Below are 71163 nucleotides of genomic sequence, written 5' to 3'. Positions count from 1 at the left end.
TGCAGCAACTTACAGGTCGGATGGCCGCCCTGTCTTGTTTCGTGTCAGCCAGCGAGGAGAAGGGCCATCCGTATTTTCAGTGTTTAAGGCGAAACAATAAGTTTGCCTGGACGAAGGAGTGTGAAGAGGCCTTCGTCAAGCTTAAAGAGTATTTGGCGAGCCCGCCGGTTTTGTGCAAACCGCTGGTGGGGACCCCTCTCAGGTTGTATTTTGTTGTGACTGAGAGGGCGGTGAGTGCGGTGCTGCAAGGTGCTGCAAGGTCCGGAAGTGAGATATCAGGCCTTGGAGAAAGCTGCACTGGCAGTGGTTTTTTTGGCGAGAAGGTTGTGCCACTATTTCCACAGTTTCACGATACTGGTGATGACCGACTTGCCCATCCAGAAGGTTCTGAAGAAGCCCGATGTAGCCGGGAGGATGGTGAAGTGGGCGGTGGAGCTGTCGGAGTTTGATATCAAGTATGAGCCCCGAGGCCCGATCAAGGGGCAGATTTTCGCAGACTTCGTGGTCGAGCTCTCGTCGGAAGCAACACGAGTTGAGGGGGATCATTTTCGTTGGGTGCTTTCGGTGGATGGATCGTCGAACCAGCAGGGTAGCAGTGCTGGAGTCATCTTGGAAGGGCCCAACGGCGTGCTGATTGAGCAATCCCTGAGGTTTGCCTTCAAAGCCAGCAACAATCAAGCAGAATATGAGGCGCTGATCGTCGGTATCTTGCTGTCCAAGGAGATGGGAGCTAGGGTGTTAATGGCTAAGAGTGACTCGCTGTTGGTCACGGGACAAGTAACAGGCGAGTTCCAGGCCAAGGATCCACAAATGGCGGCTTACCTGAAGTATCTGCGGGAATTGAAGAGTTCCTTTGTCTCCTTCGAAGTGGTCCATGTGCCCAGAGAGCAGAATGCCCGAGCTGACTTGCTAGCTAAGCTCGCCAGCTCAGGCAAGGGGGGTAGGCAGAGGACGGTGATCCAAGAAACTTTGAAGGCGCCTAGGGCATTTGTGGCAGATCACCTGGTTCTTCAGATAAGCAAGTCGACGGAGAAAGCGGCGAGGAGCCACAGGTCTTTAACTCAGGAGACCTTGAGATCGCCGAGAATAAGAGTGTGTCAGGAGGAGAAGGTCAGCGTGGCGCAGGTCTGCACTACCCATGAGCCAGACACCTGGGTAACAGTACAAGCGATGCCTGGCGGATGGTCTTCTCCCGCTGGACCCGACGGAAGCTAGGAAGATAAAGAAGAACTCCAGCAAGTTCACGATGATCGATGGTGAGTTGTATAGGTTTGGGTTCACACACCCACTCCTAGAATGTGTGCACGGAGAGAAATGTACAAGAATCATGGCCGAGCTCCATGAAGGGATTTGCGGAAGCCACGTCGGGGGTCGAGCTCTGGCCGCAAGAACACTCTGTGCAGGTTACTACTGGCCAACAATGAGGGAGGATTGCAAGAAGTACGCACAGTGTTGCAAGCAATGCCAACAGCACGCCGATTGGCACAAAGCGCCTCCCGAGGAATTGAAGTCGATTTACAGCCCTTTGCCGTTTCATACGTGGGGGATCGACATTCTGGGACCTTTCTCATTGGCGATCAGACAGATGAAGTACTTGGTGGTGGCAATTGAATATTTCACCAAGTGGATTGAAGCGGAACCAGTGGCCCAGATCACCGCACACAAGATCGAGAGCTTTGTGTGGAAGAACATCGTGTGCCGGTTTGGTGTGCCCAAGCGCCTGGTGTCAGATAACGGAACTCAGTTTGCAAGTCACCTGTTGAAAAAGCTGTGCGAAGGGGTGGGAATTGAACAAGTATTTGCGTCCGTCGAGCACCCTCAGACGAATGGCCAAGTAGAGTCAGCCAATCGAGTATTGCTGAGAGGTTTGAAGAGAAGGCTAGAGAAAGCCAAAGGAAGTTGGGCTGAGGAAGTACCCCGTATAGTCTGGGCGTACCACACCACCGAGCAGTCAGGAACCCATGAGACCCCGTTTAGCCTGATCTATGGATGCGACGCAATGATTCCAGTGGAAATCCAGGAGAGCTCGCCGAGATTCCAGAACTTTGTAGCGGAAGACTCGAATGAGGAAAGAAGGCTGAATCTGGATTTGCTGGATGAGGTCAGGGAGGAGGCGAGAGTAAAGGCTGAGGCAGTGAAAAGAAGGATTGAACGAAAGTATAACTCGAAGGTGATGCCAAGGCAGTTTAAAGAAGGCGACCTTGTGATGAGGAAGGCCCACCAGTACGAGATGGAGAACAAGTTGTCGCCTAAGTGGACGGGACCGTTCAGGATAACCGAGGCGCTCGGGAACGGCGCCTACCGCTTAGAATTGTTGGAAGGAGGGGCGATTCCTCGCACTTGGAACGCCACGCACCTCAAGTTATATTATAGTTAAAAGCTTTGTAAGTAAAAACAAACACGAAGAGTTTGCAAGCTTTCTGTTAAAACAGTTTGAAGGGGGCACTCTTTTTTCCCTAAAGAGGGTTTTTAATGAGGCCACCCAATAAAGAAGAGTTTTCGAAGTTTAAAGTTGTTTTAGATTGCATGCTTGTCGTTATTGCGAAAGTTTTGAAGAAAAAACCTTGTCACTCGAATGTGATTTAAGGCAAGTTTTGAAGTTATGTTGCATGCTTTCTAAAAAGTTTCTAAGTCCGCATCGTTTTTCGGCGATTGGCGGCATCAGTTAAAGTTAAAAGTCCTTATCGTCTTTCGGCGATCGGAGGCACCGGCAATGTCTAAAAGACCTCAACGCCCTCGCGCGTCCTGAGGCGAGAAAGAGATAAAGACCTCCTCGCCATCGAGCGAGTGCAGGCGAGAAAGAGTAAAAAGTCCTCAGTGCTTCCAGAGGAGAGAAGCTGTAGCCTCTGGGGCAATGTAGAGGCACCAGCAAAAAGACCTCAGTGCTTCCAGGGGAGAGAAGATGTAGCCTCTGGGGCAATGTAGAGGCACCAGTGAAAAGTCCTCAGTGTTTCCAGGGGAGAGAAGATGTAGCCCCTGGGGCAATGTAGAGGCACGAATTAAAGACCTTCTCGCCGATGAGCGAGTTCAGGCGAGTTAAAGACCTTCTCGCCGATGAGCGAGTTCAGGCGAGTTAAAGATCTTCTCGCCGATGAGCGAGTTCAGGCGAGTTAAAGACCTTCTCGCCGTCGAGCGAGTTCAGGCAAGATAAAATCCTTCTCGTCTCGAACGAGTTCAGGTATGGTGTGGAGGGTGGAAGAAGTTTGAAGGATAGCTAAGGTAGGTTCGAAGAGAGCACTTAGCTATCTGGCTTGCTGTTCTGAAAGTCAGGGAAGGTAGAGAAGGATCCGAAAGGCGCCTCTACCCCCAGATAAGGGAACGATGGCCAAGTTATGAAGGCAAGAGGGAGCTGGTATCGCCAAGACTCTTTGGCGATCAGAAGAAATTCAAGCAATGGCAAGAGTTAAGGCCCGTTTTGATAGGGCAGATCAGGTGAGCTATGTCTTAAACTTTTAGTTGGGGTGAAACTCGTTGTTTGGAAAGTGGTTTCGCACTGAGGTTCATTACCTTAAAGTTCACAAGTTGTTAGAAGGCTATCGTTCAAAAGTTGATAGTTTGAAGCAGTTAGTAAACAGTTGCGCTCGCAGAGTTGCTAAGTCAATTTCGTTTAAGAGGTTCATACAAGAAGAAATAAAGCTAACAGGGAGATTATATAAAGAAGCAGGAAATTTCATAACACAGTGGCATCAGTTCAAAATACATGTACCAAAAAGGGAAAAATTATTACAAGTAAGTGTGTGTAAGAGAGAAACAGAGGAATAAGGGATGGAGGGAAGCAGCTAGTCTTCAGAAGGAACAATCTTCCCATCCACCACTTCATTGTTTAGCGACACCATGGAGAGGTCCAGATCAGGATACTGGCAGGCAAATTGCTCCAGGGCGGCGTCAAACCCAACAGCGAGGATTTGGGCGGAGCTCAGCTCGAGCTCTTCAGTTTGCTTCTTGAGCCCCTCGGTCTGCTGCTCTAACTCATTAGCTCGTTTCTTTAGATATTCAGTTGTCTCACGAGCTTGATGGAGGTCTTCAGTAACCTTCTTGTTTTCCGCCTGCGCCTGGGCCAGCTCTGCGGCGATCTTCTCATTTTCCACTTTGGCCTCGGCAAGCTTAGCCATGGTGTCATCTCTCTCTTTTTCAACTTTCCCCAAGAAGACTTCCCGATCTACTGACCTCTTCTCAAGGCTTTCTACCTTGGCAGCATCTGCTTTGATCGACGCTTCCAGGTCAGCCACCTTGAGACGGTAGGGGACCAGTTTGCTCTCCAGCTCAATTTTCTCTTGAGCTAGGAGGTGCACCTTATGGCGCAAATCGGTGGCCTCTTTACGCGCCACCCTCAGTTCAGTGCTCATGGCGTCCTCCACTCGCGAATGGTCGATCTCTGCCAGCATAAGGTTGCAGGACAACTTCTCCGCCTCGATCCTTATTAGGCGATTCTCCTCTTGGAGCACGGAGATGTCGTCCTGAAGTTTCTTGCTGGAACTCTCCACAGCTTTTGATATGATGGAGGGGAGGTCCTCTGCCATCATTCTGAGTTTGGCTGTGAAGGGTTCCCACATCCCTTTAACCGCAAGGGGAAGGTTGGCAACCGCTGTTGGTGGAGGCGCTGAAGGAGCCTGGTGCTGGCTCTCACCACCGCCCTCTTGGATTGGTTGTTGAATTGGAGCTTCTTGGCGCGGTGGTGACGTGGGGGACTCAGTGATGATGATGAGCGAGTTGTGAGCACCTTCATCCCCACCTGGCGCGGCTTCGGCGTTTGAAGCAGTTGAAGGAGGACCCTCTCCAGCGGATATGAATGGCGTGGAGGCGCTCGGAGGGTTCTCCATGAAGTTGGGCTCAGTAGCCTCAACCGCAGGGAATGCAGCCGCCAAAGGCACTGCTTGGACTGGCGGTGATGTGATTCCACTAGCCATATAGAGAAAGGTTCTTGACCTTCTTAGGAATCACCTTGAGTTGGACATTATAAAGGCACTTTTCTTAGAGTTGGATCATTGTTCTAAGACAAGAACTCACCAAAAACTAGTACCAAATCCCAAACTCATTTGGATGAACCAATTTTAGTCAAATTGAACCGAACAAAAGAGTAAGAAAAGCAAAGGAACAAGATGAATGGACTGAAATATAAAACTGCCGAACCAAAACTCATAAAAAACAACAAGAACACCAAACCAAAACTCAAGAACACAAGCTAACAAAAACAATAGAAAGAGAAGAAAGGAAGGAGAAGAGAGTGCTCATGAAGATGGAAGAATGTTGGATGATCTCGCCACTAGAAGTGTGGAATGCTCCTAGACGAGAGTGATGCCGCCACTTGAGGACTCCAATGATCCATCAAGATAAGACTAGAGAAGAAGGCTCTAAAAGCTCTCCAAAGTTCACTCAAAATTTGAGTAGAGTTTTCTTAGATTAATTCCAATCTGAATTTTACAAAGAGAGCACCTCTATTTATAGCCCAAGGTGCTGAAAAATAGGTGGGAAATTTCAAATAAAACTCATTTGAAATTCCCACCAAAAACAAGTCACATGGGAGGTGTGACCTTTTTCTACTATGACACCTCCTAAAAACTACACCTACACCACTCTCCTAAGTCACATGGACAATGTGACTTTATTTTACATTTTCACACACCTTTATTTAATAACCACACCTCCTAAAACTATACAAGAGTATTTCAAAGCTTGGCCTTGCCCCTCATGGGATGGACTTGGGCTCTTTGGGCTTTGGCCTTCTTGGGCTTGGGCTTGGGCTTTGGGCTTGGGCCTCATCTTTATTTTATGTCTTCTTTTAATTTTGAGAAGACTAGAAGGAAGAACTTCAAATGTGAGGGTAGATGTCCTCTTCCTCCATTAATAAAAGCCTCCTTTATTTGATTCTCATCATACTCCTTGAGTTGGAGAGAATTCGTCCACGAATTCTGAATCCCTGCATATAACAAAGTCAGTTTAGTTTTACAATTAAAAGTGGAAGAAAAATGTAAACATGACTTATCTTTTGTAAACAATGGGATTTCAGAAAAGGAGTTTTTATAAATCGACCAAGTTGGAAAAATTTGTTTGGGAATGATGATATCTTTTGGGAAAAGGCATATTAAATGGTGAAAACCATTAGGAGGTATGAAATCATCCCTAACACTTTTTAACCAAGATGGTGTTGAAATAGAAACCTTGGGTAATGAAAAAGATAAGGAAAACACCTTGGAGGTGAAAGGAGAAGACTCATGTCAACTTGGCCTTCTTTGTCTTTTTCATTTTGACTTGTGGGAAGTGGGTGAGTTAGGTCTTGTGTTACCTTGTTTATCTTTAAGATTTGCTTTTGTGGACAATGAAGAGCGATGTGCCCAAAACCTAAACATTTAAAACATTTGATATTGGAAGTTTTGGTAGGTGACTTAGGAGTAGAAGGATTTGTAGTAGAAACTTTTTTTGGAAACATGGTTTGTTTGGAAAAAGTGGAAGGAGAAATTTGAGTAGAAATTGTGTTTGCATCCTTCCTAGAAGAGTTGTAGAAATCATCATCATGAGTATTTTTGAAAGATTTTTTTAAAAGATATGATTCCACCTTGATGGCTTTGTGAAACACTCTCTTTAAAGAAGAGTACTCTTTTAATTCTACAAAGTCTCTAATATCTCTTCTTAAACCATGTACAAACCATTTAATCTTTGACTCTTCATTATCATGCATATTCATTTTAGTCAAAGTTGTTTCAAAATCTTTAAAGTATTCATCTACCATCTTATGTCCTTGAGGAAGCCTTTGGAACTTCAACAAGTGTTCCTTCCTAGAAGGAGGAACAAACCTCGCGCGCATACACTCTTTCAAAGCATTCCAAGAAACCACGGGAGGTTTCTTGCGATATATAATGTCCATTACAATTTTATGCCACCATTCTTTGGCATAGCCCAAAAAGGATGAAGAAACTATCCTAAGTTTATCGTCATCTTGGACCCTATACACATTAAAATAATGGTCAACCTTAGTCTCCCAATCTAAATACACATTAGGATCACTATCACCATTAAAACTAGGGACTTTTTTACAAGCAATGTTGAACACTTGGTGATATCTTTGGTCACGGTTATAGCTCTCTTCATGAGAATGATGGTGATGCCTCCTTCTTCTATGTTCTTCTTCACCAAGGACTGAAGCTTTGGAAGGAGAATGCTGTTTGTAAGATGCAGCACTTGAATAGCCAGCCATTTTGCAAATAAAAAACAGCAAACACACAAAAACAGCAAACAAGTTAAGAAACAAAATTAGCAAAAACAGTGAGCTTGGCAAGTGAATGGAGGCAGAAAAAAAGGTCACTCTCAAAGAAATAATGTCCTTGCACCAATCTGATCTTGAGGCCTTGGAATCCTCAAATGAAAGATGTCAAAGCAAGCACACCAATCTCAAAAGCAACCACCACAAAACCAATGAAACAATAAAGACAAACAAGAAAAGGTATAAGCAAGGAAAGGTAATTGCAAAAGGAATACTATATGTAAGACAAACTCAAAGAGTAAGAATGAAAGACAATCAAGAAAATAAAGAACTCAATGAGAAAAGTAGGCACACAAAAGAATACTTAAGGAAAAGCACTAGAGTAGATGAAGAAAACAAAAAATTAGCTACTGGAAATTATTATTTTTTTTTTAAATGCAAACTGTGCTTGATATTCACTGATTTAACTGGAATGATGTAGAGCGAACTGGATTATGAAATTTAAACCACAGAAACTTCAAGATGTTAACTCAATAATGGCACTGGAATCAATTAAAAACAGTAAGCCAATTGAGAGAAATAAATTTTTCAAAATCGCTGCCAGATTACCGTATTTTTTTCGGCAGAATTGTACACTTTTTTTATTTTATTTATCATTTTTTGTGTACTTCGTATTTTTGAATGATTATTTTTTATATTCTTTTCTGACACTTTGAATATCTCAAATCCAGAATTTCAGAATTTTCCAGTAAGTAAATCAATTGCAATAAGAAAAAAACAGTAAGCACTTTTTTCAGAAACAGAGGAATCCTAATAGGAATAAAAAACAGGATTATGAACTAGCAAAGACATAATAGAAAATGATGTATTGGAACTTGTATAGGTCTAGAATACAAGTATGAACTCAATTCTAAAAAGAAAATGCACAAAGGATCAATATCAATTCAGAAAATTATATGACACTAAAGCAAGAAACAAACAAAAACAATAAAAGTACTACTAGAAGTAATGACAATTATGGAATAACATGACTAAGACAAAACTTGACATGATTCAAAAAGGAAAATACTCAAACAAAATTCTAAAACAGAAACTTAAATTGCAAGAAATTAAAAGAGCTCTTGAAATAAAGTGCACACAACTCAACAATTAAACAAGAATGAACCTAAGACTCATGATACCACATGATGTGATTCCACTAGCCATATAGAGAAAGGTTCTTGACCTTCTTAGGAATCACCTTGAGTTGGACATTATAAAGGCACTTTTCTTAGAGTTGGATCATTGTTCTAAGACAAGAACTCACCAAAAACTAGTACCAAATCCCAAACTCATTTGGATGAACCAATTTTAGTCAAATTGAACCGAACAAAAGAGTAAGAAAAGCAAAGGAACAAGATGAATGGACTGAAATATAAAACTGCCGAACCAAAACTCATAAAAAACAGCAAGAACACCAAACCAAAACTCAAGAACACAAGCTAACAAAAACAATAGAAAGAGAAGAAAGGAAGGAGAAGAGAGTGCTCATGAAGATGGAAGAATGTTGGATGATCTCGCCACTAGAAGTGTGGAATGCTCCTAGATGAGAGTGATGCCGCCACTTGAGGACTCCAATGATCCATCAAGATAAGACTAGAGAAGAAGGCTCGAAAAGCTCTCCAAAGTTCACTCAAAATTTGAGTAGAGTTTTCTTAGATTAATTCCAATCTGAATTTTACAAAGAGAGCACCTCTATTTATAGCCCAAGGTGCTGAAAAATAGGTGGGAAATTTCAAATAAAACTCATTTGAAATTCCCACCAAAAACAAGTCACATGGGAGGTGTGACCTTTTTCTACTATGACACCTCCTAAAAACTACACCTACACCACTCTCCTAAGTCATATGGACAATGTGACTTTATTTTACATTTTCACACACCTTTATTTAATAACCACACCTCCTAAAACTATACAAGAGTATTTCAAAGCTTGGCCTTGCCCCTCATGGGATGGACTTGGGATCTTTGGGCTTTGGCCTTCTTGGGCTTGGGCTTGGGCTTTGGGCTTGGGCCTCATCTTTATTTTATGTCTTCTTTTAATTTTGAGAAGACTAGAAGGAAGAACTTCAAATATGAGGGTGGATGTCCTCTTCCTCCATTAATAAAAGCCTCCTTTATTTGATTCTCATCAGGCGGTGTTGGAGTTGGGGGAGAAGGTGGTGTTGGAGTTGGAGCTGGCGGAGAAGGTGGTGTTGAAGTTGGAGCTGGCGGAGAAGGCGGTGTTGGTGTTGGAAGAGGAGGTGGAGCAGGTGGTGAAGAAGGCGCCACCCTTCTCCTTTTGGTGATGAGGCCATCCTCGGTTGCCTCATCGTCTTCTTCTTCATCCTCATGGACCACCTGAGGAGCTTTCCTCTTTGGCTTCCTTAGGATTAGTTTGTTGCGCTGTTGGGCGGGCAAGGCTTCTGAGGGAGCTGGGCCTTTAGGGGGCTATCTGCCCTGGGCAGCGGCGATCTCCACCATTGAGTTGGGCACAGTCTGGGAGCCCGACGCGAACCCATGAGCTCGGGCGAGCGCCCTCAATTCGGCTAGCTTGCCTTTACCCAGCATGAGATCTGCATAATGCAAAGGTATAAAGGCAGCTCAAAGACAAAGATAAACACATGGGTAAGTATGCAAATGAGACAAACAAGTGGTGCAGAAAATAAAGACCAAGTCTAGTGCGCAACAGACAAGACGCCCAGTAACAGATAACAGAGGTGCAGTACAGGGCAATAACTTAGATGTTAAGGTAAGCACTAACCTATGCGAGCCTCGAGTTGGCCCTCGAAGAACTCAAAGGAGATGATTGCAGAAGTGAGAAAGGTAATGTTCGCGGCTGCCACGCTCTTCCAGAAGAGGCATAGGTCCTTGTCCAAAGCGCCGATGTTGTCGGGGCTTCTTGGCTTTCTAAAGCTTCCCTTGGAGTCTTTATTTCCCTTGTTTACCCAGTACAAGGGAAAGCCGTCGAGCAGCGAAGTGTCCCGATCATTCTGGCGCACTTGGACGAATTTACCTTTCCAATCCTTGTAAGATTGTTGGAAGATAGAGAGGATCGACCTCCCAGCAATTCCGTTCAGGCTCACCCAAAGGCGATCTCCATTGTTCTTGGCCTCGAATAGGAAGAGGAACACGTCTACCGAGGCCGGTAGTCCCAAATGTGCGCATGTAATTTGAAACGCCCGCACGAATGCCCAGCTGTTGGGATGGAGCTGGGCGGCGGCGATGTCGAGCTCGGTTAGTAGTTCCCGTTCGAAACGGGTAAGGGGGAACCTAAGCTTCACCTTCTTGAAGAGGGTGGTATACACAAAGCAGAACAACTCGCCGTTGTTCCCTTTGTCATCTGCACAGACTGGCACGTCGGGGGGGCAAGGTAGCATCGTCAGCTTGTCATCGTGCTCCTTGTGGAACGAAAGGTTGGGCTCGTCCCCTTTCTTCAATCGAAGCACCGCCAGAGCAGAGTTTACTGAAGAGGTCTCCTTCAGTAAAGTCGAGGTGGCCCATGGGTATAACTTCTTATAGTCTGGGGAAGGAATGGAGGCACCTCCGGCGATGGGTGGAGTTGCCTGAGCAAGGTTGGGGTGAGAGGTTGCAGGCCTCTCAGCTTGGGAGGAGGAAGCACCAGGTGCTCGCAGTGGGTTATGAGCTTGAGATGAAGGGTTTCGCGACGAGGGAGGAGGATTCGCGGTGGTCTTTGTTCGAGCCATCGCGGGAACTGCAAAGGAAAAAGGAAAGAAAAGGTGAGCGAAGGTTGCAGGGGTCGACTTGATTGTGAACGAAGGATGAAGAAAAACGAACGAACGAAAGTTCGTTATGATGGAAGAAATGGAAGACGAAGCCCTAAGTTGCGAAAAGGGAGAAGAAGAAGAAACAACCCACAGCGTATGCACCAGGCAGTTAATGGATGATGCGAATCGGTTAAAATGCAACAAATATCAACAGAGGGAATAAAAGAGGTACCTTTCGATGATCAAGCAAACGTTGAAGGGAGTTGGGGATTGAGAGAGTTGAAAAACATTGTGGGTTTGCAGAGGAAACTCAGAGCGTTTGAGAAGGCAACGAGATGATGGAACAGTAGAAATGAAATGGGTTTAAGGGTTTTTCAAACGATTTTTGGAAGCGTAAATGGCAGCCAAAGATGACCGTTGATGAAGCCACGTGTCGAGCGATTTGAAAAGTGTTTGGTGGAGCGTCAGGAAAGCAAAAAGTACGAACGTTTGGAATTCTGCGCCAGCGCCATGTAGATCGGTAGTGACATGACTTCTTTAGTCTTTTCGCTGGACAAGTCTTCGCTTAAGACTGGGGGGCTTGTGTACCGTCCTGATAGTCGGAAGTGATGACGTGGCATCGAGCTATTATGTAGGCGTGTTGAGCAGGGCCCATGGCTGGCAGAAGGGAAGGAAGTCGGGGGGCTCGTGTGGTCGCCAGTTATTAAGTTGGCGTGCCCCGATCTCTAACAAACCCAAACCGGCGGTCACCGGGTTTGAGATGAAGTCGCCAGATGTGAACCCGTGACCACGTGGTGGCCAGAGATCGCCGAAACAAGGACATCACCGAAGATGAAGTCAGATAGTCATTTCCTAGCTGGCCAGAGGATGAGGTCGGGAGACAGTTTACCTGAACATACACGGTGAAGCAAGTAAAGCAGATCATGAAGGCGGCCGGCGAGGCACAGGGACGGTGTGTACGAAGGAACTCGAACTCGTCAATCAGAAGAGATCACGCTCCAAGGCAGCTATGCACTGAGTTGTGTCATGAACAAGTAACTTAGCCAAAAGCCTGAAGAGTAAGAAATGGCGCCCAAAGTCAAGGATGCTCCAGATGGTGACACGTGTACAGCTAGATGCGAGCCATGTGTCCAGATGTGTAACTGTCAGGAGAGAGAAAGTGCACAGGTATATAAGAGATTCTAACGAACTTCTGAGGTACGCACGTTTAGATTGTTTCTTTGCGCTTGCAAGTCTTGAGTACGCTGAGAGAGAATTTTGCACGGTTCCTTAGAGTTCTTGAGTTTTCTCTTAGTATTTGGTGGTTCAGTCGCTGACTTGGGCGTCGGAGCGTGATCGGCCGCAGCGGCGCCGTTCTGTCTTTTGCAGGTTCTTGAGGTGAATCGCGGTGAAGGACGGAGGCTAACACGGCGCAGAAGTCGATCCAGGTTTGACGAGGCAAAGTTCTTGCGTCCCGGTCAACAGGCAGGATCACCTAGAACTCTTAAGTTAGAACCACTTGTTGATAGTCCTCGTTGTTTGGAAAATTTGGTAGAAGAGTTTCAAGATCCTCCAAAAGGACTTCCACCTTTGAGAGGGATTGAGCACCAAATTGATTTGATACCGGGCTCTTCATTACCAAACTGTCCAGCATATAGGACCAATCCAAGTGTAACGAAGGAAATTCGCCAACAAGTTGAGGATTTGATTGAAAAAGGGTGGGTTCAAGATAGCATGAGTCCTTGTGCTATGCCTATCATCTTAGTGCCAAAAAAAGATGGCACATGGCGAATGTGTTCGGATTGTAGGGCCATCAATAACATTACAATTAAGTATAGGCATCCCATACCTAGGCTTGATGATTTGTTGGATGAGTTGCATGGTTCAAAAATCTTTTCAAAGATTGATCTTAAAAACGGCTACAATCAAATCCGTATCAAACCGGGTGATGAATAGGAGACGACTTTTAAGACCAACTTTGGTTTGTATGAGTGGTTAGTTATGCCCTTTGGTTTAACTAATGCACCAAGTACCTTCATGCGCCTCATGCATCATGTTCTTAGACCTTTCATTGGTAAGTTTGTTATTGTTTACTTTGATGATATTCTCATTTATAGCTTATCTTTGAATGACCATAGGTTGCATGTTAGGCAAGTTTTAGAAACCCTTAGGAAGGAACATTTGTATGCTAACCTTGCTAAATGTATGTTTGCACTTGATCATATAGAATTCCTAGGGTTTGTTGTGAGTAGCAAAGGGGTCCATGTGGACAAAACAAAGGTGATGGCCATTCAGAATTGGCCTACACCAAAATCTTTGAATGAGGTCCGAAGTTTTCATGGACTTGCTTCTTTCTATAGAAGATTTGTCCCAAACTTTTTCCCAAAGAGTTTGTGATACATAGTGATCATGAATCTCTTAAGTATTTGAAAAGCCAAAACAAGCTTAACAAGAGGCATGCTAAGTGGGTGGAATTCATTGAGCAATTTCCTTATATGATCAAACATAAGCAAGGCAAAGTAAACATTGTGGCGGATGCACTTTCTAGAAGATATACTTTGCTAAATCTTTTAAGTTCTCAATATCTTGGCTTTGATCACATTAAGGAACTTTATCATGATGACCTTGATTTTTCTCTCATCTATCAAGAGTGTCTTAAGGGAGGACACAAAGATTTTTTTATACAAGATGGCTTTCTTTTTAAAGGAAAACGTCTTTGTGTCCCTCAAAGCTCTATTAGATTATCTCTTGTTAGAGAAGCTCATGAGGGGGGTTTAATGGGTCACTTTGGGGTTGCTAAAACTTTGGATGTGTTGCATGAACATTTCTTTTGGCCACATATGGATAAACATGTTCATAGTTTGTGTGATAAATGCATAGCTTGTCGCCAAGCTAAGTCTAAGATGCATCCCCATGGTTTATATACTCCTCTTCCTATCCCTTCAATGCCGAGGTGGTAAATAGAACTTTGGGACAACTATTGAGATGTTTCATTTCGGGGAATCCTAGAGTGTGGGAGAACTACCCCATGTTGAGTTTGCATATAACCGTGTAGTAAATTCTACCACCTCACATTTTCCTTTTGAGGTTGTCTATGGGTTTAACCCGTTAACACCTCTTGATCTTCTTCCTATTCCCATTCTTGGAGATGTCTTATGCAAAGATGGGGATGAAAAGGCTTCTTTTGTGAAAACATTGCATAAAGACATCAAGAAGAGAATTGAGAAGAAGGTTGGCAAGTATGCTGAACTTGCCAACAAAAGGAGAAAAGCATTGTTGTTTGAGGAGGGTGATTGGGTTTGGCTTCACTTGAGAAAGGATCGTTTTCCTACTCAAAGGAAGTCCAAACTAATGCCTCGTGGGGATGGACCTTTCCAAATCCTAAAGAGGATTAATGACAATGCTTATGAGTTAGATATGCCTGATACATTCTTAGGTAGTCATACTTTTAATATCAGTGATCTAACTCCTTTTTCTGTAGGTCTCCAGAATTCGTTGTCGAATTCTCTCCAACTCGGGGAGTATGATGGAGATCAAGCTCAAGTGGACATGGAGGCCAATCATCAAGAGCAAGAAGAGGTTGAGGCTCAAATGGAGGACGCTCATGGAGGTCAAAGCCCACCTCAAAGGCTTACAAGGAGCATGTTGAAGGCTTTAAGAGCTAATGGACGTTTATTTTCTATTTTTGTAATTTCTTTAGTTGAAGGTGCTTAGAGGGAAACATAAGAAACCTCTTTTGTCAAAGCATCTTTAGGTCTTTAGTATAGGAGTCTTAGGGGGGTGTGCGTTTAGTAGAGAGGTGTAGAAATAATAGGGAGGTGCCAAAGTGAGAGAGGAAGTCACACTTCCCTCATGACTTAGGATTGGCGCCACTTTCATTTTATTTGGGGGGAATTAGCATTTTTTTTAGTTTTACATTTCAGCACCTCCTAGGCTATAAATTAAGGTGTTGCCTTTGTATTTTTCAGATTTAAATTTTGAATTAGAGAAACTATACTCAAATTTTGAGAGAGAATTGGAGAGCTTTGTGCCTTCCTCACTTAGTCTTATCTTGAGAGTTCTTTGGTTACCTCAAGTGGCGGCTTTGCACACTCATCTTGGAGTCTCCATCCTCTAAGTGGCGTGATCATCCAACCATTCCTCCATCTTCATGAGCTTTCTCTTCTCCTTCCTTCCTTCTCTTGTTATGTTCATGTCTTAGCTTAATTCTTTGCTTTTTCAGTTCGGCATTTTTAGTTTACTTGTGTTTGGCTTCGGTTCTTTTCATTTCTACCGATTCATCTTTGTTTCTTCTTCATTTCTAGCTTCTTTGTTCGGTGCAATTACGTTCTTATGCATTTTGTTCGGTGCCTTTGCCTTTCCACTCAATTTGTTCGGTTCAATTTGACAATACATGGAACTTCCATATGAGTTTAGGTTTTGGTACTAGTCTTGGTGAGTTCTTGAACTTAGAACCTTGATCCAATTCTATGAAAAAGTGTCTACCTCATATCCAACTCTAGATGATTCCTAAGAATGTCAAGAATCATTCATATTGTGCTATTGGAATCATATCAGATACGGTCATCTAGTACCGAGGCTAGCTGTTCATACTTGAGGAGGGGGCGTCCTGTAGGAATCCTTTAACCCCTACTCAAGGACTAGGCGCCCGGATTTCAACTTGTACTGATATGTGGCACCGGGGCTAGTTATTCATACTTGAAGAGGGGGTGTCTCGTAGGATTCCCTTAACCCCTGCTCAAGGACTAGGCATCCGGATTTCAACTTGTACTGAACATACCTGTTATTTTGCTCTGCGTCTGACCTTCGCTCCTTTATTTGGCGATACCTACTTCTGGCGATGCCTCATCTTGGCGACGCCTTGTTTTTGTTTCTTTGATCTTACATGAAAGGGAAAACTAAGGCAGGAATATCTTAAACTTCTTTTTTCTTTATTTGGGTGACCTCATTAAAAAACCCCCGGGAGGGAAAAAGAGTGTCCCATTTACAAAATTTCAACTGAAATAAAACTTTAAATTCGTCGCATTCTAACTACGTGGGATGGGGCCTCCTTCTTTGTCTCACAGGGCGAACCTTGGCGTCCATGGTAAGATGGTGGCACAAAAAGTCTGGGTTGATACCTGGCATGTCCGCCGCAGTCCACGCGAAAGCATCTAGGTGGCGCGAGATTATTGCGACTACCTCTTCTTGTTCTCCTTGGCTCAGCAAGCGTCCTAACTTGAACACCTTACCCCCTATCTGTCTTTATACTATGTTACCTTCTGGTCGGGGTCGCTCATTCTGCACATTCTTTGCAAGAGACTCATTCGTGGATTCCTCTTCCATAGGCGTCGCCCAACGGATGCATCGGGCATCGCCTCCTCTAGCTCTTCTTCAGCGAGTGAGGCCCTTCCGTGTACTCCTTCCATCGGCGAGGCATCACCGTTTCTTCCTTCTGTATGTGCATCTTCTATAGGCGTCGCCCCAAGGGTGGCTTCGACCGGCGTGGACTTCGCGGGCGTCGCCTCCTCCAACGGCTCTAACTCCATTTGCGAATCTGAAACGAGTGGTCGCTAAATCACCATGACCACGCCTCTCTTTGTCTTTAGGCTATTTTCATAGCACTTACGGGCCTCTTCTTGATCTGACTTGATCACAATCACCTTGCCACTAAGATCTGGTAGCTTCATCTTCATGTGGCGCGTGGAGGACACCGCCCTTAATCTGTTCAAGGCAGGTCTGCCTAACAAAATGTTGTAAGCTGAGTTGGCGTTAACCACCAAGCACCGGATGCTCTTGGTGCGTGATGTCGCTCCATCAGTGAACGCCGTCCTCAGCTCCAAGTAGCCACGTACCTCTACTGGGTTATCTGCAAACCCATACAAGCATCCAGTATAGGGTCTCAAAAGGTCGGGGGACAACTGTAGCTTATTGAAGGTCGACCAAAACATGACGTCTGCAGAACAACCTTGGTCGACGAGGACTCTATGTACCTTCCTTCCCGCTGTGACTATTGAAATGACCACTGGGTCATTATCGTGTGGGACGACATCCCGCAGGTCAGCCCTTGTGAAAACGAGGTCTGACTCCCACGGGTCGTCTGGAAATTCCTTTGCGACCGAACTTACTGACCTCACATACTTCTTACGTTGAGAGGTAGTGGGTCCTCCTCCGAAAAAGCCGCCAGAGATGGTGTGCACTTCTCCGTGAGTTGGGATTTCATGTGCTTGACCTTCCTCTGGTGTCGCCGTGGCTGTGGTTGCAGTGGACCCAACGAGATAATCTTTAAAGAAACCATTCTTCACAAGCTCATCCAACTGATAGCCTAGCGCCAAGCAGTTGTTAATATGGTGTCCGAACGCTTCGTGAAATTTGCACCATGATTCTTTGTGAGGTCCCAGTACCTTGTCAGACTTCACCGGCGGCCTCAACCTGTCAGCTATGTTGGGCTCACCGATGAGGTCTTTAAGTTCCACCACAAAGTTGTGCCTTAGAGGTCTATTGCCCTCTCTCCTTCCTTCTGATCGACCCCTAGGTTGGGTTCTCCTTGTCTCGTAGGTGCGTCTTCTATCTTGATTCTTTCATTCTGTAGTGGCTTCGTGGACTCTAGCAGGTTGTGCGCGCATCTGCGCTCTCGGGCGTGTGGGCGCAGTAGTCGTGCACTTCTCGTATGCCTCGCCCTCAGAGGCAATGTGTTCTACCGCCCGACGCCTTATCTCAGCAAAAGTTTTGTGGCGGCTGCGATTGAGTGACTTGCTGAAAGATCTAGGACACTGAAGGTTACTTTTGTGGCGGCTCCTCCATCCCTGTGAAGGTTACTTTGGGCCCCGTGAATGTGTTGGGGATTGTTGTCTCTTGGATTGCCTGTGAGAATGGTGTTGAGAATTCTCTGGGTGGGGTGGCAGTCTCAGGTTCATCTACGTCGCGCCATCCACGGCGTAACCCATCGTTGGCGCGGTGGAGCTCATCGTTTCTCGCCTAAGATGCTGTGAGATCCGCCTTCATGCGCTCTTGCTCCGCTTTCGATGCTGCCATTGCTTCCTGCAGCCCTTGCATCATGCCCATGAGTTGTTGCATGGTCATCTCTTCGCTCCTAGCGCGTGCAGGTCTCATGTTCGTGGCTTTCTGGAAGCCTTCTTAAATTATCTGGGTTTTGAGAACTGGAACTAAAAAACTTGGGTAGTGGGACTGATGTTTTATATCAGCCCCACGGTGGGCACCAAATGTTCCCGCCGGTTGACCTGGGTTGTCTTTATGCGAGGCTTGTCCTCACGAGGTAGGGCACCTTCGTTCTGCTCCGTCTGTGAATACCTGAAAAGAAGTGAACAAAGGGGCGCCCTCGCGGCCGTTTGCACTCCGATGATCAAGTCAGCTAGCGAGAAACATCAAAGGTGACGCACCTCCGTATCGGAACACCGTAAAGAGTGCTCTGAAGGTGGTCGAAAGATAACTGAATGACTGAAACTGTGTTGCCCTAATCGTCTTGTGCACACAGTGGGTGCGCAGCGAAAACAACTAGGGTTTGTGCTCTGTGTAAAGCTACGAGAATTAGGTCAAAAGACTCGGATCCCCTTTCAAACGCCCAAAGGTCCCTTTTTATACACCTCTCACGTTTAAAACGCGTTAAAGCGCATTGAAAGCGTATAAAAATATTCCTTGGAACGTTCGAATCTTAACTGAATTAACGCGTACCTTAGCGAACTTTTAGGAAAGCCTTGATGTTTCCAGTGCTTATTGCCACGTGTTCTTCTGACTTGATCGCGACTCTTCGTGGAGGGCCCTACAACGTCGTAACCCAACTTAGGTAATCCATCGTGCAAACCCTCCTTTCTCGAAGTGCATTTGGCGCAAGGGGGTGACTTTCTGGGTGCCAACTCATGCGCCCCAACTTCTAGTCACTCACCTTGGGAGTGTATCTACCTTTCTCTCGTACCGTGCACGTGGTTCTCCCCTGGGCGTGGCCCCCTCATGGGTCGTATCTGTCCCAGGGTTTCCCAGTGGTGGCGTGGGTACTTCACGAGTTAGGTTACTCCCTACTGGTACTAGGACTGTTGATGGAAGAGGCCCAAGCACAAGCCCACATGCAAGCCCACCAAAGGGTAGATTTGGGCCAACCATAGAGTTATGGCCAAGAGGATCCAAGAAGACGTTCTTTTACATGTTCAAATGCCATAAACTCTAGTGTAGAGTAGACTTTAATTTCTTGTCAAAATTAGCATAGGAACTTTATTTGTAATTTTCTTAGAATTAATTTTGGGACCTAAAACACCAACCTAGGTAAACTTAGAGTTTCTAAAAAAACCTCTAAATTTACCAAGGCCGGTCTAGAAAGCCCATGGAGGGGGTGAGCATAAAAACTAGACACACCCCTCCCCATGTGCTCATTTGTGCACCCATGTGCCATGTGCACCCATGTGCTTCACATTTACATTTCATTTGGCTAGCATTAGGGTTGCATTATGGTCCTCCTTAGCCTATAAAAGGAGGAGCCTACACCTTGTATTTTCAAGTTTAATTGAGTATTGTTATGCTGCCATTTTTTGTGCACTAGCTTTACTTCTCCTAGAAATCTAGGCTATAAACTTCAATCCTTTCACCTTTCTCCCTTGAGCTGGCCGAACCACTCAAACATCACACTCCTCATGCACCTTCAAAGCCAACACAACTCCTAGGAGGGCTTTGTTTCACTCACCCATTGCTTCCGCATCACTTTTACTACTTTGATTCAAGAAGAACACATGAAATGCCATCAACTGTGGCCTTGAAACCACCTTTTTCTTTCTCATTGTTGCCATTCTGAGCTGTTAAGGAGGCCCGAGCCCTCCTTGTGATGTCTTAACTTGGCTACGCCTTTTTTAGGCGATGCCTTTACCTGGCGACGCCTTCCTTGGGCGACGCCTTTGCGAGGCGACGCCTTAACCTCGCGATGCCCCAAGCGGTCAAACTGTTGACTTCCTTTCCCTTCTTTGGGGCCATCGAGCTGTCCCACCATGTGTTGACTTTGACTTTGACCTTTGGTCAACGCCCGGGGACGGGACGGTACATCTTTTAAGGCCTTTAATATTACCTTTTTGACAACTTCTGCTTGCTCATTGGTTTGCGGATGTTCTATCGACGCAAATACCTACTCAACTTTGAGTTCAACGCATATTCTCCTTACTTCTTTACTGGTGATCTGAGTTCTCACGTAAATACCTATCTAATTAGGAGGTCAACTCATATTCCCCGTACTTTTTATTGGTGAACTTAGTATCGATTTCTGATATCAAGATTTTTGAGACTCTGAATCTGCAAATAATGTTTTTTCCATAAGAACCCTTTGATATTTTGGCTAGATACAATAACTACAGGTTTTGATTCAATCCATTTTGTGAAGTATTCAACAGATACTAAAAGGAATTTAAGTTTTCGCACGTCGATCATGAATGTTCTTAGGATATTCACTCTTAGGTATGAAAAGGCCAAAGAGTGGAAATGGGATTCTAGTTGAGCTTGATGCCAATCGGCATACCTTTGGCATTTGTCACATATTCCCGCAAAGGTTAAACAATTTTCTCTTAATGTGGGCCAACAATATCTTGCTTTAAGCACTTTAAGAGCTATAGCGTGTCCCCTAACGTGACTTCTACAAATGCCCTAGTGCAATTTCGACATTACCCGCCCGATATGTGGTTGGGTTATACATTTCAAGAGGGGTATAAAGAATCAACTCTTGTACAAGTATCCATCAATCATTGTAAACTAAGAAAATTTTTTTTTTACCTATTTGGTTTTGCTCTCATCATCCAGTAGTGTATTTTTGGATAAAAATCTGATGTAAGGAGTCATCCATGTATCAACTACTGCTCCTTGTAAAAGAAGGACCTGGGATTTCTCCTCCTCTTTCCCAAAAGTTACCCTAGAAACCTTAACAGTCTCTTGTATGACTTTGGTTGCTTCCCGATTTGGATGAGCTAGCCAACTTGGATAACAAACCAGCTCTAAAGTTTAGTTCTTCGGGGATGTGTACTATCGTGAAGAAATCAAACTCTTTTGAAAATACCCTAACGAATCTCAAATATCTATCCAAATAAGGATCCTTAACCTGAAATTCCCTAGTCACTTATGTAGAACATGGAAGTTTTGATGATCAAAATATGTGTTGAAGGTTTATGTTGTGCTGCTTTTGGTTAAGAGCTTAGACTAGGGTGTTTAGAATTCTTGTAAAGATCATTCCTTTGCACAATCTAGTTCAATCTATTTTAAAAGAGAAAAGTGTTTTTCTAAGCAAAGAGAAAAACAACCGGTTGAAACCACGATATAATCGGTTGTTTGTCACTTAGTTTGATTGAAGGTTTTCAAAACTATTTTTGACTTGGTTAACTAACTGTCTAACCAATTCAACCGGTTAAAATAACATTTCAACCGGTTGATTGTCACATTTCATAACAGCTTTTCAAAAACCTGTTGGATATGTTTTTAGTTGAATTAAAATTGTTTTGGCTCATGATTGACTGCCTAGAACGACTAGTTTTAAGAGTTATAAAATATGGTTTATCTTTGGATTTCAAAAACATATAACACAACAACAAGAGAGTGAGATTGAAATTGTTTTTGAAAAGAGATTCAAATCAAAGTTTTGCAAGATTGCTAAGTAGCTGTGCAATGGTTCAAGGCCTGATCTTAGGAGCTCTGTGATTCCTGTAAATCCAGGTGTAATATGTTCCTTTCTGATTCTTGTAATAGTTTCTTTTCTATAATTGTGAAGTGTGTAAACCTGTAAGGTCAGAGGTTGTTCTGACTAAGGTTGTGTGAAGGCAATGAGGGTGAGTGCTCTTGTGGTTTCAAGAACACCTCTTTGTGGCTTTGAGTGTGTGTAATCTGTGATTGATTACTAGTGGAAACCCAGTGGTTGTTCTAGGAACTGGATGTAGCTCAGGGTTGAGTGAACCAGTATAAATTGGCTGTGTAATCTCTCTCTCTCTCACTCCTTATAAACTGTTTGTTTTGATTTAGTTATTGTTGCTGCCATAAACAACTGATTAAAACGAAGTTTTAACCGATTGAAATTCTGCAAACAGTTTCAATTACCTTGTTCGATTGTCTTCCTTAATTACTTCTTCTATGATTGTTGTTAAAACTTCATTGTTATCCAATCTTTTCGAAAATCTTTTGAAAAAGAATTCACCTCCCTCTTGTTTAAGCCATTAATCCCAAGAATTGGGATCAAGAGCTAGGTTCTTGAAAAATATTCAAGTTCTGTTTTTCTGAAAACTGTTTTAATGGCTGATAAACTACCTTTTGGGGAAGGTGCTTCTATAAACAGACCACAACTGTTTTTGTGGTGTGAATTACCAGTTTTGGAAAGTTAGGATGAAGATTTTTATGCATTCCACAGATAAAGGTATTTGGGAAGCAATTGAAAATGATCCTTTTATTCCCCAAGTTAAAAAAGATGATGTCTTAGTTGATAAGCCTTCATCTGAATGGACTGAGGCTGATAGCAAGAAAGAAAAAATTGATTGGATTGCTAAAAATATTATAACCTCTGCTTTGAGCTGTGATGAGTTTTTTAGGGTATCACAATGCACTTCAGCAAAGGAGATGTGGGACATCCTTGAAATCACACATGAAGGAACTAATGATGTTAAGAGGGCAAGAAAACATGTTCTCATCCAAGAGTATGAGTTATTCAGAATGCAGAAAGGGGAGACAATCTGTGATGTGCAAAAACGGTTTTCCCACATTGTGAACCAGTTGATGAGCCTTGGAAATAACTTTGACTAAGAGGAGCTGAACATCAAGATCTTGAAGTGTCTTGGAAGGTCATCGTAGCCAAAGGTCACTGCTATTTTTGACTCAGAGGATTTAACATCCATGACAATAGCTTCCTTGTTTGGTAAGCTAAGGCAGCATGAGCTTGAGATGAATAGGTTGGTGTTAAAATATATGGCCTTAAACAAGGGGGGGGGGGGGTGGTGTGAATTGTCTATAAAAGATTTTCGAAAACTTTTGAAGTTTTAATGAAACTCAGTGAAAAAATCCAGAAGAGGAATCAAGTTAGCCAACAACACAATCTGTTTTAAAGTAAACATAGAAAAACAATCGGTTGTTTCTTTGAATCAATTGGTTCTTTATACCAGTTAAAACTTAAACAACTTAAAAACAGAATTTAAAGGAGTTCAGAGAAAGAGAAATGCACACAAGCAGTTTATACTGATTTACTCTTACAACAAGAGCTAAATCCAGTTCCCAGAAACCACTGGGTAATCCACTAAGCAACCAAACCAGGTTACAAAACTTCACACACCAAAGTAGTGACCTTGAACCCCTTAAGAAACACACTACCTTTGGCAAACCACACCAAGAGTATTGATCTTGAACACCTCAAGAACACACAACACTCCATGGCAATACAACAACAGAAATACAGAAGATTGAGAAAGGCTTACACCTAATCAATGTTCAATTGAAAAGAATACAATTGCAATCCTATTCCACTCTCACTTGAAAATCCAAAGCTTGATGTGAATCTTGAAAACTTGAGATCAAATTTGTCAAACTGAATTTCTCAAAACTTTTTTTTACCCTTCAGAAACATATAACAAAGTATTTATATTTTCTAAAGATTGGTCAAAACATTTAATGAATGAGCATATTTAGTTAGAAATGATTTAAGACAGATTCACCATTCAAAAATGAATTTTGTTAGCATTTTCAAAGAAACAATCGATTGAAACACGAAACAACTAATTGATTTGGTTTGACAGTTAAGTCAACCAAGTCAAACAACTTTCAACCTTTTTCTAAACCTCTAAGAGTAAAACAACCGGTTGATTCGAAAAAACAACAGGTTGTTTTTCACTTAGTTTGAAAAACATTTAATTTCAAAATGGATCACACTTTATTCTACTGAGATCCCACCCACACACAGCAACAACACCAGCCTTTCATGAAACACCTTGGATTTGGATTCTTCAAAAGCTCTTGATCACTTGAGATCAACAATCTCCCCCTATTTGATGAAGATAAATCCCTGGTTGCTTGTGTTGGTCTTGTTTGAATCTGAAACAGCACATGCAAAACAAAAACTATGCAATCCAGAGCATCTCTAATAGCAGGTTATGATGACACATTAACTAGTTTTCTACATAACCACAAGAGTAGAAAAACCAGCCTTAAACTATGCCAAAAACATCTAAACTGCAACACCAAATCAAACAACATATGCAGCAGAAATTAAAAGCATACTTAAAACAAAGTTATAACAGTTTTAAGACAACACATAAACCATATTCTCCCCCTATTTGTCTTGAGAAATAGAATTAGGAAGAGATAAAAATAGATTGAAGAAAGAGTTTGTGAATCAAGAATGCCTAACTCATTTCTTAAAAAGAAAAACCTGTCTCTTGGCAAAGGTTTTATGAATATGTTAGCAAGTTGCAGTCTTGTTTCCATGAATAGGGGGATGGCCCCAGAGATTTGGTGCACAAGTTGGTATCCAGGTGGCCATTCCGTTAGAGGTTGCACTCCAGCAAGGGGAGCCTTACGCGCTAGATTACACTAAGATTGGGTAATAGCGGCGCAGGGGCAAGCCTCCAGAAACCCTAAATATGGGTAACGGAAATAGAAGAAACCCTAGACTATATAAAAGGTAGTAAGAAAACCCACAAGGTACGCAGTTTTTTAGATTAGAACTATTACATTCACAGACTGTTTTTTAGCCCCAGTATTGACTTGAGCGTCAGAGTGCAAACGACCTCTAGGGCGCCCCTTTTGTCTTTGCAGGAACAAAGTGTTTTGATCTAAGAAAGCATGAACCAAGGCAGAGATAAGAGGGTGTGGGATCGTTGTTAGAGTCAACCGGCAAACAAGTCAACCACAAGAACATTTGGCGCCCACCGTGGGGCCTTATTAAAATTTGGTCCCATTCACAAATTAGGAACACGAGGCAAGGATCCGTCGCACCAAACGGAGGGGAAAACATCATATTGCAGCAGATCATGGAGACGATGCACGCCCTTCAAGAGACGGTGGCGGCGTCCAAAATGGATCAGGAACGCATCCAGGTTGATCTGGCTGCGTCGCAAGCAAGGAACGAAGAACTGCACAAGACCAACGAGGAACTGCGAAGGAATTTGCAACAAGTAGGGGAACGAGTGGTGGATGAGCGAGCCCTGCCTACACCACCCAAGGCTTTCCTAATGCCATTCTCGCAAGTGATCATGGACACCGTGATACCAGCCACGTTCGTAGGTCCTAAACCCGCCTTTACAGGTGTAGAGGACCCAAAGGCTCATCTCACGGCCTTCCACACCCAGATTATGCTGTCTCGGGGATCTGTTGCAAGTTGTTCATGAGCAGGCTGACATGCACAACGCTAGTCTGGTTCGTTAGCCTCCCTGAAGGACATGTAATGTCATTTTTGCAGTTTTCTACGCTGTTCAGGAAGCAATACATCGTCAATCAGACTCCCCCGTCAGCCTCTTACGATTTTTTTGATGTAAGACAGTACCAGGGAGAATCCTTGAAGAACTTCCTCAACCAATTTGGGGCACAGGTGATGAGGCTGCACACCAACGACGAGGATATGATGGTGCACGCTTTCAGGAAGGGAATCATACTGGAACCCTTCAGTGAGTCACTCATCAGGTGTCGCCCCAAAACCTTTTGCGAGATCAGGCGGCGAACGGTAGCCCATATCGTCGCAGAAGGGGAAGTCACGGAGAAGCGCGGAAGCATTGCCCCCGTCCGCCCATGAGGGTAAATGAAGGGACGACAGAAAAGAAGGTCCCAGGGAAGCAGCAACCTTATGAGGCCAGGAAGCCCCAAACCAAGGCACGCGCAAGGGTGGATGCGCCCCCAGGCACACCTTCCTAGTAGAATTGAAGGAGTTGATCACTATTCCCTACATAGCGGAGAGACTGAAGATGCCCCTGAAAATTGACAAGAGATTGGGCCCCAGCAAGAACGCTTGGTGTGAGTTCCACCAAGCATACGACCACCCCATACGTAACTGCTTGTCACTTGGACACCAGTCGGACGAACTGGTGAAGAATGGCTTCCTAAAGGACTACTTGCAAGAGCTGCAAGGGGTTCAGACGTTGGCAGCGCCAGAGGGTGATCAAGGGCACGAGATGCCCGTTCATGGTGAAATTCAAACCATTTCAGGATGCTTCTCGGGAGGAGGATGCACTGCCTCTCAGTGGAAGAAATACACACGAGCGGTGATGACAATAGAGGTACAAGAGGAAGACCAGGCTCTTGACATCGATCTCGTCTTCACCAAGGCCCACCTCCGAGATGTAGTCCCCCACGACAATGACCAGTGGTGATCTCAGTAGTAACAACAGGAAGGAAGATGCACCGTTTCCTAGTGGACCAGGGAAGCTCGATAGATGTGATGTTCTGGTCAACCTTCAACAAATTGCAGTTGTCTCCCGACCAGATGAGGCCTTACACCGGCTGCTTGTATGGATTTGCTGGAGACCAGGTAGAAGTGCGGTGACACATAGAGCTGATGACCACCTTCACGGATGATGTAGCTACCTACACAGAGAACATTAGGTACCTTGCTGTAAATGCTCCCTCGGCTTACAACATACTATTGGGAAGACCTGCCATGAACAGACTGAGAGTGATAACGTTAACAAGGCACATGAAGATGAAACTACCTTCCTTGGGGGGAACAGTGATAACCATCGGATCAGACCAGAATGAGGCTAAGAGATGCTATGAGAATATCCTTAAAACAAAGAGAGGAGTGTACACTGTCACCACCCGCCCCCAAGTGAAGAAAGGGTCGCCCGGAAGAGGCGACCAAACTAGCAGAAGACGTCTTGGAGAGGGAGATCGGTGGCAGAATGTTTAACCTTAGCAAGTCTCTAGGCCAAGGGACGCAGGACTAGATTGCCGAAGTCATAGCACGACACCTGGATGCCTTCGCGTGGTCGGCCTCGGATATGCTTGGCATAGACCCCGACTTCCTATGCCATCATCTTATAATGGACCCCCAGGTCCGACCTGTTCGCCCATGGAGGAGAAAGTTCAACGAGGAAAGGTGACAGGTCATCAAAGAAGAAACGCGGAAGTTGCTGAGCGTTAGCCACATCAGGGAGATTCAGTACCCAGAGTGGCTGGCAAACGTAGAGGATGTTCGTAGACTTCACTGACCTCAACAAGGCCTGCCCCAAGGATTCCTACCCCTTTCCAAGCATCGATGCTTTGGTAGACAGTGCCTCAGATTGCAAGTTGCTCAACTTCCTGGATGCCTTTTCTGTGTACAACCAGATCAAGATGCATCCTAGGGATGAGTGCAAGACGGCGTTCATGACAGAGCTGTCTTGCTACTATTACACAGTGATGCCCTTTGGACTGAAGAACGCAGGTGCCACCTACCAGAGGCTGATGGACAGGGTACTCGCGCCCAGGATAGGGCGAAATGTGCAAGCATATGTGGATGATATGGTGGTGACCTCGCAGGAAAAAGATCAGCACGTCGCTGATCTAGAAGAGCTATTCACGACGATAGCTAAATATAGACTGAAGCTGAACCCTGAGAAGTGTGTGTTCGGGGTGGAAGCGGGCAAGTTCTTAGGCTTCCTACTCACCGAGCATGGGATAGAGGCGAACCCTGAGATGTGCGCCGCAATCCTCGCAATGAGGAGCCCTGATGGAGATCAAGATCAAAAGAACGTAGAGGCCAATCAACAAGATCAAGAGGAGGTGGAGGCACAAATAGAAGACGCCCATGGAGGTCAAAGTCCACCTCAAAGGCTTACAAGAAGCATGTTTAAATCTTTAGGAATTAATCTAAGAAAACTCTACTCAAATTTTGAGTGAACTTTGGAGAGCTTTTGAGCCTTCTTCTCTAGTCTTATCTTGATGGATCAATGGAGTCCTCAAGTGGCGGCATCACTCTCATCTAGGAGCATTCCACACTTCTAGTGGCGAGATCATCCATCATCCTTCCATCTTCATGAGCATTTCTTCTCTCCTTCCTTTCTTCTTTGTTAATTCTTTGTTCTAAGCTTGTTGTCTTGTTGTTTGGTTCGGCTATTCTGTTTTTCCAGCACCTATTTTCTGTTCTTGCCTTTTAATTTTCACTTTGTTCGGTTCAAATGTGTTCTTATGCAATTCTGTTCGGTACTTCTTAGTTTTACCTCTTTTTGTTGGTTCAATTTGACAATATGTGGAACATCCAAATGAGTTTGGGATTTGGTACTAGTTTTTGGTGAGTTCTTGTCTTAGAACAATAATCCAACTCTAAGAAAAGTGCCTCTATAATGTCCAACTCAAGGTGATTCCTAAGAATGTCAAGAATCATTCTCTATATGGCTAGTGGAATCACATAATGTGGTATCATGAGTCTTAGGTTCTTCTTGTTTAATTGTCGAGTTGTGTGCACTTTAATTTCAAGAGCTCTTTAATTTTCTTGCAATTTAAGTTTCTGTTTTAGATTTTTACTTGAGTATTCTTGCTGTTTTTTTCTTTTACACCAAGTGCTTGTGAAAAGGTTTATGGCACTCATTCTTCTTATGAGTATGGTTGCGCTTTTGGAATGGCATTATCCTTCCTAGAGTTTACCTTAAGCTTCCTTTCACTTGTTGTTAAAATTTGTGATGTGTCTTTTAATTTTGTAATCATCTCAAGTTTTGTCTTAGTCATGTTATTCCATAATTGTCATTACTTCTAGTAGTACTTTTATTGCTTTGATTGTTTCTTGCTTTGGTGTCATATAATTTTCTGAATTGATATTGATCCTTTGTGCATTTTTCTTTTTAGAATTGAGTTCATACTTGTATTCTAGACCTATACAAGTTCCAATACATCATTTTCCATTATGTCTTTGCTAGTTCATAATTCTGTTTTTTATTCCTATTAGGATTCCTCTGTTTCTAAAAAAAAGTGCTTACTGTTTTTCCTTATTGCAATTGATTTACTCACTGGAAAATTCTGAAATTCTGGATTTGTGATATTCAAAGTGTTAGAAAAGAGTAGAAAAAAGAATCATTCAAATATTCAAAGTACACAAAAAATGATAAATAAAATAAAAAAGTGTACAATTCTGCCGAAAAGAATACGGTAATCTGGCAGGGATTTTAAAAAATTTATCTCAATTAATTGGCTTACTGTTTTTAATTGATTCCAGTGCCATTATTGAGTTAACATCTTGAAGTTTCTGTGGTTTAAATTTCATAATCCAGTTCGCTCTACATCATTCCAGTTAAATCAGTGAATATCAAGCACAGTTTGCATTAAAAAAACTTTTTCCAGTAGCTAAATTTTTGTTTTCTTCATCTACTCTAGTGCTTTTCCTTAAGTATTCTTTTGTGTGCCTACTTTTCTCATTGAGTTCTTTATTTTTCTTGATTGTCTTTCATTCTTACTCTTTCAGTTTGTCTTACATATAGTATTCCTTTTGCAATTACCTTTCTTTGCTTATACCTTTTCTTGTTTGTCTTTATTGTTTCTTTGGTTTTGTGGTGGTTGCTATTGAGATTGGTGTGCTTGCTTTGACATATTTCATTTGAGGATTCCAAGGCCTCAAGATCAGATTGGTGCAAGAACATTATTTCTTTGAGAGTGATCTCTTTTTCAGCCTCATTTCACTTCGGCAGTTTACTTTGAAACACTCACTGTTTTGCTAATTTTTTAACTTGTTTGCTGTTTTTGTGTGTTTGCTGTTTTTAATTCCAAATGGCTGGATTTTCAAGTGATGCATCATACAAGCAGAATTCTCCTTCCAAAGCTTCAATCCTTGGTGAATTACATGAAGCTCAAAGAACCATTAGACGGTTGGAGGAGAAATTGCAAAAGATGGAGGTGCAACAAGCTAGACCATCTCCTTCAATTCATGATAAGCATCATAGACCTTCAACAAGAGCTTCTTCCAATGACTTTGGTCGTGAAGATGATCATAGGAGAAGGAGAACTCCACCCCAAGTCCATGGACAAAGACATCATCACCAAGGGGAAAGAACTCACTACGGCAATGGCTTCTATCATGATGCAAAGTCTAGGCTTCCTTCGGTCGAGCTACCTTGTTTTAATGGCTCTAGTGATCCAAATGTATATTTAGATTGGGAGGCTAAGTGTGAACAAATTTTTGAGATCCATGAGATCCAAGATGAGCATAAGCTTAAGCTAGCCACCCTAGAGTTTAGTGATTATGCCATGAAATGGTGGCATGGAATTGTAAAGGACATTATCTATCACAAGGGTCCTCCCGTGGACTCTTGGAACTCTTTGAAGGATCATATGCGCGCTAGGTTTGTGCCCCCACATTTTAGGAAAGACCTCATGTTGAGACTCCAACGGTTTCAACAAGGCACGTTAAATGTGGATGAATATTATAAGGAGCTTGAGACGCTTGTGCTTAAAATTGAATTAGAAGAAACTGAAGAAGCCATGGTTGCTAGGTTTGTGAGTGGTCTTAGGAAGGATATTCAAGACATTGTTGAGTTACAAGAGTATTCATCATTGGGCTCTTTAGTTCATCTTGCAATGAAGGTGGAAGCCCAACTTGCTAAGAAAAACTCTTTTAAAAATGCTTCCAATGATGGATACTACTCCAAGTCTTGGAGAAACAAAACTTCTTTTTCTAAACATCCTTCCAAAGATTCTTCTTTCAAACCCAAGGAATCTAAGCCATCTACTTCTAGGCCTAAATCTCCCACTAGAACTTCTAATACTAAATGCTTTAAATGTATGGGTTATGGTCATATTGCTGCAAATTGTCCTTCCAAACGAAGTATGTACATGCATGAGGGCATTGTAGTTAGTGAGCATGATTCGGATTCTCCTAAGCATTCATTGCATTCTCATGCATCTAGTGAGGAAGAGAGCGAATGTCCACTTGAAGGGGACTTGTTAGTTGTGAGAAGACTTCTTGGACAAGTTTCACAACCTTTTGATGAAAGTCAAAGGGAAAATATTTTCCATACAAGATGTCTTATTCAAAACAACATTTGTTCCTTGATAGTGGATGGGGGTAGTTGTGCAAATGTGGCTAGTACAAGAGTAGTAGATAAGCTTGGATTGCCTACTATCTCTCATACAAAGCCCTACAAATTACAATGGCTTAGTGAAGTAGGAGAAATAATTGTCAATAAACAAGTCCTCATCCATTTCTCCATTGGAAAATACAAAGATGAGGTATTATGTGATGTTGTGCCCATGGAAGCCACTCATGTTCTTTTGGGAAGGCCTTGGCAATTTGATAGAAAAGTTTTACATGATGGCTTTACCAATAAACTATCTTTTGAATTCCATGGTCACAAGGTTACTTTAAAATCTCTCTCTCCAAGAGAAGTCCATGAGGACCAAGTTATCATGAAGAAAAAGAGGGAGAGTGAAAAAGATAAAAAAGATAAAAAAGATAAAAAAGATAAGAGTTCTAAGTCTACACTCCTTGTGTATAGGCGTGACATTGAAAGGGAAATAGTGGCTCATCATCCTCTTTTCTTAGCCATCCCTAGAACTCTTAGAGTAGAAACACTTGTTGATAGTCCTCATTGCTTGGAAAATTTGGTAGAAGAGTTCCAAGATGTGTTTCAAGATCCTCCAAATGGACTTCCACCTTTGAGAGGGATTGAGCACCAAATTGATTTGATACCGGGCTCTTCTTTACCAAACCGTCCAGCATATAGGACCAATCCAAGTGAAACCAAGGAAATTCGCCAACAAGTTGAGGCTTTGATTGAGAAAGGGTGGGTGCAAGATAGCATGAGTCCTTGTGCTATGCCTATCATCTTAGTGCCAAAAAAGGATGGCACATGGCGAATGTGTTCGGATTGTAGGGCCATAAATAACATAACCATTAAGTATAGGCATCCCATACCTAGACTAGATGATTTGTTGGATGAATTACATGGTTCTAAAATCTTTTCAAAGATTGATCTTAAAAGCGGCTACAATCAAATCCGTATCAAACCGGGTGATGAATGGAAGACGGCTTTTAAAACCAACTTTGGTTTATATGAGTGGTTAGTCATGCCTTTTGGCCTAACTAATGCACCAAGTACTTTCATGCGCCTCATGCATCATGTTCTTAGACCTTTCATTGGTAAGTTTGTTGTTGTTTATTTTGATGACATTCTCATTTATAGCTTATCTTTGAATGACCATAGGTTGCATGTTAGGCAAGTTTTAGAAACCCTTAGGAAGGAACATTTGTATGCTAACCTTGCTAAATGTATGTTTGCTCTTGATCATATAGAATTCCTAGGGTTTGTTGTGAGTTGTAAAGGGGTCCATGTGGACAAAACAAAGGTGGTGGCCATCAAAATTGGCCTACACCAAAATCTTTGAATGAGGTCCGAAGTTTTCATGGACTTGCTTCTTTCTATAGAAGATTTGTCCCAAACTTTGGTACCATTGCCGCACCACTCAATGACATAGCGAAAAAGGATGTGGTCTTTCATTGGGGAGAAGCACAACAAAATGCTTTTGATACTTTGAAAGAAAAATTGACTAATGCTCCCATCTTGGCCCTTCCTAATTTCACTAAGACATTTGAGATTGAGTGTGATGCTTCAAGCATAGGTATTGGGGCTGTTCTCCTTCAAGAGGGCCACCCCATAGCCTATTTTAGTGAGAAATTGAAGGGAAGTCATCTCAACTATTCCACCTATGATAAGGAATTATATGCACTTGTTAGGGCTTTGTTTACTTGACAACACTATCTTTTTCCCAAAGAGTTTGTGATACATAGTGATCATGAATCTCTTAAATATTTGAAAAGCCAAAACAAACTTAACAAGAGGCATGCTAAGTGGGTGGAATTCATTGAGCAATTTCCTTATGTGATCAAACACAAGCAAGGCAAAGTAAATATTGTGGCGGATGCTCTTTCTAGAAGATACACCTTGCTAAATCTTTTAAACTCTCAATATCTTGGTTTTGATCACATTAAGGAACTTTATCATGATGACCTTGATTTTTCTTCCATCTATCAAGAGTGTCTTAAGGGAGGACACAGATTTTTTTATACAAGATGGCTTTCTTTTTAAAGGAAAACGTCTTTGTGTTCCTCAATGCTCTATTAGATTATCTCTTGTTAGAGAAGCTCATGAGGGGGGTTTAATGGGACATTTTGGGATTGCTAAAACTTTGGATGTGTTGCATGAACATTTCTTTTGGCCTCATATGCATAAACATGTTCATAGTTTGTGTGATAAATGCATAGCTTGCCGCAAAGCTAAGTCTAAGATGCATCCCTATGGTCTATATACTCCTCTTCCTATCCCTTCAATGCCTTGGGTAGATATATCTATGGATTTCATCTTAGGCTTACCCAAGACATCAAAGGGAAAGGACTCCATTTTTGTGGTAGTGGATCGTTTTTCAAAAATGGCTCACTTTATTCCTTGCCACAAAGTGGATGATGCATGCCACATTGCAAACCTCTTCTTCCAAGAAGTGGTTCGCTTGCATGGGATTCCTAGGTCTATAGTGTCCGATAGAGATCCTAAGTTCTTGAGTCACTTAGCATGCCTGGAAGACCTTGTGGGGCAAGCTTGGAACTAAGCTTTTATTTTCTACCACTTGCCACCCACAAACTGATGGTCAAACCGAGGTGGTGAATAGAACTTTGGGACAACTGTTGAGATGTTTTATTTCGGGGAATCCTAGAGTGTGGGAGAATTTACTACCCCATGTTGAGTTTGCATATAATCGAGTAGTAAATTCTACCACCTCACATTCTCCTTTTGAGGTGGTCTATGGGTTTAATCCCCTAACACCTCTTGATCTTCTTCCTATTCCCCTTCTTGGAGATGTCTTGTGCAAAGATGGGGATGAAAAGGCTTCTTTGGTGAAAACTTTGCATAAAGACATCAAGAAGAGAATTGAGAAGAAGGTTGGCAAGTATGCTGAACTTGCCAATAAAAGGAGAAAAGCATTGTTGTTTGATGAGGGCGATTGGGTTTGGCTTCACTTGAGGAAGGATCGTTTTCCTACTCAAAGGAAGTCCAAACTAATGCCTCGAGGGGATGGACCTTTCCAAATCCTCAAGAGGATTAATGACAATGCTTATGAGTTAGATATGCCTGATACATTCTTAGGTAGTCATACTTTTAATGTCAGCGATCTAACTCCTTTTTCTGTAGGTCTCCAGAATTCGTGGTCGAATTCTCTCCAACTCGGGGAGTATGATGGAGATCAAGATCAAGAGAACGTAGAGGCCAATCAACAAGATCAAGAGGAGGTGGAGGCACAAATAGAAGACGCCCATGGAGGTCAAAGTCCACCTCAAAGGCTTATAAGAAGCATGTTTAAAGCTTTAGGAACTAGAGGACATTTATTTTCTATTTTTGTAATTTCTTTAGTTGAAGGTGCTTAGAGGGAAACTTTAGAAACCTCTTTTGTTATAGCATCTTTTAGGCTTTAGTTAGGAGCTTTAGGGGGGGGTGTTAGTAGATAGGTGTAGAAGTAGAATAGGAGGTGCGAAAGTGAAGGAAGGAGTCACACCTTCCTCATGGCTTGAAATAGGCGCCGGTTTTAGCTAGCTTTAGGAGGGAAATTTGAATTGTTTTAGCTTGCATTTTCAGCACCTTAGGCTATAAATAGAGGTGCTCTCTTTGTAAAATTCAGATTGGAATTAATCTAAGAAAACTCTACTCAAATTTTGAGTGAACTTTGGAGAGCTTTTGAGCCTTCTTCTCTAGTCTTATCTTGATGAATCAATGGAGTCCTCAAGTGGCGGCATCACTCTCATCTAGGAGCATTCCACACTTCTAGTGGCGAGATCATCCATCATCCTTCCATCTTCATGAGCATTTCTTCTCTCCTTCCTTTCTTCTTTGTTAATTCTTTGTTCTAAGCTTGTTGTCTTGTTGTTTGGTTCGGCTATTCTGTTTTTCCAGCACCTATTTTCTGTTCTTGCCTTTTAATTTTCACTTTGTTCGGTTCAAATGTGTTCTTATGCAATTCTGTTCGGTACTTCTTAGTTTTACCGCTTTTTGTTGGTTCAATTTGACAATATGTGGAACATCCAAATGAGTTTAGGATTTGGTACTAGTTTTTGGTGAGTTCTTGTCTTAGAACAATGATCCAACTCTAAGAAAAGTGCCTCTATAATGTCCAACTCAAGGTGATTCCTAAGAATGTCAAGAATCATTCTCTATATGGCTAGTGGAATCACATCAAGCCCGATATTAGTCAAGGAGGTGCAACAGTTGACACGGCGGAAGGCCGCTCTGTCCAGATTCGTATCAGCTGGAGGGGATAAAGGTCACCCGTATTTCCAGTGCCTGAGGAGGAACAGTAGGTTCATATAAGTGTGAAAAGGCGTTCCTCAAGCTAAAGGAGTACCTGGCCAATCCTCCAGCGTTATGCAAACCGTAGTTGGGCACGCCGCTTCACCTATACTTTGCGGTCACTGATCGGGCAATCAGTTCGGTTCTCGTGCAGGAACAAGACCAAGTACAAAAGCCAATATACTTTCCTCACAAAGTATTGCAGGGGCTTGAGGTGAGGTACCAGGCCCTAGAGAAGGCAGCCTTGGCAGTGGTGTTCTCAACGAGGAGACTCCGCCACTACTTCCAGAGCTTTACTGTGGTGGTGATGACGGACCTCCCCATTCGCAAGGTCTTGCAGAAGCCGGACGTTGCAAGAAGAATGGTACGTTGGGCAGTAGAGCTATCAGAATTCGACGTGCAGTACGAGCCCAGAGGCACTATCAAAGGCCAGGTTGATGCTCATTTTGTGATAGAGCTCTCCTCGGCAGACACGCACCATGAAGAATCCAACTTCCGATGGGTGCTCTCTATAGATGGATCCTCTAACCAACAAGGCAGCGAAGCTGGCATCATCCAGGAAGGGCTGAATGGGCTATTGATCGAGCAGGCTCTACGGTTCGCTTTCAAGGTCAGAAACAACTAGACAGAGTATGAAGCTCTTATCGCTGGAATACTGTTAGCCAAGGAGATGGGTGCGCAGAGTTTGCTGGCGAATAATGTCTACCTACTAGTCACGGGCCAAGTAACAGGAGAATACCAGGCCAAAGACTCCCAGATGGCCGCCTATCTAGAGTATGTCCATGTTTTGAAGAAGTCGTTTGCGGTGTTCAAGTTGATACATGTTCCTAGAGAGCAGAATGCTCAAGCCAACTTACTAGCAAAGCTCGCTAGTTCGAGCAAGGGGGGCAGACAGAGGACAGTCATCCAGTAAACCCTGAAGACACCTAGAACCTTCACTGTGGATAATCTGGTAGGGGTCCACCAAGTTAGCACGTCGGAAGGGAGGAAAATTAGTCATCGCTCATTAACTCAGAAGACATTAAAACGCCCAGGATAAGCACATACCCAGTTCTAGGGAAGAGTCATTGCAGGTCTGCCTGGTTGAAGGAGGAGAATTTTGGATGATGCCCTACAAGCGTTACCTGACTGATGGGATACTCTCGCTGGAACCCACAGAGGCCAGAAAAATAAAGAAGAATTCAACAAAGTACACCCTCATAGACGGAGAGTTGTTCAGACACGGGTTCACCCACCCTATTTTGGTATTTGTAAGTGGCGACCAGTGCGCACGAATAATGGCAGAATTCCATGAAGGGATATGCGGGAGTCATATCAGTGGTCGATCCCTAGCGTCGAAGGCCATTCGTGCGGGATACTATTGATCAACCATTAGGGAAGACTGCATGAGGTACGCAACACAGTGCAAGCAATGCTAGCAACATGCTGACTGGCACAAGGCGCCACCAGAAGAGCTCAGATCGATTTACAACCCTTGGCCATTCCATACCTGAGGAGTCTATATACTGGGACCTTTCCCTTTGGTGATACGGAAAATGAAGAACCTCTTGGTCGCCATAGAGTATTTCAAAAAGTGGATAGAGGCCGAACCAGTGTCGCAAATTACGACCCACAAGATTCAGCACTTCGTGTGGAAGAACGTAGTATGCCGCTTCGGAGTACCGAAACATTTGGTGTCTGATAATGGCACCCAGCTCGCAAGCCAACAACTGGGAAAACTGTGTACAGAAATTGGGACAAAGTAGGTGTTCGCATCAGTCGAGTACCACCAGACGAATGGGCAAGTTGAGTCTGCGAACCGAGTTCTGCTGAGGGGTCTCAAGAGAAGGTTGGAGAAGGCCAAATGGACTTGTGCAGAAGAAGTCCCTAGAATTGTGTGGGCTTACCACACCACTCCCCAGTCCACCACCAGGGAAACACCCTTTCGCTTGGTGTATGGTTTAGACGCGATGATTCTCGTAGAGATCCAGGAGAACTTGCCACACTTCCAGAACTTCGTGGCTGAAGAGTCCAATGAAGAGAGAAAGGTGAACCTGGACCTACTGGATGAAGTAAGGGAGGAAGCAAGAATCAAAGTTGAAGCCTTGAAGAGAAAGGTGGAGTACAAGTACAGCTCCAAGCTGAGACCTCGGCAGTTCCAGGTCGCCGACCTGGTGATGCGAAAGGCCCACCCATACCAGCTAGAGAACAAGCTGTCCCCAAGTGGAATGGTCCTTTCAGGGTGACAGATGCCCTTGGGAACGGGGAATACAGGCTTGAGACATTAAAGGGCGGCGCGATTCCTCGTACATGGAATTGCGACCAACCTCAAATTTTACTTTAGTTGAACTATTGCATTGTACGCAGTTTTTAAGGGACACTCTTTTTCCCTTCCAAGGGTTTTTTAACGAGGTCACCTAATAAAGTTTCGGTTGAAAAATATTCTCGAATATTTTGTACAATGCAATTACAAACCATTCACCTGGGTTAGAAGTCTCGAGATCAGGAAAGATAGGTTCGTAGAGAACACCCCCCCCCCCCTCAAGTGAAAATGCCAAGGTTGAACAATATGGTTCACCAGTAAAATCCTCTCTCGCCCTTGGGCGAGGATGAGGTCAACTACGAACCGTTCACTTGGGTTAGAAGTGTCAGGACCGGGGAAGGTAGATTCGCAGAGAACACCTCCCCTCATCCTCGAGTGAAAACACCAAGGTTGAACAGTAGGGTTCACCAGTAAAACCCTCTCTTGACTTCATACAGCAAGGACGATGTCAGTTACGAACCTTTCCCTTGGGTTAGAAGTCTCAAGAGTGGGAAGGACGGTTAGAAGTCTTGAGATCGGGTAGGATGGTTCACAGTGAACGCCTCCCTCTTGAGTGAGAGCGCCGAGGTGGAGACAGTATGCTCCAACGGTTAAACCGTCCTCTAAACCTATGTGGTTACATCGAGGTCAGTTACGAACTTCTCCTTGGGATTGAAGCCTCGAAGTTGGGATAGGATAATTCACAGAGAATGCCTCACTCTCGAGTAAGAACACCAAGTTGAAGACAACATGGTGCACCAGTGGCATCAGGAAGACATCTCTTTCACTCAGTAAAGTAAGAACGCAGTTAGTTATTGTTCCCGCCGGTTGACCATGATCGTCTTTGCGCGTGGCTTGTCCTCGCGAGCTAGGGCACCTTCGTTTTGCTCCGTCTGTGAGTACCTGATAAGACATGAACAAAGGGGCGCCCTCGTGGCCGTTTGCACTCCGACGATCAAGTCAGTTAGCGAGAAACATCAAATGTGACGCACCACCGTATCGGAACACCGTAAATGAAAGCTTTGAAGGTGGTCAGAAATAACTTAGTGACTAAAACTGTGTTGCCCTAATTGCCTTACGCTCACAGTGGGTGCGCAACAAAAACAACTAGGGTTTGTGCTCTGTGTAAAACTGCGAGAATTAGGTTAAAACTCGGATCCCCTTCAAACGCCCCAAGGCCCCTATTATACATCTCTCATGTCTAAAGCGCATTGAAAGCGTATAAAAATATTCCTTGGAACGTTCAAATCTTAACTGAATTAACGCGTACCTTGGCAAACTTTCATTGAAACCTTTAATGAGCACGTGCGCACCGTCACGTGCCCTTCTGACTTGATCGTTATTCTGCACAGAGGGTCCCATAGCGCCGCAACCCAACTTAGGGTTATTCCACTGTGTGAGCCTTTTTTCCTCGAAGTGCTTCTGGCGCGTGGGGTGACTTTCTGGGTGCCAACTCATGCACCCCAATCGCTAGTCACTCGCCCTGGGGGTGTATCTACCTTTCTATCGTATCATGCATGTGGTTTTCCCCTGGTTATGGCCCTCTCATGAGTCGTATCTGTCCCAGGGTCTCCCAGCAGTGGCGTGGATACTTCACGAGTCAGGTTTACCCCCTACTGGTACTAGAACTTATGGCCTTGAAGCCACCTTTCTTTGTTACTGTTCTGAGCTATCAAGGTCCAAGGCTTCCTCACAGTGTCGCCCCCTCCACGGTCTTTCCTACCCATGGGCATCGGGGGGTAACACCATCGATATCTCCGCTTGGCTATGTCTTCTCTTGGCGACGCCTTATCTTGACGACGCCTTCTTTTGGCGACTGTTCCTCTTGGGCGATGTCTTTGCTTGGCGATGCCTCTCTCGGGCGATGCCTCTCTTGGGCGAAGCCTCTCTTGGGCGAAGCCTCTCTCGGGCGATGCCTTTCTTGGGCGATGCCTCTCTCGGGCGATGCATCTCTTGGGCGATGTCAGACCACCTGGTCTTCCATTATCTAACACGTCGGTGACACACAAAATGGCGACAACCGATTATGTATTCCGCAGAACGCTACTTCCATAAGCGGCGACTATGTACACCGCAGAACGCCACTTCCATAAACGGCGACTATGTACACCACAGAACGCCACTTCCATAAACGGCGACTATGTACACCGCAGAACGCCACTTCCATAAACGGCGACTATGTTGACTTCTTGACCACCCACCTTTCTCTTGTCCACGTCATCACACCCGATGACCTGATCGGTACAGTTAGCGGACCTCTTTCTCTCGTCTTGTAAGGCAGGGTTGAAGAGCAGCAACAAAGAATTCCCTTATTTTAGCGTAACCAAGGTAAGGCTAATTAAGTGTTTAAGCTCGATCTTTTGGGCAAGCTCACCCTCCACGCGGCCAAGTTGGACCTCTCGTTGAGTGGCCCTCTCCTCTAGTTTGGCCATCTTGGCCTTTGCCCCCTCGGCCTGCTCCTCTAGATCGATCACTTTATTACGCAGAGGTAGGATCTTCGTGATGGAGGAGGGCCAAGCACATCTAGCCATGAAAGCCAAAGCCCAACACTAGACCATGAAGAGCGTCTAGACCATGATGAGCGTCTAGCTAGAAGGAAGGAGCGTCTAGGACGTGAAGAGGAAAGGCTACCCATGGAGCATCTAAGAGGAGACCTAGACCGTCTAGGGCCTATCACAAGGTCAATGGCTAAGCATATTCAAGCCCAATTGAATGAAGCCACGGATGGAAGAGAGAAAGCTTTGTACATGTTGCATAAAGGCCCATTAGGGGTCCTTAGTAATTAGAGTAGTGTAGAAAGCATATTTGAGTGAAACATTCTAGAAACTCTCTAGGTTTGGCCGGTCATGAGCACATGGCACATGTGCTTTGTGAATTGCATTTAATTTGGCTTTCATTTCATTAGACATTAGCTTAAAACTTACGGCCATTTAGCTTATAAATAGGAAGGCCTACACCTTGTATTTGCAAGTTTATTGTGAGTAAAGTTATGCTGCCATTTTGTGCCAAGCTTTGCTTCTCCTAGAATTCTAGGCTCTAAACTTCACTTCCTTCACCTTTCCTTGGGCTGGCGAACCTCCCTATAATCATACCTATCATGCACCTTCAAGATCAACACCACTCTTAGGAGGATCTTGCTCACACACCTTCATAGCTTCCGCACCACTTTTCTTACATGATTCAAGAAGACCTTCATGAAATGCCATCACTTCGCCTCCAGCTAAAGGGTCTTTTGACCCTTGTCGAAGAGTAGCTTCTTAGTCTCTATCTCTGATTGACAGAGGTTGCTCAGCTCTTGGTTCAGGGTCGTTTCACGGTTGGCGAAGATCGGAGCTTGAAGAGCAATTTCCCCCTTCAACCTTGCCTCCGCCTGGCTCACGAAGGTGAGGGAGTTGACAATGAACTCCCTAAGGCTCTGGCCCATGCGATCCCTCAGCAGGTCTTCGCCGAAAGCCTACACCGCCTCCTGTTGAACCAAGTGGTGTTCAATGTTTTGAAGAATCCAAATCCTTTGAAGGATGTTGAAGCCTCTGCTTTGCTTGATGTTGCTGTGCTAGTATAAGCTTTGTTCTGGGGTAGTTTATATGTTGTAATCCACCCTTTGATTAAATCTCAAGCAATTAGCGTCTCAATCTTTATGAAAGTAAAATATTTTACAAACTAAGTTGAAACAACCGATTGTTTTGTCGAAACAACCGATTGTTTTGTCGAAACAACCGATTGTTTATACTTAGGTGTTTTGAGAAAGATTGAAAACTGTTTTTGAATGGTTGAAACTGTTAAGTACCAAAAAATTTGATTGATTCAAGGAAACAACCGATTGTTTGTTTTGGAATCATAATAGAAAAACTGTTTTGTGTTTGACTGAGCTTTAAATGCTTTGACCAATCTTTTAATGCAATTTAAGAGTTTGTTAAGATTTGATAACAAACTACATCTTTGAATATATTAAGAAAAACATATTTGAGAATTAAGTATCTTTTGACAAAGTTTTTTCTAAAGAGTTTTTCAAAGAGCTGAGATTGCTAAGAGTTTGTGATTGATCAAGGTGCTGGAATAGGATTCTACTTGTATTGATTTCAGATATTCATCTGTAACAAGTGTAATCTTTGTACTCTGTTGAACAATTTGTTTTTGTGCTTGCTGAGATTGGCTGTGTGTTCTTGAGGTGTTCAAGATCAGCAATCTTAGTGTTGGCCAAGGAGAGTGTGTTTCTTGAGGTGTTCAAGGTGTGGTTGCTTAGTGGATATCCTCAGGGTTTCTGAGAAGACTGGATGTAGCTCTGGTTTGGAGTTAACCAATATAAACAACTGTGTACAATCTCTCTATCTCTAACTCTTTAAATTCAGTTTTGTCATTTAAAAACTGGTATAAACAACCGATTGTTTCGTTAAAACAACCGATTGTTTTTCCAGCTTTGTGCTTTTGCTTTTTGTTTTGAAAAACTGAATCCTTAATCAAGGTTTTCTAAAAGAATTTTCATTCTAAGCTTAAAAGTTTACTAAAATCTTTCTTAAACAATTCACCCCCTTCTCGTTTAAGGCCATATATTCTAACTCCTCCTTCTCTTGGAAGCATTTGAGGGCGTGCTGGAGAATGGCGGGGAGCTCAGGGGCAGGAGGCACTTGGTCACACCCAGGAGTGCTCTCCCCACCGCCTTAAAGCGCGAGGAGTCCGCAAGGAGAAGAGGCGCTGGGGGATTATCCCTGAATGAAGGGGGGTGGTCATCAGTAGCAGAGAGTGAAGTCGTCGCGACCCCCACCCTTAGCCTCTTGAAGAAAAGGCCCTCCCCAGTGTCCTCATCCTCGGAGTCAATTCTTATCACCGGGGGCTGGACTGAGCGAATCCTGGGTAACAGTTAGAGGACCAGCGAGGGCTGAGACACCTGCACCAGTAAGTGCCGCTTGACGGCGAGCAATCAGCCCAGCCATTCTGTTCCTCTTCTTTTCGTTGAGCACCATACCTGCACCAAGACAAGGAAACATGAGGAGATAATCACAGTATACACCCAGCAACAAGAAGCATAAGTAAAGTCAGGAAAGGGTTAGGGATCAATACCAATATAGCCCTTGAGGTCTAAGGCGCTATACTCATACTTAATCAGTTGAGTAGTGTTAAAGACCGCTCCCAAGCTTGCGAGAAGCTGACACAGTTTGCGATTGGGGGGAGTCAGCTCCTCGAGACCCATGGGCTTCTTAAACTTTAGCTTCTCCACCCAGTAGAGTGGGAACCCATCCAATAGGGTGGGGTCATGGACGTTACAGTACACCTTAAAGAACTTCCCTTTGAAGCCCTTTTAAGATTGCTGGAAGAGGGTTACGAGGACTCTCCCCGCCACCCCGTTGAAGCTTACCCAAAGCTTCTTCCTTGGGCTATTGGCTTCAAAGAAGTGGAAGAAGACGTCACTGAAGGGGTGTGCCCGAGGTGGTTGCACAAAATCGCGAACGCCCTCACGAAGACCCAGCTGTTGGGGTGCAGCTGGGCAGGGGCCACGTTGACTTCAGTTAAGAGCGCCCGCTCGAAGCTCGTGAGCGGTAAGCAGAGTTTGATTTGCTTGAAGTGGCGTATAAGAAGAATAAGGGTTCCCCAGCGCTAGCACAATCGTCAGCACATACCGATTCGCCCTTCGCGCAAGGTCAAACTAATACGTATGCATCACTTTCCCTCCCAAATACGCAGCCCTTGGGATCAGACTCTTCATCTCGATGCTTCCTCACGTCCTCGCTAGAGCTGAGCGTGGAGGTCTCGGCGAGGAGGTAAACAAAAGCCCAAGGGTAGAGGGCTTTGTAGTCAACGTTGGGAGGAGGGTTGGAGGTGGTTTTAGTTCTGGCCATCTTGAAGGAAGCTAAAAAGGGAGAGGAGAAAGGAAGAAAGACGAGGGTTCAGAAGAAGCGACGGTGTGGATCAATGAACCAGAGAAATAGAATCGAAGAACGCAACAGTGTAAAATGCGGGAAAAACTAAAGTGTAGAAATCTTAAACAGACCCAGTGCAGTTATAGCATGTTATGAGCAGTGGAATCATGAAACCAGAGCAAGTCATGAGATAAAAATCATACCTTTAAGCAATTAAGGGTTGAGGGTCAAGATTGATGAAGGAGGAGTGAGAGCGTTTGAGAAAAAGAGAATGATGGAAAAAAAATTTCAGAGTAGTGATGGAACAGTGAAGAAAGAGTTAAGGTAAACAATGGAGCGCAAGAGGCAATAAGTCCTAGCCGTTGATCCAGCCACGTGAGCGCAAATTAAAGCGAGTACAGAGAGACGTCACTTCGGTGCACTATTCTCGTCCTTTCACCCAGTGCCACGTAGGTCGCCAAGGGCGATGACTTAGTCTCTTCGCTGAAAAAGTTAACAGCTCGAGACTGGGGAGCTTGTGTACCGACCAGTCCTTGGACATTGTTGACTGCTAGTAATGGTGGGCCATATAAGTTGGGTCCCACAAGCGGCATCAACCAGTGACCCACAAGCGGCACGAGCCAGGATTTCGATTAGTGGTCGGATGTTGATCACTAGGATGTGCCGACGTGTCCTCGGCAACAGAGTAAGCCCGATATGACATCGGGCATCGGTGATTCAAACAACTGAATTGGACCACAAAGGTGGGTCCCAGAAAACACATCAGCTATCAGTAAAACGCCTAGAGGTAGGGGGAAGCCTAAGTCACAGGGTGCCCATGCGTGTGGTGTGAATAGCGCAGCTTAGCGTGACACGAGTAAAAGAGTCTTGGAAGCCACGAATGCCCATGAGGGTTAGGGTTTCCAAGGGAAATTGCATGTTTGGCACGTGATAGTTAAGGCACCCCCAGAATGGATGGCCCCAGAGATTTGGTGCACAAGTTGGTAATAGGTGGCAAATTCAAATACTTCTCATTTGAATTTTCCCACTTTAATTTCAGCCCTCTCACGCTATAAATAGAGTGTTATGCTCATGTAAATAAAGATTTGGAATTTTAAGAAAAGTTACTCTACTCAAATTGAGAGAGAATTGTGTGAGACTTGTTCTCCTTCTACTAGTCATATCTTGTGAGTTTTGAGAGCTCCAGGTGGCGGCATTCATGCACTTATCTTGGATCAATCACCTTCCAAGTGGCGTGTACTTCCCTTCCATGGCTTCATTCACATAAGTCCTTCTTGCTTCATCTTCCATTTCCATTTTCCGCACCACACTTCAATTTTTATTCGGTTATGTTGTCTTGTTCTTCAATTCTACTGATTGTTCTTGTTGTTCTTGTGTTTCCTTTTCAATTATGCACTTAATTCTTCATTTCAATTAGTTCATTTGCTTTATAGCTTGTTTATATTCGGTTAAATGTGTTAATCTTGTTTTCCTTATAGTTTCCGCATTATATTGTTGTGTAAGGATATGGCACTCATGTTTTATGAGTTTGGTTCATCATTTGGAAAGCATTGAACTCCATTGATGTTTCCTTAAGCCTCCTTATTTTGTTCTTAAAGTGTCACAATATTAATGAATCTAAAATCAACTCACATCACCGGCGTTGGTGAAACCGCCCGAGCTTGGGCGCTCTGAAGCAGAGCTAAGGTCAACCTTGTGGGGTAGCAGCGCACCACGAAGGTGTAAAGAGTAGACATGGTGATGTGATTTGATTTTTAGATGTTTTCATGTAGGTGACACTTTACTTTAAGATTGATATTTTAGGAGTTAATGGTGATGACCTTAGGAAAATTCCCACTGGACACTAACTTAACCAAGTGGTTAAGTAGGTGTGAAGGTGCTTCAGAAAGGCAAAGATAAAAAGACATTGTATGGTGACATGTATGCAATTGCCGAAATAAAGAAGAAAACTAGGAAACATTAATGGAAAGGAAACATGAAGGAAATGGAAGAAGAAACTTATGGATATGGTGGTGGGTGGTCACGCCACTTGTTGGGTGAAAATCACCAAGATAAGTGTTAGGCCGCCACTTGAGAGTTTCATTCTCATCAAGATAAGACCAAAAGAAAGAGAAGACAATACTCACTCAAGCTCTCACAGATTGTACATAATAACTTTTCTATTCAATTTCAACATGTGAAATACAAAGGGGTAGACCTCCTGTTTATAGGTGAAGGAGCCTTGGAAAACAAGCAAGAGGGGTAGGATGGGAAAAGGGAAAAAATGGGCAGCCTTAGGGTTTGACTTAGTCAAACCCGCATCCTAAGCTTGTCCTTATAGAAACTAGGTCAAATTGCCTTCTTAAAGGGCTAAGAAAAAGTTAAAATGATACCTACATCCCCTATTATGCTAAATGCACCTTATTCTAGCCTATCTTTGCTATTTGGACCCCTAAAGTGAGCATAAAGTATTTACAAGCATATTCTATTTTTTAAGAAGATCAAAAGGAAGAACAGTTGGTGTTCCAGTTTATGCCCATCTCCTCTGGTGAGGTCTATGAGATCCTTGGTGAGGTCTTGAATTGTTCGCTGAGATGACTGCTCACCATGTGCCTTATCTTTTGCTTCCTTGGTCATCTTCGTAGCTACTTGGTTTGTATTATGCCCTCCAAGTTCGAGAGAATTCGACCTCTAATTCAAAACTCCTGTAGATAACATAGTTTGTTCACATATAAGACAATGCAAGGAGTGGGATGTGAACTTAACTTATGTTCCTTAAGTGTTGGGAGTGCATAAGATGGGGTTCTATATACAAACCATGTTTGGGAATGAAAAATCATTTTATTGAAAATCCTCTTAGAATGTGGAAACCTTTAGGAGGTGTTTGAAAATCATCCCTAAAATTCTTTAACAAAGATGGTGAGTTGGTAGAAACCTTTGGTAATGAAAAAGAGAAGGAAGAAGTATACCTTGGAGGCGCAATTATTTTTGTGTGGGCTAACATGATGAAACCCGTTTGACTTTCCTCACCTTTTTCATTTTCTCTTTTGGCTTTTGTTTTAATTTGGTCTTTATTTACCTCTTGTAACATTATGGTTCTTTTATTTGGAAAATTGGCAGCTATGTGCCCAAAACCTAAACATTTAAAACATTTTATATTTAGGGTTTTGGTTGGTGACTTAGTGGTAGAGGTAGAAAGGTAGTCTTTAGAAACCTTTTGGTGAGTAGTGATTTCTTTTGAAAAATGGGAAGGAGAAGTTTTTGTAGAAATGTTGTTTGCATCCTTCCCGGAAGATTTGTAGAAACCATCATTAGGAGTATTTTTGAAAGTTGTGATTCCACCTTGATGGCTAGGTGAACCAACTTCTTTAAAGAAGAATACTCATATACTTCTACAACATCTCTAATTTCTCTCCTTAAACCACTCACAAACTGAGTTATCTTTGACTCATCACTATTAGGCATATTAAATTTAGTCAAAGTTGTTTATAAGTCCTCAAAATATTCCTTTACCGTCCTAGGTCCTTGATGAGGAAGACAAACTGTGCGCGCATACATTCTTTCAAATCATACCAAGAGACCACGACTGGCCTCTTGTTTAGCCCAATGTCCAATACAGTTTGTTGCCACCATTGTGTGATATAGTTTAAAAAAACTAGGAAAGCTTGTAAGAATTGATGGCTTAAACAAAAGGGGGGGTGAATTGCTTTGTCAAAGATTTTCGCAAAGATTGATTAAGAATGAATTTATATCAAAAAAACACAGATAAGCAATTAAGGAAAGCAATCAACAATGATACCAAAATTGTTTTCAAAATTTTAATTGGTTAAAATCACGTTTGTTCCTGTCGGTTGACTCGAATGGCAACCTTTGGCCCTTCTATCTCCACCTGAGAATCGTACTTTCTCGATCAAAGAAAATCTCACCTGCAAAGACAAAGGGGCGCCTTGACGGCCGTTTGCACTTTGACGCTCAAGTCAGTATAAGGGAAAAGGAACACCAAGTGTATAAAGTAGTTTCAGTCTTAGAAACAGTGTACCTTGCTAGGGTTCTTGGCACCCTTTATATAGGTTGAAACTAGGGTTTACCTTTGTGTTGTTACCCTTATCTAGGGTTCCTGAGGAACGCCCTTGCGCCGCTATTTACATAATCTTAGTGTATTGGGCGCATGAACTTCCCTTAATTGGAGTGCAACGAATAACAGAGTAGCCACTTGGGTACCAACTTGTGCACCTAATCTCTAGCGCCATCTGCTTTGTGGGTTCCCTAAGCGTTAATGTGCCATGCGTGCAGCTTTCCCTAGAAACCCTAACCCTAATGGGCCTTAGCGCCTCCCAGGATTATTCTCTCGTGTCGCGCCTGTATGCGCTATACACACCTCGTGCATGGATCCTTCGTGACTTAGGCTTTCCACATATCTCGTGTCTTAACTGTTAACTTAGCATAACTCTAGGACCCACCTTTCGTGTCCCACTAAATCATTCAGTCCACCGATGTCTGATGTCGATCTCTAACATCGGGGTCTATGATTCCAATGTCCGAAGACTAACCAATCCCCCGGTAGGTGCATCTAGGGCCCACCTTACGTGGCCCTTTCCATTACCAGGCACTGGTGTGCGATGTTTGAGGTTAGTCACTGGGTCGATGACCGAGTGCTGGTCGGGACAACGTTTTAACACAAACAGTTATAAGGAGTTTGAGATAGAGAGATTTACACAACGAATTTTATACTAGTTCACTCAACCTTGAGCTACATACAGTTCTCAAAAAAACCTCTGAGTTCCACTAGTAATCAATTACATATTACACCAACACACCACAAAGAGGTGACCTTGAAAACCACAAGACCCACTCACCCTCTTTGCAACACCACACACCTCAAGTCAGAACACCCTCTGACTTTGCAGGATTTCACACACACTTACAAGTTTATGAAAGTACAATTATAAGAATCATGAAAGGAATAGAAAACACCTGAGATTACACAAACCAGGAAGTCCTATGATCATATCTTGTACCAGTGCAAAGCTAAACAACAATGTTGCAAACCTTTTGAAAACTTCTTTCAAAAACAAATCTCAATCTCGCTTTGATTTCAAATCTGTGTAAAACTTGTTTTTGATTTGTTTTTAAAGGAAGGCTATTTTATAGTACTAAAAAACTAGTCGTTTAAGGTAGCATTAATGAGCCAAAGCTGTTTTGATCACACCCAAAAAATATTAACAGGTTTTCAAAAAACTTTTAGGAAATGTTAGAATCAACCGGTTCAAAAGATGTTTTAACCGGTTGAATTGGTTAGGCAGTTACTTAACCAAGTCAAAAACAATTTCAAAACCTTTAAACAAGACAAGTGACACAACCGATTATATCGATAATTCAATTGGTTGTTTTTCTCTTTGTTTAGAAAAACACTTTGCTTTTTAAAATAGATTGGGCAAGCTTTGTGCAAGGATTAAGAACTAATCTTTACATAGATTCTAAACACTTTAATCTAAACCCAAACCAAAAGCAACAAGGCTTCAAGCTTCATCATGGATATGAAACATCAAAGATCCCATGCTCTACAAAGCTAACCTAACATTTTGGTCCTCGATGACCTTATACACATTAAAGAGTTTTTCAACTCTAGCTTCCCATTCTAAATACAAAGTAGGGTCATTGTGCCCACTAAAACTAGGTAACTTCACAAAATTAAAATAATGTTGTGCTTCTTGTCAGTGTTGATGGTGCCGGTTTGCAAAATTTTTGCACTCGCCAATCATGTTCTTGACTCCATAGTGCGTGGAATGTCTACTTGCTCTTGGCGGCTCCCATCTCCTTTCTTGAGTTTGCCTTGCTTGAGCTTCTTCTAGTCTTTACAATCTTTTCGCTAGTTGGCTTATTTCCTCGTCTTTGTGGACCATTCGCTTCTTGGCCTCCACAAGTTATCCTAAAAGGTGGGCTTTGTGACATGATTGTGATTTTGAAGATTCACCTAAAGACAAATGACCCATAATTTTTGCACAAAGGAAAAAAAACAATTAGTGAAAACAATTTAAACACTCCTCACGTGTGTCACTCAAGAAGGAAATGCTTTCAACAAAGGCCTATTTTGATGTTGAATACTCTCAAATCAAAAAGGTCAAAGCCCTAATCACTTGATCTCAATGGAACCACAACAAAACTTAAAGAAAATTTCAAAAGACAAACAAGAAAAGCTCAAAGCAAGAAAGCTAAACCAAATTTAAGAAAAGATGTATGACAAAACTTTTTAAGAAAGACAATCAAGAAAAAGGCACACAAACAGACTCTAAGATACTTACTAAACTTTTAACAATGAAACTTTATTTAGAAATTTTTCAAAGCAAAAGGATAAAAATTCCACAAAGGTTGAAATCAATTTGCCAATCAAGATGAACCCAAAAGTTTGAAAATGTTGCTCTTTGAAAAAAATTGGAACACAAATTTTTTTTTGCGCAAACTCCTTTTCTCTTCTCTTTTTTTTATACTTGTTTTTGGATTATGGAAAAGAGATGTCCATAGTTTTGATCATGCATATTTTCATATAACTCCAATTTTCACAAAAAGTTTGGGATTCAAAATAATTGATCACTTGAAATCTTTTGTTTGGAACTTAAATCTACTTCTACTAAAAAAAGTTTCTAATTACTTATAAACTTTCACAATTAAAAGTAAGTAAGTAGAGGAAAAAATATAAGGACTCCAGAACACTAAAGAACATATAACTCAAGGCAAAGAGGAAAAAACAATAAAAGACATAAAGGACCATTCAAAAAGCGAAACAAAACTATTGAATAAGGTAAATGCCAAATTTAAAAGCAAGAAAGTAAAGGGCTGAAATTAAATGTACTTGAATGTATAGACAAGAAATTAAAGGTACTTGAATGTAAATAATGTAAAAACTACAAGAAGTCAATGTATGCAATTGTTGAACACTACAAGAAAATCTAGAATTACATATAGATTATTACATATGGATAAAAATCCGTATGTAAAGTCAATGTTACATACAAATATTTACATATAGATTCTAATCCGTATGTAATATGTACCGTCCCGTATCAGGGCGTTGACTAAGTCAAGGTCGAAGTCAACGACTGGAAGGTCAAAGTCAGCTCAAGGTGTCGCCCAGGTGTAGGAACGCCAAGAGGAAGCGTCGCCAAGGCAGGACGAGGCGTCGCCAAAGCGCGGCGTCGCCTAGGTGAAAGCGACGCCTAGGTGGAGGCGTCACCTAGATGAAGGCGTCGCCTCGGTGAAGGCGTCGTCCAGGTGAAGGCGTCGCCTAGGTGAAGGCGTCGCCCAGGTGAGGGCGTCGCCAGATCGAACAGTGTAAAAGCGAGGCAATCACGGTGTGGTTCCCCGATACCCATGGGTAGGAAAAACCATGGAGGGAACGACGCCGTGTGAAAGCCTCAGGTCCCGATATCTCGGGAAAGTGATAAAGAGAAGGAAAAGGTGGCTTCAAGGCCATAGTGATAGTACCAGTGAAGGGCAGCCTGACTCGCGAAGTACCCCTGCCGCCCCAGAGACGCCTTCGGGACAGATACGACCCAAGAGGAAGGTCACGCCCAGGATAACCAGATGCAGGGTGTGAGAGGAAGGCAGATACGCTCTCAGAGTAAGTGGCTAGATACTTGGGGGGCATGAGTTGGCACCCAAAAAGCCACCCCTAGCGCAGTAGCACTCCCAAGCAGGAGGACCCACACGTAGAAACGTCCCCAGATGGGCAGAAACACCCCCAGATGGGGTCAAGGCGTCGTGAGGCCCTCCACGTGTATGACAGCAATGCCGGAATGGAAACACCCTCTAGTCAGGTGCCAGGTAATTAAAGATATTCAATACAATTTCCTTTTTTGGCATTCAGGTACTATTATGGCTCCCAAGCGTTTCAACGTCTTAAATGCGCTACGTTTCATAATTAAGCGCTTTAATGAGCGCGTTACGTTTGAGTTTAAAAGCGCTTTAAGGCGCTTTAAATGCTGGGGGCAGTTTAAATAGTGCTGAGAATGTCGGAAAAAGGGTTGGAACCTTTGACAAATTTAGGAGAAACTCTCTAGTTGCTTGCCCGTGCTTGAGGATTACGTACAAGTGACTGGAGAATATTTTTGCCTGAAGGGGACAACACACACACACATATACACAGTTTCTTTTACCACCTTCAGAGTGCCATACGCGGTGCTCAGATACGTGGGTGGACAGTTTTGGTGTTTCTTGCTGGCTGACTTGAGCGTCGGAGTGCAAACGGCCGCTAGGGCGCCTCTTTGTCCTCTTTTTTACAGGAATTCACAGGCAATCAGTGGGAAGGAGTCCTTAGATGACGGTTGAGGTCGTGCACGAAGACGTCCCGGTCAACCGGACGAAACATTTGGCGCCCACCGTGGGGCCGATATAAAACATCAGTCCCATCACACAAGTTCGTGAAAAGCTACCAGGTTACGGTAGTGCTGAAGGAGGTTGGAGTGACAATGGCCCCCACCAGACGAAGATCAGCGCGCGCAGCCCCCACAGACCTATCCATGCAGCAGGTCCTGGAAATAATGAGGGGGTTGCAGCAGGACATGGCGGATTCGAAGATGGAGCAGGAGCGCATGCAGGCAGATCTTGACGCCTCGCATGAACGCAACGAAGAGCTCCACCGTGTGAATGAGGAGTTGCGCCAGGGCCTGAGAAACGATAGGAGGCGGCCTGGGCACGACGAGATGGAGAATCACTCCCCACCAAGGGAGTTTTCCACTCCGTTCTCGCAGGAGATCCTAGACGCAGCAATCCCGAACACGTTCGCGGGACCCAAGGCAATTTTCACTGGGATGGAGGACCCGGAGACGCACCTCGCGGCGTTCCACACGCAGATGGTCCTGATAGGCGGCTTTGATGCCGCCAAGTGCAAGCTCTTCATGAGCACCCTGACCGGGATGGCTATGAACTGGTTCATCAGCCTTCCCGAGGGCCATATCACATCTTTCCGCCAGTTGTCGCGGTTATTCAGAGAACAGCATTTGGCCAACAAGGCCCCGCCGCCGGTCTCCTACGACCTGTTTGACGTGAAGCAGTATCAGGGGGAGACCCTGAAGGAGTATATCAATCGCTTCGGGGCCCAAGTCGTGAAGATTGGTACAACCGAGGAGCCTATGATCGTGTACGCATTTGTGAAAGGCGTATGCCCAGGGCCCTTTGGAGAATCTATTATCCGCAATCGCCCTAGGACTTTCGCAGAATTACAGCGCAGGGCGGTGGAGCATATCGCTTCGGAAGGGGAGGTATGTGTGAAGCGCACTAGTACCGTGCCCTCACGCCCAAGGGGACCGGCGCGAGTTCAGCCCGTCAGAGTCAATGAGACCACGACGGGGAGAAAGAAGCCAGAGGCGAGACGCCCCTACGAGGCCAGAAAGCCCCAGCCTCGGGGTCCCGCAGGAGGCGAACTCCCCACCAGAGAAAGAGCAAGACCGGCGAGGTACAACTTCGTTGTCGAGTTGAAGGATTTGATCGCCGTGCCCAACATAGCCGAGAGGCTGAGGCGACCGGCGAAGACCGACAAGGTGCTAGGGCCCCGTAAATGTACTTCTCAAGAGTCCTAGCGTTGAATTCCAAGCTGATCACCGTAGCAGAGTCAAAACCTCCCGCCTCAGCAAGAATCCGGCAAGCTATTTGATCACTTGGAGCCAGATTCTTGAGGGGTTTGGCTTTGAGGACCTTTTCCTCTCTCACCCAGTACAACGGAAACCCATCGAGGGCGTCGGGAACAAGATCAGTACAACAGATCTTGAAGAACTGGCCTTTCCACCCCGTGAACGAGCTTTGGAAAGGCGTGAAGAGAACTCTTCCGGGTACATTGCTGAGAGTTACCCAGAGGTTGTGTCTCTGTCTCTTCACCTCAAAAAAGTGGAGAAAGAGGTCAACCGAGGGTGCACAACCCAGAAACCCAAAGAGGACATCGAAGGCCTTGACAAAGGCCTAGCTGTCGGGGTACAGCTGGGCTGGAGCCACGTTGATCTCCGTCAGCAGTTCCTTCTCGAACCAGGAGAAGGGTAAGCGCACCCCGATGGTCTTAAACACCACCTGGTAAAAGTAAAAGAAAGGGACCCCGTCGTTGGCCCGTTCGTCGCCACACACTGGCTCCCCAGAGTGCATGGGAGCACAGCGATGTCGTCATCGTGCCTCCTCGCGAAGGCCCGGTGGTCGTAAGAACACAACTCCCCTTTGTGTTCTCGTACGGCCCTGGTGGAAAGCAAGCATGAACACTCATCAAGAAGTTCGCTCGAGGCCCAAGGGTACAAGTCTTTGGGACGGACCCTGGAGGAAGCATCGTGAGAGGACATTCTTTAACAAGATCAAGATGGTTGGAAATGCAAGAGTTGAGTGAGGGGAGCAGTTAGAACAGCCCTTCGACAGAGAGGAAAGGGTGCAAGAAGAAAGGGTACAAGAAGAAAGAACGCAAGTAGGTTATGAAGAGTGAGAAAATGGTGAAGATAGTTCCAGAGTTTGAAGAGTTAAATAAAGCGCCTAGCGCGCCAAACGACACGAACGGATGCACCGTGCGATTGATACACGTGGCAGAAGGTGAAAGGATGACGCTGGCACCACTGGTTTAAATCAGAAAACGTCGTATCAGCAGAATATCCAATGGTACGATGCGCCGTCGAAAATGAGCCAGGGGTACAGCAGGAGTCAGAAAATGAAATGACTAGATACCCCACCGACCATGCAAGCAGCGCCACGTGGATCAAGTCGAATGACAGAAGGTCCCATCAGCTGTACAAGAAGCGCCACGTGGATGGCACAGACAAAGCCTTGGGCTCTTCGCTGTTATCAGGCATTGACCAAGGCAAGAATTAAAGTCAATGTCGAAGCAAAGGTAACGCCCGAGGCGTTGCCAGGAAAGACGTAAAGGGCGACGACAGACGAGAAGGCGCGGGCGTCGCCAACCCAAATACCGACTGGCGTTACCTCCCCGATACCCACAGGTAGGAAAGACTGAGGAGGGAGAAGAAATCAGAGAAAGGCAAAGTTAGTTGCAGACGTCGCCTCCCCGATACCCACAGGTAGGAAAGACTGTGGAGGGAGACGAGACCGTCGAATGCCAGCGAGTCACTGGCAGGGTGTTCCCCGATACCTATGGGCAGGAAAGACCAGGGAGGGAACAAAAACCCCACAGTACTCAGCGTTTTAGACACTCGGGGACGATACGGTGCTGCTTTGGCAGGCCTCTCCTTAGGCGTGGGCGCCGAGTGTTAAAAGATCAAAGAAAGAGCCTTTCGGTATTAGAGTCGTCTCGTGGACGATACGGCGCCACTTAGTGGGCCTCTCCACGGGCGTAAGGGTTGGCGAGCGAGCCTACCCAATCATACCAAACCGCCCAACGAAGTGTGAGAAACGAGCAGGACACAGATAAAATAATTGAAGCGTATGAAGGGAAAAGATGAGAGCAAGATCGCATAGGCAGAATCGTATGTGAAAAAGAAATAAAGACAACCGTGCGAATGTCCTAAGTCAGTAACAAGAGTGCGGATAGTTCAAAGAATTACAAGTTTAAACAGAGAAAGTCAAAAGCAAGCGTATAGAATAAAGGAATTAAGCTTGAAAGTGAAGGTGGCGGTTGAGAGACAGCGGTTCAGTCATCCACGTCCATGGGCACGACCTTCCCGTCGACGACATGGTGCATGGGGTCGCAGTTCGAAACATTGATGCCAGGGTTCTCACAGGACGCCTGGGTTAGAGCCTCCTGGAACCCCCCCTCGAAAGTACCCGCCATCTCCTGGATAAGGTACTTCTTCTCCTTCTCCAGCTCCTCAACGGCGGCATCCCCAGAGGTCACCTGCTTCTCCAGAGCCTCTTTCTCAACGCGAAGTCGACTGACCTCGACCTGTAGTTTGTCGTAGTCAGCCCGGAGAAGGTCCATAGCTTTGGCCTGGGTGGCCATTTCCCCCTCCATCCGCTCCGTCTTGTTAGCCTGTTCACGGCAACGGTCCTTCAGGTCCTTTTGGATTTCTGCATCAGCTTTGGGCAATTCCTGAAGGCCCGTTACCTGGACTTGGAGGGCGACTTCACGAGTAAAGAAGCCAGCCTGGAGCTCCAATGCCTCTGCCAGTTGCCTCTCAGTTTCTGCTTTGGACTCTTGCGCTTGCTTCAGAGAGGTTTTGATGGCATTTCATGTGTTCTTCTTGAATCAAAGTAGTAAAATGGATGCGGAAGCAATGGGTGAGTGAAACAAAGCCCTCCTAGGAGTTGTGATGGCTTTGAAGGTGCATGATGAGTATGGATTAGAGAGGTTCGGCCAGCTCTATGAAGAAAGGTGAAGGGAGTGAAGTTTATAGCCTAGATTTCTAGGAGAAGTATAGCTAGTGCACAAAATGGGCAGCATAACAATACTCAAATAAACTTGTCCAATACAATGAGCTAGCCTTCCTATTTATAGGCTAGTTTGGGACGTAAATGATAAGCTACATTACAAGGAAAAGAAAACCAAAATTAAATCTAAATGCTAAGCCATGTGCCAATCCATGACCGGCCACACTAACCTAGTTTCTAGAAGGTTTCCATCAAAAATGCTTCCTACACTATCCTATCTACTAAGTACCCCCAATGGGCCTTTATGCAAACATATACAAAGCCTTCTCTCTTCCATCCGTGGCCTCATTTGCTTGTGTTTGAATATGTTTGGCCATTGATCTTGTAAGGGGTCCTAGACGGTCTAGCTCCATGGATAGCCTCCCTCCTTCACGGCCTAGACGCTCACCTTCACATCCTAGACGCTTACTTTCACGTCCTAGACGCTCACCTTGGTCTTGGTCTTGGTCTAGACGCTCTCCTTGGCTTGTGCCTTGGCTTCCTTGGGTAGGTGTGCTTGGCCCTCCTCCATCAGGTTTGGTAAGTTTCGTTCTGACGCCCCAGGGTCCTCATTTCCTCCTCCAGAGTAGTCGCCTTTGTTTCCAAGGCCTGGAGAGTTTGAGCTTGCATGACCGCGTTCCTGGCCTGGGCGCGCCATTCAAGGGCCACCGCCAAGAAGGCCCCCAAGTAGAAGGGCGTGCCTTCCTTCCTGTCGGTGCCCTCTGGCAGAGTCCCGCCACTGAAGCCCCTCATTAGATGCATAATCGGAGGAGGGATGGCAATGAAGTCAGGGGCGGCTGCGACGGAAGCAGGGGAAGCAATGGTTTCTGCCGGCGGCGGAGGCGGGGCAGATTCGGCGCCTTCGCCCCTTTCCTCTTTGAGTGTCATGGGAGGGAGTGAGGTCGCGCTCGGGGGGTTATCCATGAAGGGGTTCCCTCCCTGGGGCGACGCCTCTACCGAAAGAGGAACCCGCGCAGATTTTCTTCTTCTGAAGGGAGCCACGCCTTCTGAGTCCTCATCGTCTGATAGAATCTCCAAAACCCGTTTCCCTTTGTCAAGGGGGGTTGGAGCCGGTGACGAAACCGTGGCTAGGGGAACAGCGGCGATGGGTAGAGGAGAGCGAGGAGTCTGAAGTGCTGCGAGGCCGTGTGGAGACGACGGAGGTGAACTCAGGGGAGCCTCGGCGGTGATCGGAGGAGGAGGCGACAGAGTCGGTGGGGGAACCGGGTCGGCAGCAAGGGTGGAGAAGGCGCCCGCCTTGGCGGCACGTGCCTCCTTCATTGCCTTCGCCAGCATCATTCTCTTAGAAGCGCCCATCACCGATCCTACATCAAGACAGACCAAACAGCAAGGGTTAATACTAAAACCGCTACGCGAATTCACGATACGCAAAGAGACATGAAATGCAAGTAACACGGTACAAGTGTAAAACAAGCATAATAGTATGGGGAGACAAACGATCGATAGCAGGCTACTTATAGCACAAAAGATGAGGGGAGAGCCCCTTACCAAAATAGGTGGTCAGGGCGTGAGCATTGTACTCGCTAGCGACCAGCTTCAAGGTATCAAAGACGATCCCCAACCCCGCCAAGGCTTTGCTTACCTCCCTATCGGCGGGGGATAGCTCTTCCAGGGTTTTGGCCCTGAGCAATTTGGGGCGTTCCGTCCAGTAAAGAGGGAAGCCATCCAAAGCTGTGGGATCATGCTTGGCGCAGCACACCTTGAAGAACTTCCCTTTCCTGTTCTTGTAAGAATTCTGGAAGAGGGAGAGGAGGATCCTGCCAGCGATCCCGGAAAAGCTTACCCAAAAGCTTTTCCCCTGTTTTTTCACCTCAAAAAAATGCAGGAAGACATCTACGGAAGGAGGGATGCCCAGGTATCCACAAAGAATTTGAAAGCCCCTCACAAATGCCCAGCTATTGGGATGAAGCTGGGCGGGGGCAGTGTTGATTTCAGTAAGAAGCTCCCGTTCGAAGGGAGTGAAAGGGAGACGCACTCCTACGCGCTTGAACACGGTCTGGTACATGAAGAAGAAGGGTTTCCCCTTTCTAGGTCTGTCGTCCAAACAAACAGGTTCCGCAGGCCTGCCGGGACGGACGGATATGTGGGCGTCGTGTGTGCGGCAGAAGGCGTTAAAGTTGTACAGATGGGGATCCCCCCGGTGAGCTTCCAGGTCCTGGAAGGAAGTCAGGCTGGTGCATTCACTCAGGAGCTCATCGGAGGCCCAGGGGTAGAAGGCTTTGTAGTTGGATTTGGGGGTCGTAGGGGAAGAATCAGGCTCCGCGTTCGCGCGCGTCATGGTGAAAATAGATAGCTGGAGAAAGAAGAGAGGAATAAGGGTTTAGCAAGTTTAGCCATGGCAAGAAGGGGAAAGAACCCCAGGAAGCGTCACCCACGCGAGAAAAATCAGAGGAGGAAGAAGAAGCGAAGAAATGCAGTAATACGTGAATAACAACAGTCCCAGGCAGTTCAATAAATCAATCTAATGCGACGAAGGGGAAAGGTCGTGGGTATCCGAGACCATACCTTTGCTTTTGGAATGGAGGCAGCAGAAGGCACAGGAAGGAGAGAATCGCAGTCGCAGAGAAAAAAGGTTTTCGAAGGCGATGAACAATGCGGAGTTGCAGAGCGAATGAATGTAACAGTAGGGTGAGCGCGGGGTTTGGGGTAACTTAAACGTTACATTTCGTAACCCAAGAGGCGCAAATTGAGGGCCGCAGGATCGAGCCACGCGTCAGAAGGTCGTTTGCCCAGGGGAAGCGCAAAGGTCTCTAAAGGAGGGCCACGGGATGGGCCACGTGGCGCGTGATAAAGGGTAGCCCAAAGGTTGTAATCATCCCCATTGCAGGGAATGTCCAATCGGTCATTAAGAATACCCCTGTGGTTCAGATAATGTCGCGTCAATAATTCGAAAATTTGCTGAGTCAGCAGAGAGTGACACGTCATCAAGAAAGCACATTGATGGCGGGGGCAAGGCTTTAGTCTTTGCGCTGAAGACAAATCTTCGGCTTAAGACTGGGGGGCTTGTGTACCATCCCGTATCAGGGCGTTGACTAAGTCAAGGTCGAAGTCAACGACTGGAAGGTCAAAGTCAGCTCAAGGTGTCGCCCAGGTGTAGGAACGCCAAGAGGAAGCGTCGCCAAGGCAGGACGAGGCGTCGCCAAAGCGCGGCGTCGCCTAAGTGAAGGCGACGCCTAGGTGGAGGCGTCACCTAGATGAAGGCGTCGCCTCGGTGAAGGCGTCGTCCAGGTGAAGGCGTCGCCTAGGTGAAGGCGTCGCCCAGGTGAGGGCGTCGCCAGATCGAACAGTGTAAAAGCGAGGCAATCACGGTGTGGTTCCCCGATACCCATGGGTAGGAAAAACCATGGAGGGAACGACGCCGTGTGAAAGCCTCAGGTCCCGATATCTCGGGAAAGTGATAAAGAGAAGGAAAAGGTGGCTTCAAGGCCATAGTGATAGTACCAGTGAAGGGCAGCCTGACTCGCGAAGTACCCCTGCCGCCCCAGAGACGCCTTCGGGACAGATACGACCCAAGAGGAAGGTCACGCCCAGGATAACCGGGTGCAGGGTGTGAGAGGAAGGCAGATACGCTCTCAGAGTAAGTGGCTAGATACTTGGGGGGCATGAGTTGGCACCCAAAAAGCCACCCCTAGCGCAGTAGCACTCCCAAGCAGGAGGACCCACACGTAGAAACGTCCCCAGATGGGCAGAAACACCCCCAGATGGGGTCAAGGCGTCGTGAGGCCCTCCACGTGTATGACAGCAATGCCGGAATGGAAACACCCTCTAGTCAGGTGCCAGGTAATTAAAGATATTCAATACAGTTTCCCTTTTTGGCATTCAGGTACTATTATGGCTCCCAAGCGTTTCAACGTCTTAAATGCGCTACGTTTCATAATTAAGCGCTTTAATGAGCGCGTTACGTTTGAGTTTAAAAGCGCTTTAAGGCGCTTTAAATGCTGGGGGCAGTTTAAATAGCGCTGAGAATGTCGGAAAAAGGGTTGGAACCTTTGACAAATTTAGGAGAAACTCTCTAGTTGCTTGCCCGTGCTTGAGGATTACGTACAAGTGACTGGAGAATATTTTTGCCTGAAGGGGACAACACACACACACATATACACAGTTTCTTTTACCACCTTCAGAGTGCCATACGCGGTGCTCAGATACGTGGGTGGACAGTTTTGGTGTTTCTTGCTGGCTGACTTGAGCGTCGGAGTGCAAACGGCCGCTAGGGCGCCTCTTTGTCCTCTTTTTTACAGGAATTCACAGGCAATCAGTGGGAAGGAGTCCTTAGCTGACGGTTGAGGTCGTGCACGAAGACGTCCTGGTCAACCGGACGGAACATAATATATTTAAAATTTAATTAAAAAAACAGAAATTATTACATAAGGATATAATCTGTATGTAATTTATTTCAAATTTAATTAAAAAATAAAAAAAGTGTTACATACGGATTATATCTGTATGTAACTTAAATTAAAAAAAAAATTGTTACATACGGATAAAATCCGTACGCAACTTATTTTAAATTTAATTAAAAAATAATTAAAAATATTACATACAGAATTTATCCATATGTAACTTATTTCAAATTTATTTAAAAAATAACTTTTCAAAATCATCATTCTTAGTGTGTGTAGCTTGTAATCTAGGATTGATTACATAGTGTATTCTAAGTGGTTTCTGAGGACTAGATGTGGCTTAGGTGTTGAGTGAACCAATATAAACATTCTGTGTGAATCTCTCTATCCTTACACTCTTTAAACTTCTTTAACTTTGTTTTTATAAACTGCTGATAAAAACAATCGATTGTTTCGTAAAAACTACAGGTTAATTTTTGCATCAAGCTTAAAAACAGTTTTATATTTGGCTGGACAGATTTACCATTGATTAATTCTTCATAGATTTTCACTCGACCTTCAATACTTGAGAAAATCTTTCAAAAACAATTCATCCCCCTCTTGTTTTAGCCCTATAATTCTAACATTTTTGACTTAGTCAAACCCTAAAGGCAACCTCTCACACATTTACCATGCTCATCTTCTTTTCCAAGGCACCCATTCCTATAAATAGGGTGCCTTACTCCATGTATTTTCATGTTGAATTTTGATATAGAAGGAAAAATCAGCATAATTTGTGTGAGACTTGTGTTCTCTTACCTTAGGTCTTATCTTATGAGAGTGAGAGCTCTTCAAGTGGTGGCCCTCCACACTTATCTTGGAGAATCCACACTCCAAGTGGTGTGTTCACTCTCATCCATCACCATAAGCTTTATTTCCTTCATCTTTTCTTCCATTTTCCATTCCCCACTTATCTTTGTGTTTATTTCTTGTTTTGCTTCCAATTTTGTATTTCGGTTTCCTCCATTTCCATTATTTCCTTTCATGTTCATTCAATTCCACAAATATACATCATCTTCACCATATATTGTCTTTTCCTTTTGCCTTTAGAAGTGAACCTTCAGACTTACTTAACCACTTGGTTATGTTTGTGTTCAGTGGGAATCTTCCCTAGGTCTCACCTTATAATTGTTAAAACTCAAATCATAAACAAAGTGTCACTATTTAAATGGACAAATCTAAAATCAACTCACATCAAGTTAAGAGACAATTGAGACTAAATTTCTGCAACAATTAATTAGTCAATAAAAGCTAGAAAATACATGGGTTGAGCACCTCTATTTATAGCCTAAATGGTGCCAAAAATATGAAAATACTTTCCACTTAGCTTAATTGGAGCAAATCCTCTCCATTCATGGAGTGATAAGTGGTGGCTTGTGAGTGGAGTGGATTTCTCTCCATTGAGGTGCAACCATGTAGCAATCATGTTTCCCATGTCGGTTGTCTAGCTAACCCTTCACACTTCCTTTGCTGTGTAGGTGATAAGTGCCTAATTTTAGTAATATTTCATATTTAAATATAGGCACTTGTACCGCCCTGGTAGTCGGAAGTGATGACGTGGCATCAAGCTACAGTATAGGCGTGTTGACAAGGCGCCAGGTTGGCAGAAGAGAAGGAAGTCGGGGGGCTCGTGAAGTCGCCAGTTATTAAGTTGGCATGTTCCGATCTCCAGCATACCAGAACCGGCGGTCACCAGGTTGGAGATGAAGTCGCCAGATGTAAACTCAGGCGACCTTGAGATTGGAAATCGCCAGAGAAAGCACATCGCCAGAGATGAAGGTGGTGCAGATTATGAAGGCGGCCAGCGAGACCACAGGGAAGGTGTATGAAGGCACCCTAACTCGCCAGTTCCAGTAGAGATCGCACTCCCAAGTTAGCTATGTACTGGGCAGTACCATGCATAGGTAACTTAGCAAAACGAGAGTAGAAGTAGCGCCCAAGTCAATGAGGCTCCAGATGATGGCGCGTGTACAGTTGGATGCGAGCCACGTGTCCAAGTCTGTAACTGCCAGGAGAGAGAAAGTAACCAGGTATATAAGAGTTATCAACGAACTTTCTGAGGTACGCACGTTCAGAATACATTCTTTACGCTTGCGAGTTATAGAGCTTACTGTGAGAGAGGATTTGCACGGTTCTTGTTCTCTTAGTATTTAGTGATTCGGTCACTGACTTGGGCGTTGGAGTGCGATCGGCCGCAGCGCCGCCGCTCTGTTTCTTTGCAGGTTCTTGAGGTGGATCTCGAAGAGGAACGGAGGTGTGAAGCGGTGCGCACGTCGATCCTTTGACGAGGCAGTTTCCAGCGTTCTGGTCAACAGGCAGGATCATCAGGCGCCCACCGTGGGGCCGTGTAAAACTTGCTCCCATCCACAGCGTGAGTTCTTGGAGGTTTTCGAAGTTTTCTGCGTGGTTGTGTGCTGGTGCAACCATCGTTCGCTGTTTGCTTGAGTTTCGTTCGGTGAATTCGCGTTTTATACCGTTCGTTTGGGTTTTCGATCGGTGAAGAAAGGTTTTCCTGCTGTTACGCGTAATTTGTTCGGTGGAGTTGAGTTCCTTCGCTCGTTCGGTTGTCCGTGGTGAAGTTGCAAGTTTCTTTGAAGGTTTGCGGTGTTCTTGAGTTTTCTCGCGGAGTTTCGCACAGTTTTTCCGATTGATCGCTGACTCAATCGTAGCTAAGGTAAGTGTTGTTCGCCGCATTCTGTGATTCGCTGAGTTTCATGAGAAAAATGAGAAGCAATCGCTCAAGTCCAGTTGCGCCCGTCGCTGCTGAAGGCGCCGCTGCCATGACCATGGCGCAGATGGCAGAGATGATGCGTTCGTTGCAGGCAACTGTGGAAGCCTCACGCATAGAGCAGGCGAGAATGCATGAGGACCTGGTCGCCTCTCGCGCCAGGAATGAGGAGCTCAGCAAGGTGACTGAGGAGCTGCGTCAAGCTCTTCAGGAGCAGCAAGGGCGTTCTTCCGCTGAAGAGGTGGCGCCGTCATCGCCACCTCGTGTTTTCCCTATGCCTTTTGTTCAGGCGATTACTGACACGCCTATCCCTACGAGCGTGGTCCCTGTCAAGGCTGTCTTTACCGGCGTGGAAGATCCAGAGGCCCATCTGACCACGTTCCATACGCAGATGATGCTGTCGGGAGGGTCAGACGCCGTGTATTGCAAGATGTTTGTAAGCACGCTCCAGGGAACGGCGTTGGAATGGTTTGTGAGCCTACCTAACGGTCACATAACCAGTTTTCAGCAGCTCTCGAAGGTTTTCGTCGAGCAATACATCGTGAACAAGGCACCGCCCAGGGTGTCTTATGATTTGTTTGATATAAGGCAGTACCAGGGAGAGTCCCTCAGAGACTACCTGAATCGCTTTGGAGCGCAGATGGTCAGATCGCCGGCCAAAGATGAAGAAATGCTGGTCTATGCATTCAAGAAGGGCGTGCTGCCGGGACCATTCTGCGAGGCCTTGATCAGGGCTCACCCTGCAACATTTGCTGAGGTCAGGCGACTTGCGGTGGCTCACATCGCCGACGAAAGTGAGGTCGCTGAGAAGAGAGGGAGCGTGGCTCCCGCTAGGCCACGCGCCCAGACCAGAATCCAGCCGCAAAGGGTGCTGGAAACAGCGGCGGTGGTCAGGAAGGACCAGAGGACTCGCCATCCTTACGATAGGAGGAACAAGGGGAGGAGCCAGGGACGCCAGCAGCCAACACGCCGGGAATACAATCGCCCGCCTAAGCACAAGTTTGTTATGGGATTGGCGGACCTGATCGCCATTCCCAATATATCTGCTAGGTTGAAAGCGCCTGAGAAGGTGGGCGACAAGGTGCTGAGACCAAAGCCAGACGCCTGGTGTGAGTTTCACCAGGGCTTTGGCCACACTTTGGACTCGTGTTTGTCCTTAGGGTATCAGCTCGATGATCTGGTTAAGAGCGGGTTCCTAAATGACTATCTGCTGGATAGGAGGACGGGGGGAGCGTCGAGTTCCCAGCCAGCGGGTGGAGAAGCCCAGCAGCACGAGATGCCTATCCACGGGGAAATCCACACCATTGCAGGAGGTTTCTCAGGTGGTGGATGCACCGCATCGCAGAGGAAGAAGTACGCGTGGTCGGTGATGACAGTGGATATGTTTGAAGATCACTCGCCGGAGGTAGACATTACGTTCACCAAGCAGGATCTTCGGGACCTTGTGCCCCATGACAACGATCCCATAGTCATTTCGTTGGTTACGGCGGGAAGGAAGGTCCACAGAGTTCTGGTGGACCAGGGAAGTTCGGCAGACGTGATGTTCTGGCCGACTTTCACGCAGCTGGAGTTGCCCCTTGACCAGCTAAGGCCCTATGGAGGGTGCCTGTATGGTTTCGCTGGTGACCAGGTGGAGGTCAGGGGGTATATTGAGTTGAGAACCACGTTTACAGATGAGGATGGTTCGAGGACGGAGAAAATCAAGTACCTCATCGTAAACGCTCCTTCAGCATACAACATCCTGTTGGGAAGGCCCACGCTTAACAGGATAGGCGCCATTCCGTCGACTCGGCACATGAAGGTAAAGTTGCCGTCTATGGAGGGGGTGGTGATCACGATCAAGTCTGATCAGAAAGAAGCGAAAAAGTGCTATGAGAATAGCCTGAAAAACAAGAGATTAGTGAGTTATGTAACAACCACCCCACCTCCCGGTGTGAAGCCCAGATCGACGGTAGCGGAAGAGACCGTCGGAAGGGACGTGGAGATGGTGGACGCTGAACTAGTGGAGGGAAACGCTGGTCTGGAGGAGGAAGAGGCGCGGAATCGCCCTGAGGAAGCGAGAGAGCAGGGAATCGCCAGGGCGGTGATCGCCCGAGAATCCAGGCCAAAACCTGTCGAGCAGTGGCTCGAGAAAGAGATCGGGGGAAAGATCTTCAAGCTGGGAAGATCTCTGGAGGTCGAGCTCCAGGACCAGATCGCCAAGGTGATTGAGCGGCATCTGGACGCGTTTGCATGGTCCGCCTCGGACATGCCCGGGATTGATCCCGACTTCTTGTGCCATCATCTGGCGATGGACAACTTGGTGAGACTAGTGCGACAAAGAAGAAGAAAGTTCAACGAGGAGAGGAGGCAGGCGATTAGAGATGAAACATAGAAGCTCCTTGCTGCAGGCCACATCAGGGAAGTCCAGTACCCTGAATGGCTGGCGAATGTCGTGCTGGTGAAGAAGAGTAACGGGAAATGGCGCATGTGCGTCGATTTCACCGACCTGAACAAAGCTTGCCCAAAGGATTCGTATCCTTTACCAAGTATAGACGCCCTGGTTGACAGTGCTGCAGGGTGTAAGTTGCTGAGTTTCCTGGATGCCTTCTCGGGGGATAATCAGATCAAGATGCATCCCATGGATGAAGAGAAGACAGCCTTCATGACGGAGAGGTCGTGCTATTGCTACAAGGTGATGCCGTTTGGGCTGAAGAACGCGGGGGCCACGTACCAGAGGCTGATGGATCGAGTACTGGCACCAATGCTGGGAAGGAACGTGCAAGCGTACGTCGATGACATGGTCGTGACCTCGCCGGAAAAGAGCAAGCACGTTGCCGACTTGGAGGAATTGTTCACGACAATCGCCAAGTTCAGATTGAAGCTGAATCCAGAGAAATGTATTTTCGGCGTGGAAGCTGGGAAGTTTTTGGGTTTCCTCTTGACTGAAAGAGGCATAGAGGCCAACCCTGATAAGTGTGCCGCCATCTTGGCGATGAGGAGCCCAGCTACAGTGAAGGAGGTTCAACAGCTAACAGGTCGGATGGCAGCCCTGTCCCGCTTCGTGTCCTCTAGCGGAGAAAAGGGCCATCCCTATTTTCAGTGCCTGAGGCGCAACAATAAGTTTGTTTGGACGAAAGAGTGCGAGGAAGCTTTCGTCAAGCTAAAGGAGTATCTGGCGAGCCCGCCGGTTCTGTGCAAACCGCTGGTGGGAACCCCTCTCAGGTTGTATTTTGCTGTAACTGAGAGGGCGGTGAGTGCGGTGCTCGCCCAGGATCAAGGTCAGGCTCAGAAGCCTATTTATTTTGTGAGCAAGGTGTTGCAGGGCCCCGAAACGAGATATCAGGCCCTGGAGAAGGCTGCGCTGGCTGTGGTATTTTCGGCGAGGAGATTGCGCCACTACTTCCATAGCTTCACAATACTGGTGATGACTGACCTGCCCATCCAGAAGGTCTTGAAGAAGCTTGACGTTGCAGGAAGGATGGTGAAGTGGGCAGTAGAATTGTCAGAGTTTGATATCAAATATGAGCCCCGAGGCCCGATTAAGGGGCAAATCTTTGCAGATTTCGTGGTCGAGCTCTCATCTGAGGCAATGCGAGTTGAAGGGGACGATTTCCGTTGGGTACTTTCGGTGGATGGATCGTCGAACCAGCAGGGCAGCGGTGCTGGAGTCATATTGGAAGGACCCAACGGCGTTCTGATCGAACAATCTCTGAGGTTTGCCTTCAAAGCCAGTAACAATCAAGCAGAGTATGAGGCGCTGGTCGCCGGAATTTTGCTGGCCAAGGAGATGGGAGCTAGGGTGCTGATGGCTAAGAGTGACTCACTGCTAGTCACAGGGCAAGTAACAGGCGAGTTCCAGGCTAAAGATCCACAAATGGCGGCCTATCTGGAATATGTGCAGGAGTTGAAGAGTTCTTTTGCCTCCTTTGAAGTAGTGCATCTGCCCAGAGAGCAGAATGCCCGAGCTGACTTGCTAGCTAAGCTTGCCAGTTCAGGCAAGGGGGGTAGGCAGAGGACGATGATTCAAGAAACTCTGAAGACGCCGAGAGCATTTGTGGCAGATCAACTGGTCCTTCAGATAAGCAAGTCGACGGAGAAAGCAGCGAGAAGCCATAAGTCCCTGACGCAAGAAACTCTGAGATCGCCGAGAATTTTAGCATGTCGGGGAGAGAAGGTGAACGTGATGCAGGTCTGCGCTACCCATGAGCCAGACACTTGGATAACACAGTACAAGCGGTGCCTGGCGGATGGCCTTCTCCTGCTGGATCCGACTGAGGCTAGGAAGGTAAAGAAGAATTCTAGCAAGTACACCCTGATTGATGGCGATCTGTACAGGTTTGGGTTCACTCACCCGCTCCTGGAATGTATACATGGCGAGAAGTGCACGAGAATCATGGCGGAGCTCCACGAAGGTATATGCGGAAGCCACGTCGAGGGTCGAGCTCTGGCCGCGAGGACTCTCCGTGCAGGATACTACTGGCCATCGATGAGAGAAGATTGCAAGAAGTATGCCCAATGTTGCAAACAATGCCAACAGCACGCCGATTGGCATAAGGCGCCTCCCGAGGAGTTGAAGTCGATCTATAGCCCTTGGCCGTTTCATACCTGGGGAATCGACATCCTGAGACCTTTCCCGCTGGCGATCAGGCAGATGAAGTACTTGGTGGTGGCGATTGAATATTTCACCAAGTGGATCGAAGCAGAACCAGTGGCCCAGATCACCGCACACAAGATCGAAGGTTTCGTGTGGAAGAACATCGTGTGCCGGTTTGGAGTGCCTAAACGCCTGGTGTCGGATAATGGGACTCAGTTTGCAAGCCACCTGTTGAAGAAGCTTTGCGAAGGGGTGGGAATTCAACAAGTGTTTGCATCCGTCGAGCACCCTCAGACAAATGGCCAGGTGGAGTCAGCTAATCGGGTGTTGTTGAGAGGTTTGAAGAGAAGGCTAGAAAAAGCCAAGGGAAGCTGGGCTGAGGAGGTGCCCCGTATAGTCTGGGCATACCATACCACCGAGCAGTCAGGAACCCATGAGACCCCGTTCAGCCTAGTCTATGGGTGTGATGCGATGATTCCAGTAGAGATTCAGAAGAGTTCGCCGAGATTCCAGAACTTTGTAGAGGAAGACTCGAATGAAGAGAGATGGCTGAACCTGGATCTACTGGATGAGGTTAGAGAGGAAGTGAGATTGAAGGCTGAGGCGGTGAAGAGGAGGATTGAACGAAGGTACAACTCGAAGGTGATGCCAAGGCAATTTAGAGAAGGCGACCTGGTGATGAGAAAAGCCCACCAGTACGAGATGGAGAATAAGCTGTCGCCTAAGTGGACGGGACCGTTCAGGATAACCGAGGCGCTCGGGAACGGCGCCAACCGCTTAGAGACGCTGGAAGGAGGGGCGATTCCTCGCACTTGGAACGCCACGCACCTGAAGTTGTACTATAGTTAAGAGCTTTGTAAGTAAAGACAAACACAAAAGTTACACTACAATGTCTCTGATAAAACAGTTTGAAGGGGACACTCTTTTTTCCCTAAGGAGGGTTTTTAATGAGGCCACCCAATAAAAGAAGAGTTTTCGAAGCATAAGGCGTTTTCAGATTGCATGCTTGCTATTTTCCAAAAAGTTTTGAAGAAAGACCTTGTCACTTATACGTGATTTAAGGCGAGTAAAGATATATTGCATGCTTTCTAAAAAGCTTTTAAGTCCTCATCGTTTTTCGGCGATTGGAGGCATCAGTTAAAGTTTTTAAGTCCTCATCGTTTTTAGGCGATTGGAGGCATCAGTTAAAGTTTTTAAGTCCTCATCGTTTTTCGGCGATTGGAGGCATCAGTTAAAGTTTTTAAGTCCTCATCGTTTTTCGGCGATTGGAGGCATCAGTTAAAGTTTTTAAGTCCTCATCGTTTTTCGGCGATTGGAGGCATCAATTGAAGTTTTTTTTTAGTCCTCATCGTCTTTCGGCGATCGGAGGCACCAGTTAAAAGACCTCAACGCCCGCGCGCATTCCGAGGCAGGTAAAAGACCTCCTCGCCGTCGAGCGAGTGCAGGCGAGAAAGAGTGAAAAGTCCTCAGTGTTTCTGGGGGCGAGAAGATGTAACCCCTGGGGCAATGTAGAGGCACCAGTGAAAAGTCCTCAGTGTTTCTGGGGGCGAGAAGATGTAACCCCTGGGGCAATGTAGAGGCACCAGCGAAAAGTCCTCAGTGTTTCTGGGGGCGAGAAGATGTAACCCCTGGGGCAATGTAGAGGCACCAGTGAAAAGTCCTCAGTGTTTCTGGGGACGAGAAGATGTAACCCCTGGGGCAATGTAGAGGCATGATTTAAAGACCTTCTCGCCTATGAGCGAGTTCAGGCGAGTTAAAGACCTTCTCGCCTATGAGCGAGTTCAGGCGAGTTAAAGACCTTCTCGCCTATGCGCGAGTTCAGGCAAGATAAAATCCTTCTCGTCTCGAACGAGTTCAGGTATGTTGTTAAGGGTGGACGAAGTTTGGAAGGTGGCTAAGGCAGGCTCGAAGAGAGCGCCTAGCCACCCGGCCTGTGGTCCTGAAGTTCAGGAAGGTAGAGGAGGATCCGAAAGGCGCCTCTACCCCCAGATCAAAGAACAATGGCCAAGGCGTGAAGCCAGAAAGAAGCTGATCGCCAAGAGTCTTTGGCGACCAGGAAAAGTTCAAACGGTGGCGAGAAAGTTAAAGGACCCGGTTTGGTGGAGCAGATCGGGTGAAGCAGTGTTTAAACCAGTAGCTGAGTCAAAGTTTGTTGCTTAAGGAATGTTTTTACGATAAGGTTAATTGCCTTAAGTTTACGAATCGATAAAGTGATTGTTGCTTAAAGGTTGAAATGGTTCGAAGCATTTAAGTCAAAGATCGTGCCTACGGTTTTGCTAAGACATTTCTTTGAGATTAAACACGCAAGGAAAGTTGAAGCGATTGAAGAAGTCATAAGAGGAAAAACGTAGACTTTGTCATTAACAGTGAATAACAGTTCAAAACATATATACGAAAGGACATAAAGTCTATTACAAGTTATAATGCAAGGGAGAGTATGAAAGCGATGGATGAATTAAATTGATCAGTCTTCGGCGGGCACCACTTTTCCATCCACCACTTCATTATTCAGTGACACCATGCTGAGATCCAGGTCGGGGAACAAGCAGGCAAATTGTTCCCGTGCAGCTTCGAATCCAGCAGCCAGAATTTGAGCAGAGTTCAGCTTGAGTTCTTCAATCTGCTTCTGAAGTTCCTCAATCCGCTTCTTGAGATATTTAGTTTGCTCTTTCAGCTCCTTATTCTGTTGCTCCAGCTCTTCAACCTGCTTCTTGAGTTGTTCATTGGTCTCTTGAGCCTGGAGAAGGTCTTCAGCAACCTTCTTGGATTCCGCTTGCACTTGGGCCAATTCAGCAGCTACCTTTCCTTTCTCTTCGTTGGCTTCGGCGAGATCAGCTATGGCGTCGTCCCTTGCCTTTTCCACCTGCCCAAGGAGGATCTCTCGTTCGGATGACCTTTTCTCTAATTTCTGCACCTTGACGGCGTCGGCCTTTATGAGAGCCTCCAGGTCAGCCACCTTGACGCGATAGGGCACAATCTTGCTCTCCAGTTCAATCTTTTCTTGAGCAAGTTGTTGCACCTTGTGGCGAAGGTCAGTGGCCTCCTTGCGCGCCAGCCTGAGCTCGGTGCTCATTGCGTCCTCCACTCTGGAGTGTTCAATTTCCGCGAGCGTCAGGTTGAAGGACAACTTCTCCACCTCGACCCTCATGGTGCTGTTCTCTGTCTTGAGGTTGAAGAGATCGTCTTGGAGCCTTCTGGTGGAGCTCTCCACAGCTCTGGTGATGATGGCAGGGATGTCTTCTGCTATCGTCTTTAGCTTAGCAGATAGAGGCTCCCACATCCTCGTGACCTCAAGGGGGAGGTTTGCTGCTTGTAGAGGCACTAGAGGCGCTGTGGGGGCCTGTTGTGGGTTTTCGTCGCCACCTTCCTTAGCTGGTTCTTCAGTGGGCGCTTCTCGGCGTGGTGACGACATCGGGGATTCAGTGATCAGAATCGGTGAGGTATGAGCGACCTCATCCCCGATTGGAGCAACCTCTGCGGCTGAGGCATTTGAAGGGGGACCCCCTCCAGCTGATACATGTGGCGTGGAGGCGCTTGGGGGGTCCTCCATGAAGTTTGGCTCTTGGGCCTCAACCGCGGGTGGCGCAGTGGCCAGCGGGATCGCTTGGACTGGTGAAACAGGAGCTTGTGGGGGTGGCGATGATGGAGGAGGAGCAGGTGGTGAAGAAGGTGCCACCCTCTTCCTCTTTGTAACGAGGCCATCTTCGGTGACCTCGTCATCTTCTTCCTCATCCTCTTGGACTATCTGGGAGCTTTCCTCTTAGCCCTCTTGTGGACAAGTTTCTTCCGATGGGCGGCGGGTTGGACGTCGGAGGGTGCTGGGCCTTTAGGTGGCGATCGGCCTTGAGTGGCGGCGATCTCCACCATAGAATTTGGCAC

General features: G+C 45.4%; 3 protein-coding genes across 3 annotated transcripts in view; 1 reads left to right on the top strand and 2 right to left on the bottom strand.

The window, feature by feature from the left end:
* Positions 1–4346, bottom strand: part of LOC137825041 (uncharacterized) — a 12480-nt gene extending 8134 nt beyond the window's left edge. Inside the window, exon 1 of the mRNA XM_068630715.1 lies at positions 3892–4346. Coding sequence (XP_068486816.1) covers positions 3892–4346 — 455 coding nt within the window. The remainder of the gene's footprint in view (positions 1–3891) is intronic.
* Positions 4347–16475: 12129 nt separating this feature from the next.
* On the bottom strand, positions 16476–19697 carry LOC137825040 (uncharacterized). Its single transcript, XM_068630714.1, has 2 exons — positions 19595–19697; positions 16476–17365 (listed from the first exon to the last, which is right to left on the bottom strand). Exons 1-2 carry the CDS (start codon positions 19695–19697, stop codon positions 16476–16478), a joined length of 993 nt encoding a protein of 330 aa, XP_068486815.1.
* Positions 19698–22163: 2466 nt separating this feature from the next.
* On the top strand, positions 22164–22668 carry LOC137825039 (uncharacterized). The gene is made up of 2 exons (XM_068630712.1): positions 22164–22191; positions 22280–22668. The coding sequence occupies exons 1-2, from the start codon at positions 22164–22166 to the stop codon at positions 22666–22668; spliced, it is 417 nt and encodes a 138-aa protein (XP_068486813.1).
* Positions 22669–71163: the final 48495 nt, after the last annotated feature.

This window comes from Phaseolus vulgaris, chromosome 8 (assembly GCF_000499845.2).
Source record: "Phaseolus vulgaris cultivar G19833 chromosome 8, P. vulgaris v2.0, whole genome shotgun sequence".
Classification (NCBI taxonomy): Eukaryota; Viridiplantae; Streptophyta; class Magnoliopsida; order Fabales; family Fabaceae; genus Phaseolus; species Phaseolus vulgaris.
Note: the sequence above shows the minus strand (reverse complement) of the source record. Positions and strands in the feature narration are given on the sequence as shown.

Excerpts from the sequence above, each read along its gene's own strand:
- LOC137825040 (XM_068630714.1), bottom strand. The coding sequence starts at position 19,697 with ATGGCAACAATGAGAAAGAAAAAGGTGGTTTCAAGGCCACAGTTGATG. Across the intron at positions 17,366-19,594 it reads AAGTGATGCGGAAGCAATGG|ACCTCATCGGTGAGCCCAAC; the intron begins GTGAGTGAAACA and ends TGGAACTTAAAG.
- LOC137825039 (XM_068630712.1), top strand. The coding sequence starts at position 22,164 with ATGGCTGATAAACTACCTTTTGGGGAAG. Across the intron at positions 22,192-22,279 it reads TAAACTACCTTTTGGGGAAG|ATAAAGGTATTTGGGAAGCA; the intron begins GTGCTTCTATAA and ends TGCATTCCACAG.